General features: G+C 36.5%; 4 protein-coding genes and 2 long non-coding RNA genes across 6 annotated transcripts; 2 read left to right on the top strand and 4 right to left on the bottom strand.

Annotated features, from left to right (window-relative positions):
- The first annotated feature begins 18,794 nt into the window (after positions 1 to 18,794).
- On the top strand, positions 18,795 to 19,385 carry LOC104113938 (agamous-like MADS-box protein AGL80). The gene has a single exon (XM_009624260.4). It carries the CDS (start codon positions 18,795 to 18,797, stop codon positions 19,383 to 19,385), a length of 591 nt encoding a protein of 196 aa, XP_009622555.3.
- Positions 19,386 to 25,513: 6,128 nt separating this feature from the next.
- On the bottom strand, positions 25,514 to 29,385 carry LOC104113940 (uncharacterized). The gene is made up of 2 exons (XR_011415889.1): positions 29,056 to 29,385; positions 25,514 to 26,226 (listed from the first exon to the last, which is right to left on the bottom strand). It is a non-coding gene; the product is annotated as an uncharacterized lncRNA (long non-coding RNA).
- Positions 29,386 to 32,826: 3,441 nt separating this feature from the next.
- Positions 32,827 to 35,127, bottom strand: LOC104113941 (UDP-glycosyltransferase 75C1-like). Its single transcript, XM_009624262.4, has 2 exons — positions 34,038 to 35,127; positions 32,827 to 33,331 (listed from the first exon to the last, which is right to left on the bottom strand). The coding sequence occupies exons 1-2, from the start codon at positions 35,052 to 35,054 to the stop codon at positions 32,984 to 32,986; spliced, it is 1,365 nt and encodes a 454-aa protein (XP_009622557.1). The 5' UTR covers positions 35,055 to 35,127; the 3' UTR covers positions 32,827 to 32,983.
- An 848-nt stretch (positions 35,128 to 35,975) lies between these two features.
- LOC104113942 (protein transport protein SEC23 E-like) lies at positions 35,976 to 43,531 on the bottom strand. Its single transcript, XM_009624263.4, has 12 exons — positions 42,500 to 43,531; positions 42,245 to 42,418; positions 41,581 to 41,742; positions 41,051 to 41,193; positions 39,861 to 39,936; positions 39,531 to 39,703; positions 39,247 to 39,328; positions 38,307 to 38,384; positions 37,742 to 37,903; positions 37,374 to 37,637; positions 37,016 to 37,120; positions 35,976 to 36,623 (listed from the first exon to the last, which is right to left on the bottom strand). Exons 1-12 carry the CDS (start codon positions 43,253 to 43,255, stop codon positions 36,474 to 36,476), a joined length of 2,325 nt encoding a protein of 774 aa, XP_009622558.1. The 5' UTR covers positions 43,256 to 43,531; the 3' UTR covers positions 35,976 to 36,473.
- LOC138910755 (uncharacterized) lies at positions 38,774 to 39,124 on the bottom strand. The gene is made up of 2 exons (XR_011415888.1): positions 39,005 to 39,124; positions 38,774 to 38,950 (listed from the first exon to the last, which is right to left on the bottom strand). It is a non-coding gene; the product is annotated as an uncharacterized lncRNA (long non-coding RNA).
- A 13,928-nt stretch (positions 43,532 to 57,459) lies between the features above and the next one.
- LOC104113943 (probable UDP-N-acetylglucosamine--peptide N-acetylglucosaminyltransferase SEC) lies at positions 57,460 to 68,410 on the top strand. The gene is made up of 28 exons (XM_009624266.4): positions 57,460 to 57,806; positions 60,453 to 60,598; positions 60,703 to 60,801; positions 60,890 to 60,940; positions 61,692 to 61,808; positions 61,907 to 61,963; positions 62,244 to 62,363; positions 62,478 to 62,540; positions 62,631 to 62,709; positions 63,301 to 63,410; positions 63,505 to 63,558; positions 63,646 to 63,713; positions 63,833 to 63,935; positions 64,118 to 64,320; positions 64,424 to 64,520; positions 64,973 to 65,044; positions 65,159 to 65,235; positions 65,313 to 65,429; positions 65,516 to 65,600; positions 65,686 to 65,853; positions 66,350 to 66,460; positions 66,597 to 66,683; positions 66,779 to 66,906; positions 66,986 to 67,068; positions 67,182 to 67,287; positions 67,382 to 67,528; positions 67,925 to 68,045; positions 68,182 to 68,410. Exons 1-28 carry the CDS (start codon positions 57,632 to 57,634, stop codon positions 68,293 to 68,295), a joined length of 2,958 nt encoding a protein of 985 aa, XP_009622561.1. The 5' UTR covers positions 57,460 to 57,631; the 3' UTR covers positions 68,296 to 68,410.
- The last annotated feature ends 3,513 nt before the right edge of the window (positions 68,411 to 71,923 follow it).

Here is a 71,923-nt window from a genome sequence, read left to right as displayed (position 1 = left end):
TCCGGCAAAATATTAAGCAATTCGGGTCCAGGTGTCCGGGCACATGTAGATGGTGTGGGCTATTGCACACGAAAATCAGGGAATTAGGCAAAATTCAAGTTTTATGGCCCTAAAATGCAAAAAAGCGAGGAACGAACATGGCGAGGTGATGACTAATGTTTCTTAGGACATTGTTCATGCGCCAAAAAAAATTATAGGTGATTCAGGTTTTGGTTACCGGTCCCATGCAGATAGTATGGATAGCACACAAAAATCTAAGAATCGGGCAAAATTCTAGTTTTATGGCCCTAAAACAAAAATACAATAAGTAACCGTCATGGCGAGGTGGTGACTAATATTCCTAAGGTCATTTTTAATGGGCCAGTAAAAGTTTAGGCAATTCGGGTCCGGGTGGCCGGACCCATGCAGATGGCGTGGTCTAGCATACGAAAATCTAGGAATAGGTCGGAACTTCAGTTTTATGGCCCTAAAACGCAAACAAATGAGGAAAGGTCATAGCGAGAAAATGACTACTTTCATTAAGTCATTTTTTATGGGCCGGTAAAATTTTAGGTTATTCGAGTCCGGGCGCCAATGCAGATGAAAATCTGGGAATCGGGAAACATTCTAAATTTATGTCCCTAAAATGCCAAAATATAAGGAACGGTCATGGCTAGGAGATGACTAATATTTCTTAGGTTGTATTTGACGGGTCAGCAAAAATTTAGGCGATTCTGATCCGGGCCCATGTAGATGGCATGGGTTATAGCCTACGTAAATTTGGGAATTGGATGGAATTTCAATTTTATAGACCTAAAACGCAAACCAACGAGGTACGGTCATAGAGAGTCGATGACTAATGTTCCTTAGGTCATTTTTTATAGGCCATCAAAATTTTAGGCGATTTGGGTCCGGGCACCGAGCCCATGCAGATAGTGTGGGCTATATATAGCACACGAAATTCTAGGAATCGGGCGGAATCCCAGTTTAATGGCCCTAAAATGCCAAAAATAGAGGAACCTTTATGGCGAGGCGATGACAAATGTTCTTTATGTCGTTATTGATGGGTAGACAAAATTTTAGTCGATTCGGGTCCAGGCGCACGGGTCCGTGCTGATGGCGTGCGCTATAACATACAAACATTTGGGAATCAGGCTGAATTCCAGTTGTATGGATCTAACACGTCAAAACAAGAGGAACGGTGATAGAGAGGCGATGACTAATGTTCCTTATGCAGTTTTGTATGGGCAGGAAAATTTTTAGGCGATTCGGGTTCGGGCGCCTGGGCCAATGCAGATGGCGTGTGTTACAAGCACACGCAAATTTAGGAATCGTGCGTAATTCTAATTTTATGGCCCAAAAAGCTAAAAACGAGGAACAGTCATGGTGAGGCGATGACTAATGTTCCTTACGTTGTTAATGATGGGCCGGCAAAAGTTTAGGCGACTGACTGGGCTATAGCACACAAAAATTTGAGAATTGTGCAGAATTCCAGTTTTATGGCTCTAAAACACCAAAACAACGAGGAACGGTCATGGCGAAGCGATGACTAATGATCCTTAGGTCATTTTTGATGGGCCGACAAAATTTTAGGCAATTCGGGTCCGGCGTCCGGGCTCATGCAAATGGTGTGGGCTAAGCACACGAAAATCTGAGAATCGAGCGAAATTCAAGTTTTATGGCCCTAAGATGCCAAAATATGAGGATGGCTATGGCGAGGCGATGACTAATGTTCCTTAGGTCATTTTTTATGGGCTGGCAAAATTTTAGGCAATTCAGGTCTGGATGCCCGGATCTATGCAGATAGCTTGGGCTATAGCAGACAAAAATTTGGGAATCGTCAAAATTTCAATTTTATTGACATAAAACGCCACAAAATGAAGAACGATCATCACGAGGCAATTTTTAATGTTCCTTAGGTCATTTTTGATGGGCCGACAAACTATTCAGCGATTCGTGTCCGGGCGCACGGGCCAATGCAGATAGTGTGGGCTATACTATACGAAAATCTTAGAATCGGGCGGAATTGCAGTTTTATGGCCATAAAACGCCAAAAAATGAGGAACGATTATGGAAAGGCGATGACTAATGTTTATTAGGTCGTTTTCGATGAGCCAACATAATTTTAGGCGATTTAGGTCGGGCGCCTTGGCCAAGTAGATGGTGCAAGCTATAGCACATGAAACTTTTTGAATAAGGCAGAATTCCTATTTTATAGCCCTATAACACTACAAAAAAAAAAGAACGTTCATGGAGAGGCGATGACTAATGTTCCGTAGATCATTTTCTATTGGCCAGAAAATTTTTAGGCGATATGGGTTCGGGCACCCGAGCCCAAGCAGATTTTGTGGGCTACAGCACACGAAAATCTAGGAATCAGGTTGAATTCCTGTTTTATGGCCCTAAAATGCCAAAAAACGAGGAACGAACATGGAGAGACAATTACTAATGTTCCTTAGGTCATTTTATATGGGCCAGCAAAAATTTTGGCTATTCGAGTCTGGGCGCCCGGGTCTGATGAAGTGGGCTGTAGCACACAAAAATCTAGGAATCGGGCGAAATTCAAGTTTTATGGCCCTAAAATGCCAATAAATGAGGAACGAACATGGCGAGGAGATAATTAATGTTCCTTAGGTCATTATTTATGGGCCGGCAAAATTTTAGGTGATTCAGTGCTCGGGCCCATGCAGATGGCGTGGGCTATAGCACACGAATATCTGAGAATTGGGCAGATTTCCAGTTTTATGGACTTGAGACGCCAAAATATTTGGAACGTTCATGGAGAGACAATGACAAATGTTCCTTAAGTCATTGTTTATGGGCCAGCAAAAATTTAGTCGATTCGGATCTGTGCGCCCGGGCCCATGTAGATGATATGGGCTTATCACACGAAAACTTGGGAATCGGGCGGAATTCTAGTTTTATAGCCCTAAAATGACAATGAAAGAGGAACAGTCATGGCCAAGCGATGACTAATATTCTGTAGGTCATTTTGATGGGCAGGAAAAATTTTAGGCAATTCAGGTACGGTGCCTAGGCCCATACTGATGGCATGAGCTATAACACACGAAAATCTGTAAATCGGATGGAATTCTAGTTTTATGGCCCTAAAATGCCAAAAATGAGGAACAGTCATGGTGAGGTGATGACTAAAGTTTCTTAAGTCGTTTTTGATGGGGCGGCAAAATTTTAGGCGATTCGAGTCCGGGCGCTAGGTCCCATGCAGATGGCGTCGGCTATCACACATGAAAATTTGGGAATCGGACGGAATTATAGTTTTACGGCCCAAAGATGCCAATAAACGAGGAACTGTCATGGTGAGGCGATGACTAATGTTCCTTAGGTCATTTTTTATGGGGAGAAATTTTAGGCGATTCGGATCTGGGTGCCCAGGCCCATGCAGATGGTGTGGACTATAGCACAGAAAAACCTAGGAATCATTTGGAATTTAGTTTTATAGCCCGAAAACGCCAAAAAACAAGGAACGGTCATTATGAAGCGATGACTAATGTTCCTTGGGTCATTCTTGATGGGCCAAATATTAGGCGATTCGGGTCCTGGCGCCCAGGCCCATGCAGATGGAGTGGGAAATAGCACACGAAAATCAAGCATCGGACGAAATTCTAGTTTTATGGCCCTAAAATGCTAAAAATGAGAATTGATCATGTATAAGTGATGACTAATGTTCATTAAGTTATTTTTGATAGGTCGTCAAAATTTGAGGTGATTCGGGTCCATGCGCCTGGGCCCATGTAGGTTGCATGGACAATAGCGCACGAAAATCTGAAAACCAGGGGGAATTTAAGTTTTATGGCCCTAAAACGCCGAAAAATACGAAATGGTCATGGAAAGGCGATGAATAATGTTCCTTAGGTTGTTTTTTATGGACCGAAAAAATTTTAGGCGATTCGGGTCCGAGCGCCCGAGCCCATGCTGATGGCGTCGGTCGGAATTCCAGTTTTATGGCCCTAAATGCCAAAAACGATGAACAGTCATGGCGAGGCGCTGAACAATGTTCCTTAGGTCGATTTTGATGGCCGACAAAATTTTAGGCGATTCGGGTTCTGGCGCCCGGGCCCGTGCTGATGGCATATGAAAATCTCAGAATCTGGCGGAATTCCAGTTTTATGGCCCTAAAACGCAAACCAACTAGGAACAGCCATAGTGAGTTAATGATTAATGTTCCTTAGGTCGTTTTTTATTAGCCAGCAAAATTTTGGGCGATTCTTGATCGGGCGCCTGGGCCCATGCGAATGGCGTGGAATAGCACATGAAAATCTTGGAATCGGGCAGAATTCAAGATATTTGGCCCTAAAATTCCATTAAATGAGGAACGGTCATGGCGAGGCGATTCGGATCCGGGCGCCGAACCCATGCAGATGGCGCGAGCTATAACACACAAAAATCTAAAAATTGAGCGGAATTCTAGATTTATGGCCCTAAAATACCAAAACCTGAGAAACAGCCATTGTGAGGCGATGACTAATGTTCCTTATGTTTTTATTGATTTGCGGGGCGACTCGGGTCCGGGCGCTCGAGCCCGTGCTGATGGCGTGCGCTATAGCACATAAAAATCTGCGAATCAGGCGGAATTCTAATTTTATGGCCCTAAAATGCCAAAAACGAGAAACAGTCATGGTGAGGCGATGACTAATGTTTCTTATGTCGTTTTTTAAGGGCAAGCAAAATTTTAGGCAATTCGCGTACCGGCACCCGGGCCCATGCAGATGGCGTGGGCTGTAGCACACGAAAATCTGACAATAGAGCATAATTACAGTTTTATGGCCCTAAAACGCTATAAACGAGGAACGGTCATGGAGAGGAGATGACTAATGTTCCTTAGGTCATTTTTGATGGGCCGGTAAAATTTAGACGATATGCGTCCGGGCGCCCAAGCCTATGCAGATGGCGTGGACAATAGCAAATAAAAGTTTGGGAATCGGGCGAAATTCCAATTATGTGGCCGTAAAATGCCAAATACGAGGAACGGACATGGAGAGTCAATGACTAATATTCCTTACATCATTTTTATGGGCCGGCAAAATTTTAGGAGATTCGGGCGCTCGGGCTCATGTAGATGGCATGGGCTATAGCACAGGAAAATTTGGGAATCACGCGGAATTCTACTTTATGGTCTAAGACGCCAAAAAACAAGGAACAGTTATGGCAATGTGATGACTAATGTTCCTAAGGTCGCTTTTGAAGGGCCGACAAAGTTTTTGATGATTCGAGTCTAGAGGTCCGGGTCCATGCAGATGGCGTGGGGAATAGCACATAAAAATTTAGGAATGGATAGAATACCAGTTTTATGGACATCAAACGCCATAAAACGAGGAACGGTCATGGCGAGGTGATGAGTAATGCTCCTTAGGTTGTTTTTTATGGGGGCAACTAAATTCTAGGCGATTCAGGGCGTGGCGCCCGGGCTCATGCAGATGGCGTGGGGTATAGCACATGAAAATCTGGAAATCTTGCGGAATTCCAGTTTTATCGCCCTAAGACGCCAAAAAATGAGGAACGGTTATGGAAAGGCAATGACTAATGTTCCTAAGGTCTTTTTGATAGGCCGACAAAATTTTAGGTGATTCGGGTTCGGATGCCCGGGCTCATGCATATGGCGTGGGTTATAGTACATGAAAATTTAGGAATCGACAGAATTCCAGTTTTATGGACATAAAACGCCAAAAAATGAGGAATGGTCATGGAGAGACGATGAGTAATGTTCCTCGGGTCATTTTTGATGGGCTGGCAAAATTTTAGGTGATTCGAGTCTAGGTGCATGGGCCCATGCAGATAGCGTAGACTATAGCGCACGAAAATCTTAGAATCGGGCGAAATCCCAATTTTATGGCTCTAAAATGGCAAAAAATGATGAACGATCATGGAGTTGCGATGACTATTATTCCTAAGGTCGTTTTTATAGGCCAGCAAAATTTTAGGTGATTCGGATCCGGATGCCCAGGCCCATGCAGATGGCGTGGGTTATAGCACACGAAAATTTAGGAACCGCCAGATTTCCAAATTTATGGACATAAAATGCCACAAAATGAGGAACGGCCATGGCGAGGCGATGATTAATATTCCTTAGGTCATTTTTGATGGGCCGATAAAATTTTAGGTGATTTCAGTCCGGTCGCCTAGGCCCATACAGATGGTGTGGGCTATAGCACAAGAAGATCTTGAAATCGGGCAAAATTCCAGTTTATGGCCCTAAAATGCCGAAAAATGAGGAATGGTCATGGCGAGGCGATGATTAATTTTTCTTAGGTCATTTTTGATTGGTCGACTAAATTCTAGGCGATTCGGGTCCGGACGCCCGGGCTCATATAGATGGCGTGGGCTATAGCACACGATAATCTGGGAATCGGGCAGAATTCTAAATTTATTTTCCTAAGACGCCAAAATATGAGGAAGGTTATGGCAAGGCAATGACTAATGTTCCTAAGGTCATTTTTTATGGGCCGGAAAAATTTTAGATTATTCGGGTCCGGATGCCCGGGCCATGCAGATGGCGTAGACTATAACACATGGAAATTTAGGAATCGACAGAATTCCATTTTTATGGACATAAAATGCCAAAAAATGAGGAACGGTCATGGCGAGGCGATAAGTAATGTTCCTTAGGTCATTTTTAATGGTCCAGCAAAATTTTAGGTGATTCGAGCCCGGGCGCACGGGCCCATGCAGATGGCGTGGGTTATAGCACACAAAAATCTTAGAATCGGGAGGAATTCCAGTTTTATGGCCCTAAAATGCTAAAAAATGATTAACGATCATGGAGATGCGATAACTAATGTTCCTTAGGTCATTTTCGATGGGCTGACATAATTTTAGGCAATTAGGGTAGGGCGCCTTAGCCCAAGTAGATGGCATAAGTTATAGCACATGAAAAGTTTTGAATCGGGCGGAATTCCTGTTTTATGGCCCTAAAACGCCAAAAGAAAAAAAGAAGAACGGTCATGGCAAGGCGATGACTAATGTTCCTTAGGTCATTTTTTATCGTCCGTAAAAATTTTAGGCGATACGGGTTCGGACACCCGGGCCCATGCAAATGGTGTGGGCTATAGCACTAAAAATTCGAGAATCGGGCGTAATTCTTGTTTTATGTCCCTAAAACGCCAAATATCGAGGAACGGTTAGGGAAAGGCGATGAATAATAGTCCTTAGGTCATTTTCTATGGGCCGACAAAATATTAGGAAATTTAGTTCCCGGCGCCTGGGCCCATGCAGATAGCGTGGGCTATAGCACACTAAAATATGGAATCGGGCGGAATTCAAGTTTTATGGCCCTAAAATGCCAAAACATGAGGAACGGTCATGGCGAGGTGATGACTAATTTTGCTTAGGTCATTTTTGATGGGTCAGCAAAATTTTAGGCAATCTGGGTCCAGGTGTCGAGGCCTATGTAGCATGGGTTATAGCATATGAAAATATGGGAATCGAGCGAAATTCCAGTTTTATGGCCCTAAAATGCCAAAAAATGACGAACGGTCATGGAGAAGCGATGAATAATATTTCTTAGGTCATTATTTATGGTCCATCAAAATTTTAAGCGATTCGGGCTCGGGCGCCTGGGTCCATATAGATAGCGTGGTCTATAGCACAAAAAAATCTGGGAATCAGGGAGAATCCCAGTTTTCTGACCATAAAATGCCAAAAAATGAGAAACATTCATGGAGAGGCGATGACTAATGTTATTTAGATTGTTTTTGATATTTCGACAAATTTTAGGCGATTCGGGTCCGAGCTCCCAGGCTCATGCAGATGGTGTGGGTTATAGCACACAAAAATCTGAAAATCGGGTGAATTTCCATATTTATGGTCCTTAAATGCTACAAACGAGGAACATTCATTGCAAGGCAATGACTAATATATTTTAGGTCATTTTTTATGGGTCAACAAAAGTTTAGGTAATTCGGGTCCGGGCGCCCCTACCCATGCAGATTGTGTGGGCACATAAAAATTTAGAAATCGTGTGGAATTCTAGTTTTAAGGCCCTATAATACCAAAACACGTGGGAACGTTCATGGCGAGGCGATGACTAATGTTCCAAAAAATATTGTAATTTTATGAGTGAAGAAAAATATTTTTCTGAAAATTTTATAAAAGTTGATTTTTTGAAAAATTCATTTTCAAAAACTTTTCAACAACTTATAAAATTTCATGGACAAACATATTTTTGAGAAAAATATTTGAAACTTTTTATGGACAAACAAGGCATTACTTTTTCCCTTTTTTCTTTGTTCTCTTCGACTTATGGATTGAATGATGTGGGATTTACTTTTCAAAAATGAGCTTTGAGTTTTGAGAGTAAATTCTCATATATGTAGAGTAGGAAAGAATTGGATGATTAACAAGTGTTGGTGAAAATACAATTAATTACAGTTGAAAAAAAGATCATAAAAATAAATAAATATTCTTCAGGCTGAGGCGCGAATATCTCACTTTCTTTAAGGAGATTCAAGCCCATTGTGGTAGCATCTTCACCGGTCTAGCAGTAATACTCTTGACTTGTCCCCTCCAGGATACAATAGTCCGACAACGTCGTATGACTCGAACAAACTCTAGACAAGTTGTTGAGTCCAAAGTTTCACCAAAATGAACACCTTTCTTCAACAAATAATATTCTTTTTTGTAGATAATAAGTTGGAGACTTAGATTTTCTCCTTCTCTTAACTCTCTTTTTTCACTACAACAAATTTACTTTTTTCATGCACACTACAATATTTTCTCATACCAAACACAAGGAAAAAACACCACTATTTACGGGTAGAATTTCTTTCATGAAATAAATAACAAAGTAGTGGCATAATAAAGATAGAAAATGGTTGGTGGTTACAAAATTTCACCTTTAGTGGGTAATTAGTGGTAGATCATGGCATTAGTGGTTTTATGAGTTATACCAAAGATAATGACCACATTCTTGCCAATTTATAAGCACTACCTCACAAGAAATAATGCACTTTAATGTTATAATTTTAATATTAAAATGCACTAACACTAATATTCTCCCACTCATTTTAATATTAAAATAAGATAGTTTACCCGTTAAAGGGAGACTATTATGCATAATGAAGGTGTGCTCTACATTGAACCTCCACTTAGCAAAAATAACAATCTTTACTCCAGAGTCAATAGTGGTCTCAGATTTGAACTATGACTGCTTTAAGAAAATAAAGTATCACTGCTTACACATAATAATCAAGGTATTGACATAAGCTGATAAGTTATGTGCCTTTTTATATTTTGATGATCTAACAAACTTAATGATAAGAACCAGATCGGGAACCTGTTATACATCCTCAAGGTTCCAAAGCACAACAAATCTCAAGTCGGGCACAAGTTCCAACAGCTAGAGTCAAAGAAACGACAGACGAAACAGATGGACATCAATTCCCTTGCTGAATGTACTAGTCAACTCCTCACAACTGTAAAGTCGCTGCAACTGTTCCTCAACACACACACAACATTGCAAATAATGCAGCAGTCACTTTATTGGGAATGCCTTGCATCGGATATTTGCTTGCATCATCCAAGTAACATCACTTGGATATTATTAACATGAAGCAAAAAAAAACATATACTTGCACATCCGAAAAACAGATCAAGTTTCCTCTAGGCTTCAAGAATAAAGAACAACGGAACGAAGGACCAGTTTCCAGCTATGTGTTATCAATATGTCTTTAGTTGTGTTGTACTTGTGTTAGATTGAACTACATGTCATTCCTACTTAGCTTAGCTAGAAGCACTGTGTAGGAAACTATTTGTAAAATCATAAAGCCTGTGTTTGTGTCTTGGCTAGATTTAGTCGAGTTGTGAGTTTTGTAATAGATCTAGAGTTATTACATAGAGAGTTGTAATAGAGTTATTACAAGTGAGTGAGGGATTAAGAGTTTAATTCCTAGGTTACAATAGGTTGTAATCTAAAGTTGCTCGGTTAGTGAAGTTGAAATCTTACGAGTGTAGGTCGTGATTTTTAATCCCGTGAGTTGGGAGTTTTTCATGTAAAATTTTTATGTGTCATTTACTTGTCTCTTATTGTGTGTGTTCTGCGGAAACCGATAGAGAACCAGGTTCTCTATACAATTTGGTGGACCCTAAATTTCCATCATAAGCTTTATTAGGCAGCACATTACGGCCTTGTGTTATCCCTGTTTTCATGAGTATTTTTTAGAATAAGCCCAATTCTCATAGGAAGCGACCTACTTCCACACTCACATAGGTAAAATATGTCAAGAGTGCTCCTGTAACTATAAATCTCACTCATACGAGCTACAAATTTTCATTAAGAGTTAATAAAAACTCAACCTCACAAATAGCTATAGGATAAATGCACTCACAACATAGGGATGGAATAATAATAAATGTAATAGCGCATTTCAAAGCAAGTCATCATATGATTTGTTCTTCCCATTGAACATGGTTATAGGATCTCTAGTCCCCAAGTTGGGTTTCCTCATATATTGACTTATGAGATAATGGTCTTCAATCCTATCCCCTCGATGTGCTCCAGACCCTTTCTCATGTCAAGGCCTTGGTAAATAGATCTGCAAGACTATCACATAATAATATGAATATTACCACTTTTTAAATATCTCACAATATTGTGTTTTCTCCTTATTGGTCTGAATTTGCCGTTGTAAGAACGGTTTTGTGCTCTACCAATAGCATCAGTGTCATCACAATGAATTAAAATAGGAGGAATTGGTTTTTCAAAATAAGAAATTTGAAATAATAAATCGCTCAACCAATTCACTTTCTCACTAACTGAACCTAAAGCAATTAGTTCAGCCTCCACGGTAGAGTTAGCAATTATTATTTATTTTTTTTATTTCCAACAAATAGCACCACCTCCCAAAGTAAAAATATAACTTATAGTAGAACATGAATCACCAGATAAAATATTCCAATCTACATCATAAAAGTTTTCGAGTACAACAGAATGTTTTGTAAACCTGAAACCTGCTAAGTACTATTGCTTATCCAATATCAGGACGAGTATAATCAGTCACATATCTCAAGCTTTCAATTAAGCTAGCATATTCCTTTTGATTTATTACATCATTGTTACTTTGTATAAAAAATAAGTGAACACTTGAATAAAAAGGAGTTACAACATGCTTGCAATCAATAAAATTATATTTTTTCAAAATTTTCTCAATATAATGTGACTCGTCATAGAAAATTTCATCACATGTTCTAGTAATATTTATTCCAAGTATGAAATTTGCCTCACTCATATCTTTCGTGTCAAAATGGCTACTAGGCATGCTTTTAGTTTCTCCAATAACATTCTAGTTAGAGCCAAAAATTAATCGATCATCAATATAGAGGCAAATAATAACATGTGAATTATTCCAAGACTTATGATAGATGCTCTTATCACACTCTTTTGATTTAATAAACCTTCACGCATGCATGATTATTCAAAAATTTTATGCAAGAACTTTTTATTTCTTTTACCCCCACTATCTCTAGAATTATAAAAAAATATTTTTCATGAAAACATATTACACATATTCATGAAAAATATAAGGTAAAAAGTGTATACCTTTCCTCTGCTTGAGTTAAGCAACTAGAAAAATACTTCACTCTTTCACCTCTTAAAAATAGTGAACTTCTGCCTTGATATCAGCTATTTTTCAACTGTATAAAAAAAGAAAATTGGAGGTTTGAGTAGTAGGACACTTACAGCTTGATTGGATGGTTGTTACCTATTATATTGTATCGTATTATTATTTTAAATACAATATTTATTTTGATTGTTACATAAATTTTATTGTATCGTATCTTTAAATCCGTCGTTACGTAACAACAAAAAGTGTCACTTTATGTAACAACGAATTTGGTGTGATGGCGTCGTTACCTTGCTTGTTTCTCTCATTTTGCCTCTCTTTATTATTAAATAATTATATTTTATCATTTACTCTACTTTTTTATATAATAATTCTACTCGTATCCTTTTTTTCTTAGTAATGTTGCAAGTTTATTCTTCATATTTTTTATGTGCGATATCATAAAATGACGGCAAACGATACAATCTATCCAAATATTATATTCATAAAACAATACAATACAATATATTATGAAACGATATGTAACAACCATCCAAACAAATTGTAAGCTAGACGAGAAACATATCCAATAGACCAGTTGTTGCTTCCACGGCTAAGAAGGCTATATTGAAAGATTTAAAAGAGTGATAGAAATGGGATGCATGAGCGTTAGATAATGAAAAGAAGGTAGAATTGTTCAGGACCTGATACTATCCCCTTCAACCTTCTTAACTTAAATATGTTACAAATTGTCCAAAATGAGCATTTCTAATTATAGATTTGATGTATTAAACTACTTTTTGATTTGAGAGCTTACTACTATAATAGAATTGCTACTAAGAAAGAGAGTACAGCTCCAAGCTCTTGGAATAAATACTTAAACTTACTACGTCTCCCGTTTCAAGTTACATGACATGGATGAATAAGAAATTTAAGTAATTAAAAAGATAAGCCGTAAAAAATTATGATGTTAAACATATCATAATATTGTGCGGCTATGAACACATTAAAATATTTATGTGACTATAATCTAGGTTACAATAGGTTGTAATCTAAAGTTGTTCGGTAAGTAAAGTTGAAATCCTATGAGTGTATGTCGTGATTTTTAATCCTGTGAGCTGGGAGTTTTTCACGTAAAATTATGTTGTGTCATTTATTTGTCTCTTATTGTGTGTGTTCTATGGGAACCGATAGAGAACCGGGTTCTCTATACAGTTTGGTGGACCCTAAGTTTCCATCATAAGCTTTATTAGCCAGCACATTACGGCCTTGTATTATCCCTGTTTTCATGAGTATTTTTTAGAATAAGCCCAATTCTCATAGGAAGCGGCCTACTTCCATACTCACATAGGTGAAATATGTCAAGAGTGCTCCTGTAACTCTAACATCTCACTCATACGAGCTATAAATTTTCATTAAGAGTTAATAAAAACTCAACCTCGCAAATCGCTACAGGATAAATCCACTCACACCATAAGAATGGAATAATAATAAATGTAATAGCGCATTTCAAAGCAAGACATCATATGATTTGTTCTTCCCATTGAACATGGTTATAGGATCTCTAGTCTCCAAGTTGGGTTTCCTCATATATGACTTATGTGATTATGGTCTTCAATCCCATCCCCTCGATGTGCTCCAGACCCTTTCTCCTGTCAAGGCTTTGGTTAATAGATCTTCAAGATTATCACATAATAATATGAATATTACCACTTTTCAAATATCTCACAATATTGTGTTTTCTCCTTATTGGTCTGGATTTGCCATTGTAATAACGGTTTTGTGCTCTACCAATAGCATCAGTGTCATCACAATAAATTAAAATAGGAGGAATTGATTTTTCAAAATAAGAAATTTGAAATAATAAATCTCTCAACCAATTCGCTTTCTCACTAGCTGAACCTAAAGCAATTAGTTCAGCCTCCACGGTATAGTTAGCAATTATTATTTACTTTTTTTATTTCCAACAAATAGCACCACCTCCCAAAGTAAAAATATAACTTGTAGTAGAACAGGAATCACCAGATAAAATATTTCAATCTACATCATAAAAGTCTTCGAGTACAACAGAATTTTTTGTAAACCTGAAACCTGCTAAGTACTATTGCTTATCCAATATCAGGACGAGTATAATCAATCACATATCTCAAGCTTTCAAGTAAGCTAGCATATTCCTTTTGATTTATCACATCATTGTTACTTTGTACAGAAAATAAGTGAACACTTGAATAAAAAGGAGTTACAACATGCTTGCAATCAATAAAATTATATTTTTTCAAAATTTTCTCAATATAATGTGACTCGTCATAGAAAATTCCATCACATATTCTAGTAATATTTATTCTAAGAATGAAATTTGCCTCACTCAAATCTTTCGTGTCAAAATGACTACTAGGCATGCTTTTAGTTTCTCCAATAACATTCTAGTTAGCACTAAAAATTAATCGATCATCAATATAGAGGTAAATAATAACATGTGAATTATTCCAAGACTTATGATAGATGCGCTTATCACACTCTTTTGATTTAATCAACTTTCACTCATGCATGAATATTCAAAATTTTCATGCAAGAACTTTTTATTTCTTTTACCCCCACTATCTCTAGAATTATAAAAAAATATTTTTCATGTAAACATATTACATATATTCATGAAAAATATAAGGTAAAAAGTTTATACCTTTCCTCCGCTTGAGTTAAGAAAGTAGAAAAATACTTTACTCTTTCACCTCTTAAAAATAGTGAACTTCTACCTTGATATCAGCTATTTTTCAACTGTATAAAAAAAGAAAATTGGAGGTTTGAGTAATAGGACATTTACAGCTTGTTTGGATGGTTGTTACCTATTATATTGTATCGTATTGTTATTTTAAATACAATATTTATATTGATTGTTACTTAAATTTTATTGTATCGTATTTTTAAATCCGTTGTATGTAACAACAAAAAGTGTCACTTTATGTAACAACGAATTTGGTGTGATGGTGTCGTTACCTTGCTTGTTTCTCTCATTTTGTCCCTCTTTATTATTAAATAATTATATTTTATCATTTACCCTACTTTCTTATATAATAATTCTACTCGTATCCTATTTTTCTTAGTAATGTTGCAAGTTTATTCTTCATATTTTTGATGTGTGACATCATAAAATGACGGCAAACGATACAATCTATCCAAATATTGTATTCATAAAACAATACAATACAATATATTATGAAACGACATGTAACAACCATCCAAACAAGTTGTAAGCTAGACGAGAAATATATCCAAAGACCAGTTGTTGCTTCCACGGCTAAGAAGGCTATATTGAAAGTTTTAAAAGAGTGATAGAAATGGGATGCAGCGTTAGATAATGAAAAGAAGGTAGAATTGTTCGGGACCTGATACTATCCCCTTCAACCTTCTTACCTTAAATATGTTACAAATTGTCCAAAATGAGCATTTCTAATTATAGATTTGATGTATTAAACTACTTTTTGATTTGAGAGCTTACTACTATAATAGAATTGCTACTAAGAAAGAGAGTACAGCTCCAAGCTCTTGGAATAAATACTTAAACTTACTACGTCTCCCGTTTCAAGTTACATGACATGGATGAATAAGAAATTTAAGTAATTAAAAAGATAAGCCGTAAAAAATTATGATGTTAAACATATCATAATATTGTGCGGCTATGAACACATTAAAATATTTGTGTGACTATAATCTAGGTTACAATAGGTTGTAATCTAAAGTTGTTCGGTAAGTAAAGTTGAAATCCTATGAGTGTATGTCGTGATTTTTAATCCTGTGAGCTGGGAGTTTTTCACGTAAAATTATGTTGTGTCATTTACTTGTCTCTTATTGTGTGTGTTCTATGGGAACCGATAGAGAACCGGGTTCTCTATACAGTTTGGTGGACCCTAAGTTTCCATCATAAGCTTTATTAGCCAGCACATTACGGCCTTGTATTATCCCTGTTTTCATGAGTATTTTTTAGAATAAGCCCAATTCTCATAGGAAGCGGCCTACTTCCACACTCACATAGGTGAAATATGTCAAGAGTGCTCCTGTAACTCTAACATCTCACTCATACGAGCTACAAATTTTCATTAAGAGTTAATAAAAACTCAACCTCGCAAATCGCTACAGGATAAATCCACTCACACCATAAGAATGGAATAATAATAAATGTAATAGCGCATTTCAAAGCAAGACATCATATGATTTGTTCTTCCCATTGAACATGGTTATAGGATCTCTAGTCTCCAAGTTGGGTTTCCTCATATATGACTTATGTGATTATGGTCTTCAATCCCATCCCCTCGATGTGCTCCAGACCCTTTCTCCTGTCAAGGCTTTGGTTAATAGATCTTCAAGATTATCACATAATAATATGAATATTACCACTTTTCAAATATCTCACAATATTGTGTTTTCTCCTTATTGGTCTGGATTTGCCATTGTAATAACGGTTTTGTGCTCTACCAATAGCATCAGTGTCATCACAATAAATTAAAATAGGAGGAATTGATTTTTCAAAATAAGAAATTTGAAATAATAAATCTCTCAACCAATTCGCTTTCTCACTAGCTGAACCTAAAGCAATTAGTTCAGCCTCCACGGTATAGTTAGCAATTATTATTTACTTTTTTTATTTCCAACAAATAGCACCACCTCCCAAAGTAAAAATATAACTTGTAGTAGAACAGGAATCACCAGATAAAATATTTCAATCTACATCATAAAAGTCTTCGAGTACAACAGAATTTTTTGTAAACCTGAAACCTGCTAAGTACTATTGCTTATCCAATATCAGGACGAGTATAATCAATCACATATCTCAAGCTTTCAAGTAAGCTAGCATATTCCTTTTGATTTATCACATCATTGTTACTTTGTACAGAAAATAAGTGAACACTTGAATAAAAAGGAGTTACAACATGCTTGCAATCAATAAAATTATATTTTTTCAAAATTTTCTCAATATAATGTGACTCGTCATAGAAAATTCCATCACATATTCTAGTAATATTTATTCCAAGAATGAAATTTGCCTCACTCAAATCTTTCGTGTCAAAATGACTACTAGGCATGCTTTTAGTTTCTCCAATAACATTCTAGTTAGCACTAAAAATTAATCGATCATCAATATAGAGGTAAATAATAACATGTGAATTATTCCAAGACTTATGATAGATGCGCTTATCACACTCTTTTGATTTAATCAACTTTCACTCATGCATGAATATTCAAAATTTTCATGCAAGAACTTTTTATTTCTTTTACCCCCACTATCTCTAGAATTATAAAAAAATATTTTTCATGTAAACATATTACATATATTCATGAAAAATATAAGGTAAAAAGTTTATACCTTTCCTCCGCTTGAGTTAAGAAAGTAGAAAAATACTTTACTCTTTCACCTCTTAAAAATAGTGAACTTCTACCTTGATATCAGCTATTTTTCAACTGTATAAAAAAAGAAAATTGGAGGTTTGAGTAATAGGACATTTACAGCTTGTTTGGATGGTTGTTACCTATTATATTGTATCGTATTGTTATTTTAAATACAATATTTATATTGATTGTTACTTAAATTTTATTGTATCGTATTTTTAAATCCGTTGTATGTAACAACAAAAAGTGTCACTTTATGTAACAACGAATTTGGTGTGATGGTGTCGTTACCTTGCTTGTTTCTCTCATTTTGTCCCTCTTTATTATTAAATAATTATATTTTATCATTTACCCTACTTTCTTATATAATAATTCTACTCGTATCCTATTTTTCTTAGTAATGTTGCAAGTTTATTCTTCATATTTTTGATGTGTGACATCATAAAATGACGGCAAACGATACAATCTATCCAAATATTGTATTCATAAAACAATACAATACAATATATTATGAAACGACATGTAACAACCATCCAAACAAGTTGTAAGCTAGACGAGAAATATATCCAAAGACCAGTTGTTGCTTCCACGGCTAAGAAGGCTATATTGAAAGTTTTAAAAGAGTGATAGAAATGGGATGCAGCGTTAGATAATGAAAAGAAGGTAGAATTGTTCGGGACCTGATACGTAGAATTGTTCGGGACCTGATACTATCCCCTTCAACCTTCTTACCTTAAATATGTTACAAATTATCCAAAATGAGCATTTCTAATTATAGATTTGATGTATTAAACTACTTTTTGATTTGAGAGCTTACTACTATAATAGATTAAAATATTTGTGTGACTATAAAAAGAATTATAAGTAAAATGAGAAGTTTATGGTTAGCTGTTTTAGAATATATATATATATATATATATATATATGAAATGAGGAAGTATTTCGTATCTCTTTTATTTCCACCAAACCACCTAGTCGTATCTCTAGGTGGATTATTATATTATTATCGAAGTGAAGACTAAATATAGGTAGACATACCTGTTGCAAAGTTTTCTCCTTTTTTTATAATAAAAAATATAAAATCCAATATGTCGATTAGGCATATGCATTTAACATTCATTTTAGATCATCTCTAAATTTGACATGGATATTCAGCAAACCTATCGATATCTTTATTCATTCAACATACCTCGTCTTCTTCTTTCTTCGATACGAGATATTCTTGTAAAAATGTATAATTATAAAATAAGAATATTAGATTCTAGGGATCAGCATAATTTGTAAACTTACTACCATTTACAAGGGTTTTTACCCCCAAAAAAATCAACTTTTTTTTCCCAAACTTACATTAATGATAAATAGAATAACTATAGTCTAAAATAATGATTAGTTTTTGATTATAACATATTGAAATAATACCTAGTGTAACTACTTAAAGTCTAATATGGTAATTGTCATAATAACTACATACATCTTAGCCTTGGGGTTACTTCAAATGTCTAAATAAGAAAATCATTAATTAATACATTGATAAAAACATTAAAAGAAGAAGATTTAGTTTCTCTTATTCTCACTTTGTTAGTGAGCCAACTATACTTCAGTCTTAATACTTTCCAAATTATGCAATATGGAATATGGTTTCTGAAAATCTAGTTTAAATCTTGAATTTTCAACCATTTTAAGAAAATACTTAAATATTCTTCCAAATTCGCTATATTATCAAAATCTACTTGAAATCATTTCACTATAAGGTATTAACAAGCCCCATTATAGATCTATATAAATCCCAATGCTTCTCTTCTACCTCTACAATTAAGTATTCATTCATATTTTTGCTCCCAAATATTGTGCTCTTTTGTGTGTGTGTGTGTAGAAAACATGAGTGAGAAGGGGCTTAAGAATACTAAGGTTTGTAGTGAAAGAAAGAGAAAAGCCAAAGAAAAAAGAAAAATTGCTACTTTGTTTAAAATGGCAGACGAGTTGTCCACTCTATGTGAGGCAATAGTTACAATAATTATTTTTAGTCCAGGAGAAACCTTTCCTATTGTTTGGCCAGATGAAAGTGAGGCTATGGTTAGAGTTACTAAGTATTTAGGTCACTCTGAGTATGAAAGATCAAAGAAGTTAGTTTTACATGAAACCTACCTTGAAAAACAAATCAAAAATCTTGAAGAAGAAAATAATAGGAAAATCGCGCGAAAAAGTAAGGAGAAAGAAATGGAAATACTCTTCAATCAACTTTTCGAGGGAAAAATGAATACCAGTGACCTTGATGTTGCACAAACCGAAGGTTTGTTAAAGCTTTCTGCTCGTATAAAGGCTAAACTCGATGAGAGGAAGAAACAACTCAATCAACAAGAGCAGACTTCTGATGTTCAGTGTCCATCTACTTTCTCCAATGCAACAACAGAAGGCCATGACAACGAGGCGGGAAAGAAGAATGATGGACTTTTCAATAACATTGATTGATCTATTGTCATAATATTTCTATTGCTTTATCTTTTATGTTGTTTTCAATATAATCTGTTTGTTTGGGACTAAGACGTAGTTATTATCGTTTGTTGTTTTCTTTGTTTGTTGCACATCGTTTATTAGTTCATGCTATCGTACGCTTTGTTTTAATGGTATGTGGAAGTTATTCTATGTTTGTCGGAAAGATGTGCTAGTACTATTCAATCACATTTTCAATCGTATTTTATTTCTTTTCACATATAAAATTCAGTTTTATTCCGTACAATGAATACTTTATTTCAAGTTTAAATCTAAGAGAATGAAATGTATTGTATAATAGCAACTTGTACTATAGATAGAATACTTCAATTTAGGTGGATGCATATGAGAATTGAGTTGTAAATCATTGGTAGAAAGTATGATTGTTAGAAACCCTTTCCTTCTTCCCCCAATTTCCCTTTTTTTTTCAAAGAAAATGATGTGAATTCATATTCTTGTAAAAATGTATAATTATAAAATAAGAACATTTGATTCTATGGATTTTGCAATAACATCAATTTCAAAGATTCAGGTTTAGAAATGATAACATGACTTGTACACTTGCTACCATTAATGTGCATTCAAGGTTTATTTACCCAAATTCACAATGAAGTGATGGACAATACAAATACAACAACTGTATTGGAAAGTCATAGTAATTATTTTTACTTTAATGGTAACATATTGAAATCATATCCTAATATTGTCCTAGTTTAATTACCTAAAGTCTAGGGCGGTAATGTCATAACCAAATTATTTTAGCCTTGGGCGATTACTTCAAATGTCGAAATAAGAAAGGAATCTTTAAATAGTCGATCGAATTTACTGTTTACTTTTTCAAGTCGATATACATAAATTATATACTGATTATACACGATTATATACATATTATATATGAATTATACATACATTATATGTATGTCTGCACTTTTTAGTGTAAGCAGTTGAGTGAACGGCTATTTAAGTTGTCTTCAATAAGAAATAATTTAATTCATTTATTCAAGAATGTAGATGAAATAGATTTAGTTGTTCATATTCTCACTTTTATAAAATATGAGATAACAGTCGCATACGATCAACTAGTGAGCCAGCTAAACTTCCCTCTTATTACTCCAGAAATGTGGTGTCATAAGTTGATTTTTGGATTTACAAACTCAAAATATGCGTCGTGAAATATGGTTTCTGAAATTCTAGTTGGATTTTTGAATTTCCAATGAACTTGATGTTAGACAAGCTAAAGGTTTGTTAAGGTTATACTACAACAACATACCCGGTAAATTCTCACAAGTGGGGTATGGGGAAGGTAAGATGCACGCAGCATTACCCCTACCCTGGAAGTAGGGATGTCAATGGATATTCGAAAACCGACTAAACCGACCAAATCGTACCGTACCAAATCGATTTTTAGGTTTCTTTTTAAGAAACAATAGGTTTTTATATAAATCTATAACCGCACCGATAATTAGGGTAGGTTTTTTATTTTATAAAAATAAATCGAAAAAATACCGAACCGTACCGAATAAATTTTACATGTGAAAAATATATTGATCTAGTAAGTTTAAAAATAATAATGCATTAAATTTTTCTTTAGGCCTTGGAATTATGCAAACTATTACAAGCCAACAAGTAATTAAACTCAAAATACTAATTCCTAAAACCTATTATGCTACATCTACTTAAACTAAGTTATTTCAAGTATCTTTATTAGCAAGACACAAAGTATTCTAGCGATAATGAGTAGCAAACTACAATGTATTGAATATGTTTCCTTTCATATAATTTAGATTTATCTTTTTGAATATTTAATCTTCTATAGAATTTATTCTTGAGTCTCAGCTTGGTTAATATCTTTTCACTCATGTGATTTATATTTTCTTTGTCTTTGCTTGGTTTCTTTTACGTTGTTGTAGAATAGTTGATAGATCTATACTCTAACCATCTTTCATTTTTTTTAATTCATCACCCTTTAAACAGTAAAAATGTCTAGAGAGTTTTGCTAAATCCTATAAAAGAACGTATGTTATTGCATTCTACTTGTGCTGGTAATTTTACATGATATTTAAAAAAATACCGAAAACTAACCTAACCATACTGATACCGAAGAGAAACCGACATGATTGGGATGGCTTCGAAAAGTCTAATTTTGGTTATACATAATAGAATAACCGAAAAATTTGTATGGTACCAATTATATAAAATAACCGGCCGAACCGAACCATTGACACCCTTACCTGGAAGGGCAGAGAGACTGTTTCCGATAAGACCCTCGGCTAAAGAAAGGACGAAAAGAAGTAATGGCAACAAGTAGTAACAAGAACATGATAAAAGAAAGCCGAAGCAAAGGTAGCAATGAAATGGTAGGTAATAATAGCAATCTAAGAGTATAAAGATATCAAACTAGCACTAATGCTACTGAACAGAGGAAAACAAAGGGAAACGTTCTCTATTAACCTTCTACCCTGACCCTAGACCTCTACACCCTCCTATCAAGGCTCATGTCCTCAGTAAGCTCCAACCGCGTCACGTCCCACCTAATCACCTCTTCCCAAGACTTCTTAGGCATACATCTACCCCTCCTTGCCAAAGCTAACCACAACAACAACAACAAAATCCAATATAATCTCACAAGTTGCTAAACTCAAAATGGCTAAACTTAACGGAAGGAAGATACAACATCAAACTTTTGACCCTCCATCTCCTCCATCTAATTTAAAGTCAACAACTGAGAATATTGAAGATAAAAGTGGCGATTTTCATGTTGGCGCCCCATCAACAAGTTTAATGGAACAGGGGCAGAGCCACAATACAAGTTACGTGTCCGACAGAAACCCAATATCTTTGGCTCAAGGCACTGTATATGTATTAAAAAATTCACTTCATATAAACTTAAAATTCTGGATCCGCCTATAATATGGAAGAATTGATCAAGGACCAAAGGTTTACAAAGACTGTGGCTGCTAATAGAAATTATCTAATTTTGGAAGGTGGAACTTTGAATATATGAGGAGTTGTTCAACACTACCACACCAACAAGGCAATAACAATGCATCAATTCCTAACTAGGTAAGGCTGACAATACTATATCTATTCCATTCGGACCCATTTCATTCCATTGCTTTGTGTTTGTCTTTAACGCATTAGAGGTTATCTAAATCTAGCGGGACATAAAAAAAACAGAACAAGTCTGAGCAAGGGACATTGCAATACAAACAAAACCAAAAGCATGTACGTAGACTCACAAATATAGTCAAGGAGCCTATAAGAGTATGTATCAAAATACATCAACTGTGCGGGATATAACCCAACTATGCATAAAGAATAAGAATAATTTAAAATGCCGCCACACAATCATAAGGGAGGGCTCACAGGTAGAAGCAAATGGAGTGGTGTACAACTTGAAGCATCTAGAGGGACGACTGAATCTGTAGGGCATGGAAATAAATGGAGTAAGAAATTTAATGGGCACCCATGGAGCCGCCTCTAAAAGTTGGTACAAGTGTTTTAATAAGAATCAACATATGCAATAATCATGATGCTTGTATATCTCGTGAAGTTATGGATAACTCGTATACTTAAAATCATAGCTTAGCAAGCTATGCAAGCACCTAACAGTCCATAGCGACTCAAGCTCACACCACAGTCAACAATGGCTCAAAGTTACCTAAAGTTCTAACCAAACTGTGCGAGCATCAGATGGTCCATAACCTGTTTATGATGCTAACGTAATTACATGCAATCATGCATTACGGATGTTGTCTTTTTCGTCTCCTTGAGCCGAGGGTCTATCGGAAACAGCCTCTCTACCCCCTTGGGGTAGGAATAAGGTCTGTGTACACTCTACCCTCCCCATACCCCACTTGTAGGATTTTACTGGGTTGTTGTTGTTGTTGCATATGCATTACGGATGTTGAAAATGCTTAGAGCATTTAGACTAAGCATACGTGCATTATTAATGACTTACATGTCATAGGACTTATATGAAAGTTTATAGCACATTTACTATCTCAAAATACATTTATTGTTTAGTTCCCATGCATATGCTCATCCCCACATAGACTTTCTCGCCCATAATCATCGAAATCATCATTTAAAACACTTACCAAGCGTAGGTCATGCATGTTTCTATGAGAAAAATACATTTGGGGTGTTAGGTCTCCACTTACGTCAAGCCTAGTCTCCTAACCCTAACCCTAAAACTAGGAAGTCATTTATTTACAAGAGATTGAATACATCACCTCCTAATCCTAGGCTAAAGTAGATCACTTATTTACTATAGATCTATGTCTTAACCCTCGCACTAACCTTAGAGAACCGTTTTTGTACTAAAGCTTTGATGCAATATCTCCTAACTCTAACCCTAGAAAATCACTTAACAAACAGGATTAAATAAATCACTAAGATAATTTAGACTAAGCATACTGTAGATGATGACTTAATTATCTTACTAGAACTTAAATGCACTTCCTCTAAATAGTAATCATAACCCTAGAAAGTACTTATCTACGAAGATCTCGAATGCACCGTCTTCAAACCATAATCTTAACATGAATAATCACTTATGTACTAGAGTTCAATGCACAATATCCTGATCCTAATCTTATACCTAGACAATCACTTATACTACTTATCTTCAAGAAGTGAAATATCGTTTTCTAGTAAGTATCGAGATATGTTTATTTTACTGGAGGTGCGCAAGACTAGCAAGGAAAACTAACTTGTAGCCAACAAATCCGATACTCAACAAGTTTTGCATATCAGGGTTCAATATAATGAAGTAAAATGTGCTTTTCTAGAAAGGTGATTTCTTTAGGTATCTATTTACACTATCAGATAATTAATGCTTACACAAATAATAGATCGTTAATGCTTACAAACATCACTATCTACAAGAGCTTGAATGTACCACCTCTTGACCCTAGCCTTAATCCTTGGCAATCACCTATCACTAGTAATTTTCAAGAAGGAAAAATGCTTTTTATAGATGTACAACCTCAAATATTTAATACTTGAACATTGGTTTTCAGGAAAAACAAAAGAAAGAAAAGTACTCAAGATTCTTACTACTGGGGTCTTTGATAATGATTGCTTTCCTTCTTTCTTCTACATCTTTTTCTTTGGATTTAGCAGCAAGAGAATTAAAATACTTCTTGTTTATTTTGTATTAGACTTAAACAGAATGGGATGCATATAAAGAGTCCGTATAGTCGAGCCAACTAATTCGGAATTTAGTCCTTGTTCAACAATTAAATGGCAAGACCCCAGGTCAGTAATGGGGATTCATCAATCTAATTTCACTAATGATCACTTACCTATTACTTTATTGCACAAAAGTTATTAAACTAATTTTGTAACGAAAAAGTCACTCAACTTTGTCTAAGTATCACAAGAGGTAATAAGTTTTTCTTTTGTAACCAAAAAGACACACATTTTTGCCTAAGTATCATAGAAATAATATTATGTCCACTATCACCACATCGTTGTTTCCTCCTAGTGACTTTCTATCATACTTGCGCAAAGTTGAGTGGCCATTTTTGTAGCAAAAAAATAATCTAGTAACTTTGTGTGATACTTGGATAAGGTTGAGTGACTTTTTCATTACAAAAATAGTTTGGTGACTATGATGCAATAAAGAAGAAAGATGAAAGACCATCAATGAGATTATCCCCATTATCATCTATAGCTATGCGAATGGAGGAAGATTCAGCAAAAATAGGTTTAACTATAAATGACCCTCTTCACCATAACGACCTTCCAACAATCCCATGATTGGAATTAGTCATTTTCTATCAAAGTTTTAGAGCACAGCAACTGATTGGTAAAGAACTATGATAGCTATTATCAGTTGATGTGCTATATTTTTTCCTTATCAAAAAACATATAGCAAAGCAACTGATAATAGCGATCATAGTTTTTTACCAATCATGTGAGCATTTATCGACCAAGTATGGAGTTGACACAACTACCACTAACTAGCATTATTTTCTTTTTTTGATGGAGGGAGAAGGAGGCCACCTAACCTATTTATTTGATTAGAAATCTTTGGTTTTAGTTATCCTACAACCGTTGAAAGTATCTTTCCATAAATATCTGATCTCAAAGTATACAAGTTTGTAGTCCAACGGCGAAATTTTTTTTTTTGTGTGTGTACAATATATAGATATATAAGGACACAACATGACAGGGAGCCATATATAAAGCTAGCATGTACATATACCTTCCGGCAGGAATCTTTTCAACACTGATATTTAAATTAATGTCAGTTTTTAACCACCTTAATGCATTTATATTTTGTCTACAAGGAAAGTACCTGATCAGACCATTGATAACCAATTAGAATCCAGACTTCTCGACCCCAGAGGCTTTGGGGTACCCATCATACTCCAGTCTAAAGTTCAGCGTTGCACAAATAGCTCTAAATTTCAATCTCAAAGAGTCAGTAATCTCAGTGGCGGACTCGTTCTCTGGGTCAGAGAAGGGGTACTTACAAAGCAATTCATCCATCTGTTTGATGCCTTTCTGCACTCGGGATGAGAAACAGGTTGGCTCTGCTACGATTGCAGCACTCCAAACATCAATACAACCTCTGTAAAAACCCAATTCTTCACCTACTTCGAACCCAGTTTTGAGCCCCACCTGGTTGCCTTCATCTTTACCAGAGGCTAGGCCATCCGAATAGCCTTGGGAGTAGCCTTCCTTGTAATGAGTGTCCTCTAGATTCAATGACGAGTCAAAAATGTCTTCAACTGAATTAGCGCTTTGAGAACTCATGGATGCTCACCAAGCATGTCAAATGTTGGAATACTTTGTTGGAGAAGAAAACCTGGAACAGTGAGATGCTAGTTGTTAAATACTACTTGACATAAGGTAATGGAATCAAAACTTGGCAAGACTGCCCAAAACCCTTTCCATTATAACAGAATCTGGTAATCCAACATATTTTGGTTCAGCCAAATTTTTCCAGCAAATACTTTTCAAAACGGCGTTACTTTTTAAGCAATAGAAAAAGATAAATAATAAGTGCATAGAGATGCCCAAAGGCTGACTTAGCAAATACCACCAAATCATTACATAATTTAGAATAATATTCACCATAAATCATTATATACATTAAGCTGAAGGTCCATTTTCTTTAAAAGAGGCATTACAAATATGTGAAAAAACGAATTTCCACAGACACCAGAATTAGATTTTGGAGAGGGAGATGCTATATTCTGCTAGCAAAAGGAAGCAGTTGTTCAAATATAGAGGGAGCAGGAAGGGGGACTTCTGCAAACACAATATCAGAAGAAACTTGCAAGACCAGAAGATAATAGAATTTTATTGTCTGGTTGCATATTGGCTATGGTCTAATATTGTGGAACAGGACTGGAATTGAATGAGTAATGCCTGCCAATATTAGAGAAATTATCTCATGAGGAAAGGACGAGTACGTAGAGCATTGGATGCAGGCACTTCAATGGACTACTTAGGAAGAGCCGAAGAGGGAAATCAATGACGTTTTAATTAAGAAATTTTGTGTTCTTTGTAAATTTTTGGAGCACCTCTACACTGTGATAACTATTTCATACAAGACTGGGTGTCTTTTTAGAGGATCATGCTTTTACAAAACTTTTTCTATATTAATGCTTTCATATAATTTTCTTTCATTTTTTATGCATCTCATAGTTTTATCTACAATTGCCACACCATATCCATCAAAGGAAGTGACAAAAAAGAGTACATTACTTCCTTTAATGTAATGAATATCTTCCTTTATAATCCTTTCAGCTGGCTTGATCTGGAGCTTATGTAAGTTGAAATAATAGGTTACTAAGAGTAAATCAATTCCAAGACTCAAGGTTCGGTATCTGTGAATAACATGTCTCCATTGCTCATCTTTTAAGTTGGACGGCCGAATTGTTCTAATGTTTCCTAAAACGTTGATCATTTTCAACTTTTTGCTGTACTTAGCTATACTTTCTCCTGAGTCCTGAGCACCATAAATAATTATTGATTCAGAATACCGATCTGTTGATAAGGGCACAAAACTATGGGACAGGACTAGAATGGAAAGAAAGATGCAAAAAATAAACTCCATCAATTCCAATTTATATGGTATTTCTTTCATTCGGACGTCTCAAAATTTTTGATACCATTGTAATCATAATAATATTCTATACTACTTTCAACTATTAAGAATTAACATTCATTCAATTACTCAAATTTAAACTTCGATGTGATGTTTTGTCTACCAAACTAACTTTTCTACCATCATTTTAATATTTTCTTCCGGCTACTAACATAAATTATAAGTTTATGTCTTAAACTTCATATTGAGTCTGAAACCACTGTAGGGGATGGAGAGAGTAGAAACATCAAAATCCCTAAAACTACTACGGAACTAATGGGAATTAGGAAAAAATAATTGAAAAGAAAGAGCAAAGCAGAGAAGATTTTGAACATTTCTTTCAAATTTCAATATATAGAGAGTTGATTAACCTAGAAACTTACTGAAGTATGTCTAGTTGTGCATCACATGTGCACTGAGTCTATAAAAAGATAATGTTTGTATAGCATTCAAATGTAAAATGCAACTAAAAAATAAAATAAAAAGTGGAGGAAAGACAATGGTGAATTAAAACATTAGAAGAGTTTCATTATTAAAAGCCATCCCTTCGTTGCTTAAAGCAATGAAACCATGCAAAGCAAGGGGTTATTGCTTCATGAGTGAAGGCATGAAGCTTCATAGAAGTGTGTGCTTCAAACAATGATGCACAAAGTGATCTAACGAGAAACAGTCAATTATTTGAATCTCAACATTGAGGAGTTAGATCAATATCACCATTACAGTTTATTCCATACTGAAATTAGTTATTTTAATTGCCATTTGATCATTAGAGTGCTAAATTCATGTATCTTTGGTACTTTTTTAATGTCGTCAATCGTGCGCTTCACTTCTCGCTTTCCGCTTCAACCCCCATTGACCTATTAGTGCAACAAAATTATGTTGAAAAGCATTTAAATTTGAGTCTTAAAATGGCCAAAGCATATTCTAAAAAGGGCAGCACGGTGCACTAAGTTCCCGCTATGCGCGGGTCTGGGGAAGGGCCGGACCACAAGGGTCTATCGTACGTAGCCTTACCCTGCATTTCTGCAAGAGGCTGTTTCCACGGCTCGAATCCGTGACCTCCTGGTCACATGGCAAGAGGCTATTCTAGGTTTGTATAACTCTAGTGTTTCGCATACAGATTTTTCGAAAAGTTAAAACATCACTACAGCAACAACTACCCCTAAATCCTAAACAAGTTAGAGTGAGCCTGCATCGACCCTCCTCCCTTATCTAAGCTTGGCACCAGCAATGTGAGCAAGCTCACACTGGCAAGTTGTTCAATACATCACTCAAAAAAATAAGAAAAAAGAAATAACTCTAGGACATGAACCACAATTGGACAAATAAAACTGAAAAAATGTGTAGAAAGCAAAGCCAGCACTCATTGTTCAATAGTACCAAGAGATTGAAATCAATGCAACAGTAGCAAAAGTTAACCGAAAGAGTGAAGGCGATTGAATTTGGAAAATTGGTAGTACCAAAAATTTATTGAACAATATCGGCACAAAAGTATTAACTTTTGAAAAATCACTGAGGATTTTGAGAGAGAGAGTAAGTTACCAGTCAAATTCGCCGGAGGCCGGGCCGGACGAGAGAAGCTAAGCGTCAGATGTAGGCGAATCCCAAGTGTCCAGGAGTTTTTTTGGCTGAGCCTAATAAATCAAAAGAATGCGATTTACAAAACGCATTGACTAAATGCGGGTTATAAATCGCTTAAAGAATGCGATTTTTAAGGCGTATTGGAACAATGCGATATCTTACTTGCACTCAAGATGCTATTACAAAACGCGATTTATAATGAATGTAAAAGAAATGGAAAACTGAATTTATTCAATTTGTCAATTACAGGATTAGTTTAATGCTAGTTAAGCTTTAAAAGAAGATATTTAATTTCTATTTTATATTATATTTTATTTGTTTCAAATAAACATGATAACTAATGAAAAATATCCCAAAAAATGGGACCACTCTCTCTCCTAATTCATGATATTCTAATTTCTCTAACTATGGATGAGAAAATACTTTTAAAAAGAGATTGAAAATTTTCTTAGGAAAGTCAAATTTTTATAAAGACAAATCCAAAAATATCAATATTTTTAGTTTAATTCAACACCGAAATGAAATTTTCTTTTCAACGATGAAAGTAAAATAGAAGGTAAATATAAACCCATTTGATAGTTTAAGAGTAAACTTGGATCTTTCATTTTACAACGGGGCTCCACGAAGGTAAATGTTAGAAGTTAGAACCAAGCTGAATAATATTGGGGATGGCAAATATTTAACAAAATTAATTGTGTAGGAATTTCATGGGCCAAAAGGTAAATGGAAAGTAAATACAGAGAAGATCGAAGATTTCATAGGTAAATTTAAGCTTTTCCGTTGAATTTTTATGCAACTTTTTGTTTGAATAAGTAATTATTTACCATCCAAATTTCTTTTTCTTTTTTTTTTGGGTGAGGGGTGGGGGGGGGGGGGGCTAATTTGCTGCTTAGTTGCTTAAGGCTTCAGTTGGAATTTATTTATTTTTCTTTGTTCGGGTAGGGTTAAGGTCTGCGTACACATCCCCCTCCCTAAATTGCACTTGTGAGATCTCACTGGATTGTTGTTGTTGTGGTTGTTGTTCGGATTTAGAATTCCATCAAATTAAGATGTTAATTAATTTTTTATCCTTTTTAAGGGCAAGGGCTGGGAGTTGGCAAATTTTTACTTAAAGTGGGACCCAAAATCCACGTGGCAAAGTTTTAAAGGAGTCTCATATAAGTTGTGTCAGTCACATAATAGGTGAGTCTAGTACAAAATAAAATTTCTGGTAAATGCACTGCATGCTTAATAAACTGCAATTAAAAGTAACTTTTAAAAACGTCATTATTTCCTTGTACTTATTTTTTGACATTTTTAATTTGTAATAAAGCTTCATCATTTCCTTATATGGTGACATTAATTCTACAGTAAATCTTATTAATAAGTTTCTAAATTTTTAATTCAATATCTTAGGGTACAATTAATTTATGGTTCTGCGACAGTACCTTTTATTTATCACCATAAAATTATCTTCCTGGTTAAAGAGTTTCAATTAATTGTTAAGAACCACATTATTTTCTTGTATTCATTATTTGATATTTTTAATTGCAAAATATTTCATTACTCCATTTGATTGCAGTGTGTTAAATACAGCTTTGTGAGTTGGTGCCACAGGGGTGGCAAAACTAACCCAAACTCATTTAACCCGTCCAAGTTTTAATGGATTTAAGCTAGGATTTTAAAAATGAGCTGTTTTGGGTTAGCCTAAGTTAACCCATCATGAATCATGATGATGAAATGAACACATGATGATGTCCAACATTGACTCATGGAAATACTCAATCTTAGAGTTTTACCTTAGTCCATGTTCTCAAAAATATTTTCTAATTTTTTCATATTTTGTTGCTTTAAATGTTTGAAAAATATTTTCTTTATGAACTCATTTTTCTCCAATTGCAGGAAAATATTTTCCCTATCAAGAAAAGGAAAAATATTTTCCAAAACTCTTTTTCAACCTTCCACATCTCCGCCAACCCCCACCACCCCACCCCATCCACCACGCACTTCCCCTACCTCCACCCCCCACGCAACCCTTACCCCACCCCATCCGCACTTCACCCCCCACTCTCACCCACCCACCACCCAACCCCACCCCGACCACCCACCATAAATATATAAAAATATTATTTAGAATACTTTCTTTTCATAATTTAGAAAAAATATTTTCTTTCATTTCAACAAAATGAATATTTTATTTTCACGATGTCGAATGATTTATTTAATTAACTGTTGTTGACAATAATCATCAAATATGAAAAAAATCTAAAAATAAAGAAGAAATACATTATCACTACAGAAAAAATAATAAATTAAATTTATATCAATAAAATAAAGGACGGATACTGAGCTATTTTTTTAGATATCGAAATAAAATAAAATAAAGTACTCATTTTATTGAAATGAAAGAAAATACTTTTTCTACTACATGAAAAAAATATTTTTTTTATTGATAAAAGCAAAAAAATCTACAACCGGAAAAGAAAGTACCCATTTTATAAAAAAAAAAATACTTTTATTACATCATGAAAAGAAAGTACTTTATTTGTTGAAACAAAAGAAAATACTTTTTCTACAACATGAAAAGAAAGTACTCATTTTGTGAAAAGGAAAATATTTTTTATACATCATGAAAAGAAAGTACTTATTTATTAAAATGAAAGAAAATACTTTTTCTACATCATAAAAAAAAAATATTCATTTTGTTGAAATGAAAAAAAAATACTCTATCTACAACATTAAAAGAAAATACGTTTTTACAACAGGAAAAGAAAGTATAATTTTGCGGAAAAAAATATTTTTTTCTACATCATGAAAAGAAAATACTCTTTTTGTTGAAACAAAATAAAATACTTTTTCTACAACATAAAAAAAAATACATATTTTGTGAAAAAAGAAAATACTTTTTCTACATCATGAAAAAGAAAAATACTCTATCACCAACATTTAAAAAAGTACTCTAAATAATATTTCTATTTAGGGTGGGTGGAGATTCGGGAAGTAGGGTGAGGGGTTGTGGTGGTGGGACGGGGGTTGGCGTGGGGGGGAAGTTGTAATTTTACTATTTTTTTATTATTCTGATCTTTGTTAGTATTATAAGATGAAGAATTATCAAATACAATTCTAAATCCAAATTGAGGAAAGAAATTATTTTGCATGAGTTGACATAAACACCATTTGAGTTACAACCCATTAGTTTAGCCCTGCTTGACTCAGCCCATCTTAACTCAAGTGAACTTTGGATAGGGTTGACAATAACCCATTTAATGAGTCCGTCCATCTTGACCAAATCAAAACAACTCATTTGCCACCTCTACAATGCCACATTTGATTTCAATAAGTGTAAATGAATTATGAAAGCGGATGTGTTTTAACTTCCATAAATAGAAACTAAAGCTTTTTTTTTCCTTTGGATTGAGATCTCCAATACATAAGAATTGTCAGAGGAGAATTGAACATCATCATCCAAAGCACCAAATTTAGGAGTCATTTTATTTCCTCAATTCAAGATTGAGAAATGCCTCACAATTACGGAAATAAGTTATCACATGATTAATTATCCTGGGATTAGTTATCCCACCCTTCTATAGGGATAGAAAAACATTACAATCCCGGAATTAGTTATATCACAATTTTATCCCAATCAAATATGAGATAAACTCATCTCAAATTTAATCTCGAAATTAATTATCACTTATCCCTCATACCAAACAAGCTAAAAGTTGTGACAGAGTGCTAAGTATTCTCCCATCGTTAGTTAATCAGCTATTTAGAATTCAAACCCTCAATATGAAGTCACTCTTGATGGAGAGCAGATTCACCCCCAAATTTTTCGTTGCAAATCCGGATTAGTCGAGCCTCAAATAAATAATGACACGAAGTTGAAAATCATCAAAGAGAGAAAAATGCCTCAAAAACTATCTAAAAACTTGTTCAAATTATAATGTGAGGAACCTCCTCTCACGGCTTCCATAGCCAAATCTCCATATTTCTTCACATTCCTTCTTATTTCATTCCCTTTCTCTCCATTCCCCATTAAAATTTCCAAACACCTTTTTAACTCTTCTCTTTTGACAATTCCTTCTTCTGCTCTAGCTCTCACACCTGTTCCCCAAACTTCCTCCACCATCTTGATGTTTGTCACTTGGTCAGAGAACTGTGGATACCCAATCAGCGGCACGCCCAATGCTATACTTTCTAGTGTCGAATTCCATCCACAATGACTCACGAAACATCCGATTGACTTATGAAAAAGTATCTGTTGAAAAGATATCATTAATTAAGCTAATAACCAAATACGTTCACCTAACAGTTTAAATTTTTAGATAAGATAATCATATGATTTATCTATTAATCCCTCTATCCCATGTGACACTTTTTGTTTTTCAAGATTCAAACATTTTAATTTTGACTGTGCATTTAGACATAGAATTTTTTAGTTTTTTAAAATAAAATTTACATATTTAAAAATTACGTAAAAAGTAGTATAAGTCACATTAATTAAAATTTTAAAATAATTAAAAGGTATATGAAAAACTATGGTAAAAAATAATTCGTTTGACTCTCGAAAATCAAATATTGTCTCATAAATTAGGACGAAGGGAGTATAATAATAAAGCTACAAATATTTTGTATCACGTTAAAGTAATTAAACTTAATCCATTATAATAGTAAAAGTTGCGAAATACTTTTTTACCCGTTAAAATAATTGAATATACCCACAATAATAGTAAAGTCATTAAACTTTATTCACTATGTAAAATGCAGCTAGATGTCTTAAAAGGTGGTCAATTGACCATTCTTCGTCGAAAAATTACACAGCATATATAGGCAAAATATTATGTTTTAAAGGTGTATAACATATAATGAATACGAGAAATTTTTTCACTTATTTCAAGTTTGAACACACTTATTTCGCCATGCTTTAATGTGACAAAAAATAATTTTATGATAAAATTTAGTACCTCCATTTGTGAACACCAAGGGACAATCATCCCTTTTCCATTCAAGCCATAATTTTCATTCTTGATCTTATCATCTTCATTGCTTGATCTAATTACCCATAAAAATGGCCTTTCACTTTCCAATAAACCCTTCAAAATCTCTTCCTTTTGCTCCTCTTTTAACACAGCTAAACTCCCAAATGATACATAAACAACTGAACCCTCAGCTTTTAAGTCCAACCACTGTGAATAATTTTCAGATTTATCAAACAGTTCGCATCCAAAAGACTTGTCATTAACATCATTTCCATCGCAAAAAGCTGAAGGAATCAAAGGACCAATTGAACATACCCCAATTTTCTCCAAAATCTTCAGTGATTTCTCTTCTAACGCGTCAAACGTGTTGATTAAAACACGAGGATTTGAATCACTTTCGAGAATTTTTATGTGTTCTCTCATTACAGGGATCATAAAAGAAGAAGCCGAATCACTCTGTAACAGGAACGTAGGAATATCATCACGAGAAATTAGTGGCAATTCCGGTAATTTTATTGGAAATGAGGGCTCAATTTCAGTAGTCGAGCTGTAAATCCCGTTATTGGTAGTAAACAAATTGTAATAAATGGCAAACGCAGTAGCACATTGAATGGCCAGAAATGCAGATTGCGCGTGACATTCACGCGCCACTTCGGCAACCCAAGTGAAGAGAATTGTGTACACTAAGCAAGTAACTGGATAGCCGTCGTCGGTAAATTTGTGAAGAAGGTTTTTGAGGTTTTCCGATCCCACGCGCTTGAAATCGTTTAAATAGTCACCGAAGTACATTTCTTTGGGCCTGCCGTCGTCGTGGCCGTCAGAGATGGAGGCGTAGAATAGTCCGTCGATGGACGGTAGGTTGTTCATTTTGCGGAAGCCGTGGACGGATGTGACGAAGGTGCAACGTGCACCGGCGCGTGCGAGTATTTTGGCGAGCTGGAGAGTGGGATTTATGTGACCTTGTGCTGGTAAAGAGATGATAAGGAAATGGTGTTTCTTCATTGTTTTGACCAATGTTTTGAGAAAACAATCACGGCACTATAGATTTTTTATGGAAGATGACTTTTAAAATATCTTATTATACAATCTATCTTATTATACAGTATGAATATATTCGTTGCATACTTAATATTCTCCCTGGTCCAGTGATTTTTTAGCCCGTTTAACATTAATTAGTAATGAAACTATCTATTCACATAAACACTTCTAACACATACTCCAACACTATTTACTCCAAGGATAATGTAGGAAAAAAATAATTAATTCATTCTTGAAATCTGAAAAAATCACTTATTTTGGACCACAAAAAAAAGACAAAAAAATTACTTATTGTGAACCGGAGGAGGTATCGTTTCGTAGTAATGCACCAACTATATAAAAAATAAAATTATATTATTACCAAAAAAATAAAATATCGGATAAAATTATTATTATATAAAAAGGCAAGACGAAAAATTAAATAAGATTATTTAATAATAGAAAATGATAAGATGATAGAAAAAAATAAAATAATGAGTTTTTGGACCCAAATATAGAAAGTATCAGCTAAACTCAATTGTAAGTCAAAATTAACCACTTAACTCGCCCATTTACTGATTCAGCTCGACGTGTGGGTAAAATACAAAATTGGCTGGTTGGCCAAAACTAATGACATCCGCCAATCAAAATTTACTGATTCAACTCAACCTACCCATTTAACACCCCTTAAAATTGTGGGTAAAGTACAAAATCATTTAAACATTATCACATGCCCGATGCTTAGAAAAATATCATCACACGAAAGATTGTCAAATCTCTCCATTAGAAAAAAGACTAATTGAAAGGTATATATTGAACCCAAATTTGATTATAAAATCAGTCAAATAGAGTGAGCGCATTGGCCAGCTCTGATACTTGAGTAACATGAAATAAAGGAAGCAAATGTCCATGTATGTATACCCGATACCTTAAAATATAAATTAAGCCCAAAATAAGCAATGTCTTCAAAGACTTCCTGACCTACAAGCCTTGATCCAATCAACTACAACTACGAATCAATACAAAAGCAGACACAAACTATTTGCCTCGTAATGACTAGCAAAAAAAGAAGTTCCCGACATAAATTATCTTCTAACTCAACAGCCTGAGGGAGCACACATGACATTCCACTTAAAACATAACCCCCTTCTCATATAATTAAAGACAACAAAAAAGTCGCATTACCCTTTATTTTTAAAGGAAGCAAAAGTACCCCCCTATACCTGAAAGAATGTCATATGTAGTCCTAGTTTCCAAATAATATCTTGGTCTGACCTCTCATCTTATGGATGATGAAAAGAAAATCATGAACTTTCGACGAGAAGCTGGCAGGGTAGATGAGGCGAACTCAATAAGATCTTCACATAATCGGAACAAGCATTAACAGCCATCTTTCTTCTCTTATCAAGAAGATTGCACTGCCAGCCGCTGAAGATGCTCAAAGAACACTTGAAGACTCACATCGTCTGTAAAGATCACGTCTGATCCAGCTGCCATATCATTTGCATTATTGTACGTAGCAGATGGATTCAATTTTGCCAAAAGGAATCTTGCCTGTCCAGCATGAGTGAAAAGATGTCACATTTACATTCCAATTAAAACAAAATGAGCCAGTAACCACAAGAAGACAAATGTAAATTTTCAGCTTTTTAGGTACAGCCTCCTGTCCGATTCTTTCTCAGGAAATGGTACCTCATACCAGAAGAATATAGAGTAAGAATCACTTCAAAAGATTGTTTAAAAATAGGGATTCCAAAGAGCAAACAAGACTATGCAGAAAAAACCTCATATTCATGCTACTTCATCACTTGGTGATATGATGGAAGTTACTGGTCCTTGCATTTCCTAATTAGGAACTTAAAGTAGATCCTACTCCTTAACAGGCAAGTGGGCATTTATACATCGCACAAGGCAGCAAAAATTAAATTGAAAAATGCATTCATTACCTGGGAGCCATGTTGATCACACACCACCAGTCTTGGAACAGGAAACCTCTCACGGATGATTGCTTGGGCCTCATCATGTGGAACTTGCAACAGCTGTGCAAATGCCTGAAAAGAGGAGAAAGGGGGAAAGAATACATATCTTTGTTTCACAAACACATTATGAAACTGCATCATGCTAGTTTAGCACAAATTATGCATGCTTGAGGAATGAAGAAGAGATGTCCTAGTTTTCCTCATTTAACGTGAGAAGGCTAAAGCACAGGATCTCATCATGAAGCACCGGCAGATTGAAGTTGAAGCTACCACAAATAAGACAAAAAAAATAATAACACTGGATGACAGAAAACGTGAGGCCTACCTGGTGCTCAGGCTGGTTTTGGTATCCCATGTTTCTCCATTGAGCTATTGTCATTCCATGGAAAATAACTACACTAAAATAAGCATCCAACAAGAGAATGCGATCAGCTGCAATGGATGCCACATCCAGCAAGGCTGGGGCAGGCAGTGAATTGAATTGAAATGCCGTTAGTGTTGGCTGAATCATGACAGCAGCATTGCTTATGCCCTCTCGGTTGAGCAACATGCGGAAATATGCTGTCTCATCTGGACTATTATTGAACACCTGTGCCACTCATACATTAGTAAGAATTAAGAACTTGTACATCCATGATATCAATTTGTTAAGTTAGTGACAGAGAAAAGAAAGAACATCCAGAGGTATATTACTTGTAAGAACTGGGATCGCCGTAAATGAAACATGAATTGAGGGAACAATGAAAAAGAAGGATTCAAAGTGAAAGAGGTGGGGTCATCCTTCCGATAGTCACCAAACTTGGCGCAGAGACGAATGAGATTCCGATCTAGCCACCTTGTGGCATCAAAATCTTCCTGAAATCAGTTAGCCAAATTTATCAATAAAACAGAAAGGAGAAGAGGGATATTATGAAGTTCAGGTATGCTATGGTAAACAGATGCTTCAATGCCTGCAATGGAGGAAAACTGAATCCAGTATGTTCAGTGCAGAGAAACTTTAGAACCCGTATATTGGCAAATCCTAAAGAATTTGCATACTTCACCACAATTCATGTTTTTAAGGATAAATTCTTCACTACTTCAAGCATACTCAACTAACCTTGTTGCTTTGCCATTTACCAAAGAATAGCAAGACTACCATAAGGAATTGAGAAGGCCAACAAATAAAATAATGAAACCAAGTAGGCATTCACATATATGCTGTTACTCTATTACTGTAAAACTATGTGCAGAACAAATGATAGTCTAGAGAAGATACCTCCATCTCCATTTTGTAAGAAGCTAATCTAGCCATTACAACCGCAGCAGCCTCTTGATCAAATCCTTGCACCAATTCCTGAGAAAATAGATTTATTGCAGTGTCAAGATTAACAAACACTCGTATGGTCCCCTCAAAATCCAAACAAAAAATTCCTCAACTTGAAGCAAGAGCAAAACCCAAAAGGGAAATTCTCCTTATCGAGATACCCTTTGCAGGAAGCCCTTCTCAGAGGACTTTGAGAGGAATACAGAGAATCTATCAAAATAACAATTTCCAGTTATATCTGCATGGAAATATTGACAAGAGTGGGTTGCTCTAGTAGGGAGCACCCTCCACTTCCAACTAAGAGGTTGTGAGTTCGAGTCACCCCACTAGTGGGATTATACTGGGTGGTTGTTGTATCTACATGAAAATATTATTAAACTATAGACAAGCTCATCCTCAATAGTTGTTGGAAAAAAGAGTTCGATGGAGAAAATATTTTATTGGACTTACAACTGAATTTGAAATTGTTGGGTGATCGACTCATCAAAGTTATAGAAATGCCAATCATTTAGGATGTCTTAAATAGAAAATTAACTCGCATGAAATAGAATGAATAATGTGGTCCTGTTTCACATGTTTATAATACATTATATTCCCTTTTCAATCTCTAACTCTTTAATTTTTCTTTCCTTTTTCCTTGTTTGTGGGGCCAGGGGAATTGAGGGTAATCAGTCTCTTTTTCTCTCCTAAATGCAATCTCAAGTAAACAAAAAGAGCTGCCTCACAAAGCACTACTCACAAGTAACATTACTCTCTATTCTTGGGCACAAGTAACATTACTCTCTATTCTTGGGGAAAAATATATTGGGGTTTGGAGCGATACAGAAGAGAACCGTAATGGAAGTTATTGTCTAAAAAATGATATTTCTAGCTCAAACTTTCAGTCGCACACCTCAGTGCTAACAGCAGCATCAACCCATCTTCTAGTAATGGTCGTGACGCGTAATTTTGTTTGACCATCATGGCTCTGATAACTGCATTTACATCAAAACCAACAATAGTTACATGGTAACTCTTCTGCCCTACTATATAGACTTGTTCAAGAGGAGAAACAGTGTATATAAAGTACACATCTCCTATCCATCAAATAATAACAAAATCTCAGCAATAATAATTTCTTTTTATACTAAATGATAAGAAAGAAATAGAGGCGAATGTTCCTTGTGATCCAAGTACCTCGTGAGAAACTGTATGTACAATTGTGGATTTTGATTGCCTGAAGGGTCTGATTTCTCACTAGATGAAACATCAAAGAAAACAGTCAAGCAAGTGTTTTTGTCGAGACCGCACAGCTTCCAAGCAGTAGTATTCCCCTCACCAATAACCGTGCTGGAAACAGCAGGTCCTTTCTGCATAGCACCAAATTATCAATATCAACTGTCAAAACTGTAACTGGAAAAGTTAACTTTTTTTTTGCAGGAGAACAAGCTTTCAGAATACATCTTAACTGTGTAACATTAGGTAATAACTCACTACTGATAATATGCAAAAGTTTATTGAACTAACCTTTTCTAAAGATGTGCATGGTCCAATTATCCCCTGAATTTTAATATCCTTAGAGCAGTTGATCTCTAATGTACCACTGAAACAATTTAATGCATCATATTCAGTGACAAAATCATTGAATTAAAATATAAAATGAATCTATCACAGTAGAGAGAGAGTCCTACACAATATTTATGCTGCTCAAAAGTACAAATAATATGAATTAAAATACATTCTTCTGTAAGAGTACAATTCATGGGAATCACTTGCATAATGAAAGTTCCCCAACTTACCAAGGTATATCTCCTTTTTGTGTTGGGGATGAATGTGGGGAGAAAAGAGCGCTCCAGGGTTTAGTATTTTATCATAGTGGAGAATGCAATAAGAGAAAGGAAGCCAACTATAAATAGAACACACCAGAAGACATGCACCAAAACTTCCTCTCTAAGGTATAACCACTCTTTCAAGTCCCTTAAGGTTTTATCTTTTAAATAACCGTAACTTACGCGTACTTCGACTAATTCCATAGTCGAGGGGGTACTTGCTATCTCCTACTAGCACAAGTACCAGAGTTACCTGTCCACCAAGGATCGAATAGATTAGAAGAATCGCCTAGCATTTTACCTCCCCTGGAATTTAACATGAGACCTCATGGTTCTCAATCCACTTTATTGATCACTTGGCCACATCCTTGGGTACATCAAGTTCCTTAAGACCCAACTAAATCAATTAACTATAGTGTGAGGATTTCAACTGGTTATTTTCAAGTTGATCGCCGAATTTACTTGGAACAACATATTTACAGGTAAGAAAGTTGGACATATAGCTTCAAGTTGACAATTAAGTAACTCCTCGTCAGTTACTATCAATTTCTTCATTGAATTCATTTGCTATGCACTGCATCTATCACAAGGCAAGGCAGATTCTTTTTTATTCACATATGCTGAGTACTTTAACCCATGCTCTTCCTTTATCTATGTAAACACCCCCCCCCCCCACCCGCTGGTGTACAGCTTGGACCCAAAAAACAACCTTCAAATAAATATATCTTATATTATAGATAATTTCAGCTTTAGGGCCTCTAGAAGTATGATAGTCCCGTCCATAATGTTGGAAATCTTTCCACGGTCAAAACAGCCTTATTGAAAACATAGCAAAAATAGCGTCCTTTGCAAATGAGACAAAATAGAATAACATCTCAGGAAGCTCACTTGAAGGACAGCCCAAGAGACTGTTCACCATCTTCGAAGATGTGCTTGAATGAATCTTTGAAGACAGAATGGCCAAAACTTTCAGCTAGAACAACTAGTCCTCCAGTTTTTTCAATAGCTACTTTCATCTCAGCAACTCCAACCTGAAACACAAAATTGTTATTGCAAAACTAAACATGACATCATCTACTGCCAATTCACGAGCAGCATTAATCAGTCTCAGTTAACCTCTCAAGTTACGTGCATAACACACCAATAAGGACACAAAATAAATATACACATGATACAACTTAATACGCTCAGCGCCCAATATGTTGCACCACGTATATGATGCTCAAATGTTGGAATATTTGTTCAATCAGTTAATAAAAAAATACACATGTAGTAGCTTTTAAGAACCCAGCATAACTGTAAATGAATGTCAGGATCAAATGCATGATTAGTAACTAGAGAAATGCCAGCACCTTCACTTATAAGATTCTATGACACATAACACGTGTCACCATGACAAAGCTAACACAGAGACAAACCTGATCAAGTGCTGAAGCAAACACATCCAAGACGTGACCTTGATTAACAAGCTGCTTTGCAAGTTCCTCATAGAAATTGACTGCCTTTTTGAAAAAGGGTGCTGCATCCTTGTGCAGATCCTTATGAGAACGAACTGGTTCTGAAAGATCTTTTGACACAATCTGCAAAAACGAGGAGATAAGTCAAAGAATAGGAAAAGGCATTGAAATTCATCAGTAATAAGGATTCAATTTAGCCAGGTGACAAATGGCAATAGAGACAAAAAAAATTGTTTTTTCTCCATTAAGGATCGAATTAAGTGCCATTCTCGTAAAGATGCAGGTCTCTAATCGGACTCAAATAAATTTCAAGATTATGACTTTTAGCCTAAAAAATTAGGCAAAAGACAGGGTGACTGCATCTTTTCATGAGCCTTAGAAGAACACTTAAGTGGCAGTCAGTCAGGACACTTGTTTTGGTTCTAACTGTCTCCATACACCAGCAATCGCTTGAGGCTGGTTTTCATTTATAAAATTACCTTACTTTTTGATAAGGTTAAAATTATCTTACTTATCAAAAAGAACAAAGATAACCTTTTTCTTCTTTGGGTTGGGGAGAGGGTAATGCGGGAGTCTGGTGATATGACAAGCACAAAACAGAGTGAAAACAGATTCAAAGGCTCACCGCTCCAGGTCCCTCTGTGCATGGTCCGCCCACTAAGGCCACGATCCGAGCACCAGCACCAGCCAAACAAGCTCCAAGCAATCCAGCAGCTACACTCAAAGCCACACCAGTGCAGCGTAACGCTCTATTTCCCTGTGGGACTGGCCATTGATCCGTGCTCAATTCATCTAACAACTACAAAATAACAATGCGCCAAAACAAGTCAATACACATCAAATAAAGAGACAAATAAATAATTGCCAAGTTGAAACGGACAGAATTCAAGGTATATTCACACTCCGAGGCAGGCAATAAGAATCTGGTAACACCAATACTGGGAGCCCCAATTGGGCCAGGACCGGCCCGTCTTCCACCAACACTACTTCCAAGGCCCAATTGATCCAAAACATGATCTTTAGACAACTCTTTCGATCCCCGAAAAACATAAACCTTCGACATATCCGAAAACCCTAGCTCATGCACCTGGACCTGCGTACCATACGATATAAACCCCACCATAGCATTATCCGGTAACATCCCGATCGCCCGTTTCAATGCCGATTTCGCAAATTCCAATTCCTCCTCAAGCATACACGTGTCCAAAACGAACAAATAAATTGGCGAAATCGAAAAATCTACCGGGTTAGGGTTTTGAGTCGGGTTCGGGCCCGGGTTAGGGAGAGTGTATTGAATTGTGGTGAATTGAGGATAAAGTTCAGCAGGAACATTAGTTTCATTAATTCCCGAATAGTGATGAGGAAAATGGTTACGTTGAAAGCAAAACGGACAGATCCAAATTAGGGCTTGAAAATCAACACGAGCAAAGGGATTGAGAACTGAAGAACAAGTTTTGCATTTAAGCGGCGGGTAAGAGAGCGTGGGGAGATCGGTATGAGGACGGATCAAGTGGATCGAGGTAGCGATTGGGATCACGCACTTGCTTGATTCAACTTTTGTTCGTGGCCATGCGTTCCATGTCATTCGAACTCCGTCGATCCCTTCTGCATCTGGTTGTGCCATCTCTGTCGCCATTGATGAGATTCAAAAGACCTTCCCTTTACGATTTGAAATTGGTGTGTTTGTGTGTGAATTGGGAACAAAATACAAAGAGAAACTCTCTGTGTGTGTGAATTGGCGCGACCCCAAAGGGAGGAAGGGGGGAGAGAGAAGGGGTAGAGGGGTCACACCGAGAAAAGGAGGAGGAAATTCAGTCAAACACTGAACGATGTGAAGAAGGGAGAGATTTAGCTATGGAATAAAGCAAGTCCGGGTGGGTTGTGGTTACACAGGGACTTTGGTTCTGGTAATCTGAATGAATTTGGGAAATTTTTTATTCAATGAGAGAGAAAATTTGTAAAATAATCCTTATGTTTGGAATAGTTTTAAAATAATACAAAGGGTCGTTTCGTAGGCGGGACAAGGTAGAATAAGATGCACGATTAAATTTATATATTATTTGATTGACGGTATAAATTATTATTCGATATAAATTTAATCTCAAATTTAATCATGTATATCTCATCATATCCCATTAAATTTGGGATTATTCATCCTGCCTCCAAGTAAAATAAAATAGTCTCTGTACCAAACGACCCCTAAATATACTTCTAAGCAATGTTTTTTAAAAGAATCAACACTGATCTCCCTCAAATATTTAATGAATTTTAGTTGTTAGATTTAATACTATAAAAAAAATTAGGCCAAATACATACACATCCCCTTAAATTTGACACCAAATTTCACTTAAACACTTTAAACTAAGGCTTGTTCCTATTGAATATCTAAACTTTCTACAAAATGTTCCTATTAAACACATTTTGCTAATATGTAATAGTACGTATTTTTCACATCTTACAGGTGCGTGAAAAGTTTATCTTGCATATTGTTCACCGAAAAATGCATACTTTTTGGCCGGAAAGTAATCTACAATAATTACCTTTTCTCTAAACAATTTTCAAACTATTTTCTTCTTCTATGGCCATCTCCACCACTTACTTTCCTTTTTTTATATCTTGTCAGCCACCATAATTACCGACTCATCTTGCTCCTTTAAATTCGACCACTGTCACCATCATCATCACCTCTTTCTCCTTCAAATCCAACCACCAACATCACCACTATCTCCTCCCCGATCTTTTTCATTTCCGCAGTCGGCCACCATATCCACCACTATCTTTTTCTTCTTCGAATTCGGCGTTGCTACCACATCATCATCACCACCACCACCACTTCCTTCAAGTCCGATCACTACCACCACTGCCTTCTTCTTTATCAAATCTGACCATTATCACTGCAATTTTCATCCTTTTATCAGATTCGGGCGCCCACCACGACAATCGCATTTTAATATAGGTAAATTTAATTTTTTTTTGAAGAAGAATCGAAGTAAATAAAAGGCTAACAGACAAGTTAATGATCGCCTACTATGAGATGTCATTCATAAGACTTGAATACAAAAAAACTTTCATTAAGATTTGTATTGTAGCTAAAGTTGGTTGATAGCAGATTCTGTCGGTGACGGCGACGGTATTCCCTGCCATAAACTCTATTTTTCTCTTTCTTTTTGGGGTCAGATTATTTTTAATATTGCCTATTTTATTTTTACTGACATGTAATTTTTTTATTGGTTTGGTCTTCCATTTTAAAAGAGAGTGAGATTCACGTATTAATGTTGGTTTGGAATTATCAACTTTGTGTTTAATAGGTATATTTTATATGGAGTTCAAGTGGTCAATAGGAACATGCATTGGTTGAGGTGTCTAAGTGGAATTTGGTGTAAGTTTAAGGGGCTGTCTATGTGATGATAGGCTATAATTACGTATTTTAGTCGCTTAATACACTCTAATTTACTGCACTTTAATTGAGTTTGAGCTTTAATCGCTAGTGTTTTGCACTAATTGTGTGTTTTATGCCTTGTAGGAGTGATTTCGAGCTATGTAGATGTTATGGAATAAATTTAAGTGATTTGGAGCTTTGAAGTCTGAGTAAAAGCTCAAGATATTAAGCCAGGATCGTGTTCGGGGATCAACAAGTGATAGTTAAGAACGAACGAAGAATCGAGTAGGCATATTGCGCACTGTCTAGTAAACTGTACATAACTTTTCACTCAGAACTCCATTTGAGCTCCGCAATATATGGTTGGCAATATAATTCGAAGGGCTACAACTTTCATGTTTTACGTTTTTCCATATTCCAAAAAGAACAGGGTACACAGTACACGACAAGTGCTCGACCGCGCACTGGCCGCAGATGTGAGGCAAAAACTGGCCAAAATCCGCGGCCAAATCCGCGGTTGAATCCGCGGCCGCGGACGTCCTGACCTGGAAAAGTGTCCTTTTTCGCGTAGGAGATGGTATAATTGTTTGGGCCCGACCCTACTTGTATATATACATGAAAAAATAGTATTTTGAGTACTTTTGACATATTTTTGACACAATTTAGACCTAAGGAGGCTAAGGAGACTTGGGATTCGATCTAAGAAGGCAAGAACACACTAAGAGCAAGGCGGAGAATTCTTTTACAAGTTTCTCACTTCCTTATTCCTATTTCTATTATTGGTTATGAATTTTAGTATTGTAGTTATGCATACTATTATGAATAGCTAATTTGTTATCTAGGGTTTTGATGGAACCTCTTGGAGGATGAATTCTTGTTATGTTTTAGTATAATTTAACCTTTGAATTTGTCTATTTATTCAACTGCATGCTTATTTAAGTTGATTGAATGGCCATCGATTGACTGTGCCTATTTATTATGTGTTGCTTGAGAAAAGATACATATTTAGGTAGTTGCCGAACAACATAACTCTTAACGTATGTGAGAAATCAATACAGTGGGTTTAAAGGTAGGTTTAGAAATAACAAATCTTTGACGTGGTCATAGTGAGCGGTTGGATGAAGCCAACTAGCGTAATTGGATCTTTGGGTGACTTGGGAGGAACATATGCATACTACCTGTTTGTTGATTTGCCTTAATGAGTGTTGAATATAAATTGTGACCAATTGTGTGAGTGAAATCTGAGTAACCGCCATTGGGTCACATATTCTGCTCTCCACTGATTGTAGTATTTATTATGTAGGTAACATGCAACCTTCAAGGAAGAGACGCGTTACCGGGGTCTCATCAAGTGGTCATGGAGGCTCATCTCGGGGACGGGCACCGACCAATGCAGCTCAGTTTGATCGTACCAGGTTTGTCTCCAGAGCTGCTCAAGACCGTTTCAGTTTGAAGGCCACTAAAAAACGTGTACCGGAAAGGGGTATTGACAGGGCGTACCTCCAGGATGAGTGCTATAATATGTATCGGGAGTTGATCAGGCACAGATTTGATAGCTTTTTCTAATAACCGGAGGAGGGTAACTTGATGCTTGTCCGGGAGTTCTATGCCAACTGCCCCCGAACCTGAGGATAGAATATGCATTGTGCGACACACGAGGGTGGATGCCTCGATAGAAGCCATCAGGAGAGTATATCGATTGCCAGAATTTAATAGGGAGGAGAATTTCTATGATACTTACAGGAGAGAACCCATCACATGGAACATGTTTTTCAGAACTATCTGTGCACCTGACAAAGAGGTAGTGTGGTTTGTGCCGGGATTGAAGTTACACTCTGCCTCACTCACTTTTGAAGGAAAGTGCTGGTTGTACATCATCAACAGTCGCTTGATGCCGTCCCACAACACCACGGACGTAAATGGTCCGAGAGCTGCCTTGATCTGGTGCTTCGTGAATGGCCACGACTTTGATGTGGCCAGGGTTATTCAGTCTGAGATGTTTGTCTGTTCAACACAGAAGAGGTATGTGTTCTTTTTCCCCTCTCTGATCACTAGATTGTGTCGGGCAGCAAGGGTGCCTGAGAACCCAAATGCGGATGGCATGGTAAAGAAAGAAGCAAAGTTTTGGGCAGACAAAGTGACCATCGGAAAAGACCCGGTGGCACCAGGGGTAACTCATTGTGACGATTCTAATGAGTCAGAAGAGGGCGATGAAGGGCATGAGGAGGTTGAACCTGCCTCACCCCCACAGGAACAAGCTGCAGTGATTGAAGGATCATCCCAGGTCAGACGGAGTACACGGATGACAGCCTTAGAACAAACACATGGCAGGACTGCGCACTTCCGTCATGGAGTTGGGGGCTAGAGTTGATACTTTGGCCACCCAAAATGCGAAGTCAGAAAAGAAAATCATGGGTTGGCTGTGTGCGCTGGGGAGAACGTGTCATCTCGACCCTGGCACTGTCTCCGATCAAGACTGATCCACCAGGGAAGTTCCTTTACCTCACATTACTTTACTTTCTATGACAAGGGGACATGCCATTTTTTTAAGTATGGGGTGGGGGATACTTTGTTGTATGTTGTATGTAGATAGTTTCGTAGTTTATTTGTATAAATCAATTTTGACTTGGCCCGACGATGGATATCATTTGACGAGTTTCTTGAGGGACTAAATTCGGGGGAAAAAAACCAAAAAATGATTTTCTTTTGTAGTAGTGTATCAATTCCCCATTGGTTTTTCTTTAAATCACGGTTCTTTTCCAAGGTTTTTGTTTGAATCGGGTGTAGTTAGCTTTTTATTTTTAGTTAGAAACTTATGGGCTATGGGCAAAATTAGAATAGGATCCATTAATTTCGTCATGCCTTTAATATAGCGGTTACTTTAGTGTTACACCAGGGTGAAAAATATGCGACAAGTGCGCAGCCGCGCACTGGCCGCGGATGTGAGGCAGAAACTGGCCAAAATCAGCGGCCAAATCCGTGGTTGAATCCGTGGCCGCAGACGTCCTGACCTGGAAAAGTGTCCGTTTTCGCGTAGGAGAGGCTATAATTGTTTGGGCCCGATCCTACTTGGTATATATACATGGAAAACTGTATTTTGAGTACTTTTGACATATTTTTGACACAATTTAGACCTAAGGAGGCTAAGGAGACTCGGGATTCGACCTAAGGAGGCAAGAACACACTAGGAGCAAGGCGGAGAATTCTTCTACAAGTTTCTCACTTCCTTCTTCCTATTTTTATTATTGGTTATGAATTTTAGTATTGTAGTTATGCATACTATTATGAATAGCTAATTTGTTATCTAGGGTTTTGATGGAACCTCTTGGAGGATGAATTCTTGTTATGTTTTAATATAATTTAACCTTTGAATTTGTCTATTTGTCTAACTACGTGCTTATTTCAGTTGATTGAATGGCTACCGATTAACTGTGCCTATTTATTATGCGTTGCTTGAGAAAAGATACATATTTAAGTGGTTGCTGAACAACATAACTCTTAACGTATGTGAGAAATCAATACAACGAGTTTAAAGGTAGGTTTAGAAAATAACAAAGTTTTGACGTGGTCATAGTGAGCGGTTCCATGAAGCCAACTAGCGTAGTTCGAGAGAATATGTCTAGTAAATTATTGTAGTTGCTCGAGAGATAATTACGGCTCCTAAAGTGCTCACGATCAGTAGAGAATACATCGGCGAAATTGTTGGGAACATAGCTGGAACGATTTTGACAATTAGGGAAATCATAACTCTAGACCTCCTTAATTTAGTCTCCAACCCTTTGTCTCGTTGGTTGATAATTTTACTGCTTTCTAGTATTTGCTAGTTAATTCATTAGAAATATAAATCTAAATCTTTATAATTTAGAAAATTGTTCAAACTTGTCTTCTTAGTGATATTAAAAAGTTATAGCTAAGCCTTAGTTCTCTGTGGGATTTAACTCCGGACTTTTAGATCAGATTATATTTGCAGTGACCGCTTATCCTTTTTAGGACTAGAGTTGGGCGTGATCAAATTTTGGCGCCGTTGCCGGGCAACTAACGGTGTAGTTGTAGGTGTACATATCTCTAGGTTGCATGTTTGAACTTTTATTTTTGTTTTCTTGTATTTGATTATCTTATTTTTTTAATTTTTTGTTTTTGACTTGAGAGACATGGAATCTTGGAATTATGAGAGTTTTGATGTTGGTAATTCTACTTTTGATCTTCCTTATGCATATTGTAGAGGAAACCACCCATTGCAAAATTATCAAAATATTTTCGAGAGTGAGTTATGTGCACCAACTCAATCTTATGTGTGGAATGTGTGTGATATGTGTGGTGGTCAAGATGGTCACTTTCATGGTTGTGCTTATACTTCTTATCTTCCTCCAAACCCTTACTATGATGGTTCTTCTTTTTCTTGTGAAGTTAATAGGAAAAAAGAACCCAGAGATGATGACCTGAAAGAGATCAAGGATATGCTAAAGTGCCTTGTGGAGCAAAATAATGAGAAACAACTTCACATAAAAAGGCAAGATGATGTTATTCGCAACCTGGAGGCACAAGTGCGTCAATTAGTTGAAGCATTTAATGCTCAACCAGCTGATATTGTGGATAGTAGCCAAAAAGAGCTTGTATTAGATGCAAAATTTGAGGTGCTAAGGGAGGAGGCTAGAGTAGAACATCAACAATCAATTGAACTAGATTTTGAAGATGTCGATATTGTAAAAGAGATACTAGAGTCAACCAAGGACGCTGAGGATATAAATTTAGTTAACTCTAGTGTAATTGGTGTTGAGGATGTCGAAAATCTTGAAGTTCATGCATTTGAGCGCGTTGGACCTCATTTCAAACACTTCTCTACATTATGTTCAGACAGTGAAATGGGAATGGATCTTTAAGAGCATAAAAAGCAGTACAGGAAAGAGGTAGATGAGCCTTATATTTTGAAATTTTCAAGGCCGTCTAGGCAAGGTGACACTCCTCGGAGGAGAGCCAAAAAGTGGACGAGAATTCATTTAATTTTTGGCTCGCAACAATTTGTATCGCCCTAAGAGCATGATCATAGAGCAGAATCAAAACTTGGGGGCCAATTCATAAGTTGAAGGTGGAGACAAAAGTAGTTCACATCGTGTCGCGATGTTAAATCAAGTGCTTGTTGGGAGGCAACCCAGCTTTAATGCTTTCTTTTATTTTTTGTTTTTTAAATTATACTATGTTTATAGTGTCGATTTTTTATTTTTTAGGAGTATGGAAAGCAAAGCCATTAGAAGGATGCAACAGCAAACCAGATGGTTGGAACTAAGTGTGAGGTACCCGCACGAAGGACCAGATCTGGGAGAAGTCTGAGTACCTCAGGAGCTGCTAGTGCTTCGGCCTTTGGCCGACCAATGAGTTTCTTTTACCCTCTTGTATTTATGTGTGTGCATTGGGGAGAATGCAAAATTTTAAGTGTAAGGTGAGGAGATTGTTTGAGTGACTTTCTATATTATTTTAGTCGTGTTAGTTTAATTGGATAATACTTTTTATTTTTTAAATAGAAAATATTGGACTTTTTCCGACGATGGATCTATTAGACAATTTTCTTGAGGGATTTAAGTCGAAAGAAAAAAGACAAAAAGATTTTCTTTTGTTAGGTAGTGTAGCAATTACCCCTTGGTTTTTTTTTGTGTCGCGGTTCTTTTCCAAGGGTTTTGTTTGAAGCGGGTGTAGCTAGTTTTATTTTTTTAGGAATAGGAGCGATTGTGTTGTGTTTTGAATTGAAGAAATATCTCTTGCCTTTGTTATGCATTGAGAATAGTGAGTACTTTGGTTGTGACGCTTAGGCTCAGTTCTTGAATCTTGTATAAGTACCTTCAATTATATGAATTTAAATTTGCTTAACTGCTTTGACTAGAGTGTCTTGATGAATCCAATCTTGAGTGAATTATGTGCCATGTGTGTGTGAGGTTTGGGTGTTATTCTGTGCATTACATTTGATGCCTAGAACTTGCCCCGTGTATTTGCAAAGCGAAATAGTAGTTTTGTTCAATCTTGGAAGTGATATATGTGTTTCTTTGTTGAGCCATATATATATTTTACCCGCCTAATTGTTATGTATCGTAGTTAACCCATTTGAGCTTGCAATCCTGTTTCTTTGGCAACCCCATTACAAGCCTTACCCCATTTGTTTGAATTAACCATCTATTTGAACCTTCGAACCTCTCATGAGCACTTGAATTATTATGAACTGTGTAAAAGTTAAAGTGTGGGGTGGGTGGTTTGGCTTTTGAGTGGAAATAATGAAATAAGGAGAAAGGTGCATTGTTTTGAAAAAGTAAGAGCCACTTGAATTGAAAAAGAAAGAAAAGGAAAAAAGAAATAGTTGTATTGCTGTGAAAAAAATATATTCCTTGATAAGTGGTGACTCTTGATGTAATTGTGCTTAAAGAAGTATTGGGTAATATACATTGATGTGAAGGTGGAGTTTGGTTTGACATAAGTATGGAGTTTGAATGTTAAAGTATATGTATTAAAGTGCTTAGGGAGGTGTAGTCACTCTTATATCTAAATGTATCATACTCGTCCCGCAACTTACATTACAACCAAATAAAGTCCTACTTGATCCTAGACTGAATGAGCTCGATTAGAAGAGTAGTACACTACGGGTAAGCCTATGGTGCATCTTTTGTGGCATATGAATGTTATTTCCGAGAGTGAGTGAATTTCCGAACATTAAGAACAATGCACAATTTTAAGTGTGGGTGAGGAGATTGTTTGGATGACTTTCTATGCTATTTTAGTCGTGTTAGTTTAATTGGATAATACTTTTTATTTTTTAAATAGAAAATATTGGACTTTTCCCGACGATGGATCTATTAGACAATTTTCTTGAGGGATTTAAGTCGAAAGAAAAAAGACAAAAAGATTTTCTTTTGTTAGGTAGTGTAGCAATTACCCCTTGATTTTTCTTTGTGTCGCGGTTCTTTTTCAAGGGTTTTGTTTGAACCGGGTGTAGCTAGTTTTATTTTTTTTAGGAATAGGAGCTATTGTGTTGTGTTTTGAATTGAAGCAATATCTCTTGCCTTTGTTATGCCTTGAGAATAGTGAGTACTTTGGTTGTGACGCTTAGGCTCAGTTCTTGACTCTTGTATAAGTACCTTAAATTGTATGAATTTAAATTTGCTTAACTGCTTTGACTAGAGTGTCTTGATGAATCCAATCCTGAGTGAATTATGTGCCATGTGTGTGTGAGGTTTAGGTGTTATTCTGTGCATTACATTTGATGCCTAGAACTTGCCCCGTGTATTTGCAAAGCGAAATAGTAGTTTTGTTCAGTCTTGGAAGTAATATAGGCGTTTCTTTGTTGAGCTATATATATATTTTACCCGCCTAATTGTTATGTATCGTAGTTAACCCATTTGAGCTTGCAATCCTGTTTATTTGGCAACCACATTACAAGCCTTACCCATTTATTTGAATTAACCATCTATTTGAACTTTCTAACCTCTCATGAGTACTTGAATTATTGTGAACTGTGTAAAAGTTAAAGTGTGGGGTGGGTGGTTTGGCTTTTGAGTAGAAATAATGAAACAAGAAGAAAGGTGCATTGTTTTGAAAAAGTAAGAGCCACTTGAATTGAAAAATAAAGAAAAGGAAAAGAAATAGTTGTATTGCTGTGAAAAAAAAAATTCCTTGATAAGTGGTGACTCTTGATGTAATTGTGCTTAAAGAAGTATTGGGTAATATACATTGATGTGAAGGTGGAGTTTGGTTTGACATAAGTATGGGGTTTGAATGTTAAAGTATATGTATTAAAGTGCTTAGGGAGGTGTAGTCACTCTTATATCTAAATGTATCCTACCCGTCCCGCAACCTACATTACAACCAAATAAAGTCCTACTTGATCCTAGACTGAATAAGCTCGATTAGTAGACTAGTACACTACGGGCAAGCCTATGGTGCATCTTTTGTGGCATATGAATGTTATTTTCGAGAGTGAGTGAATTCTTTCTATCTTGAGTTCCTAAGTGTTCTTAAATTTTATTGAGTGGAACTACTCTCTTTTGTTGTGTGAGGGCACTTGATTCATGAAGGAAAGGTAATGTCAGTGACCTTTATGTTAGAGTAAGTGAGTGAGTTGTGAATAATGTGTGGTACTTGTAAGTCAAATCTTGAGGTGAAGATGTTACGCTTTTGTGCTTTGTCTATTTTAAGTATTCTTGGTGTGATTAGTTAGGAGAATTATTTAAAAAGGCCGTGTCTATATAAAATGTAGTTTGATTTCTCGAGAACGAGCAATGGTTTAAGTGTGAGGTGTAGATGATAGGATATAATTACGTATTTTAATCGCTTATTACACTCCAATTTACTGCACTTTAATTGAGTTTGAGCTTTAATCGCTAGTGTTTTGCACTAATTATGTGTTTTATGCCTTGTAGGAGTGATTCCGAGCTATGTAGATGTTATGAAATGAATTCAAGTAATTTTGAGCTTTGAAGTCTGAGTAAAAGCCCAAGGAATTAAGCTGGGATCGTGTTCGGGGATCAACAAGTGATAGTTAAGAACGAACGAAGAATCGAGTAGGCATATTGCGCACTGTCTAGTAAAATGTGCATAACTTTTCACTAAGAACTCCATTTCAGCTCTGCAATATATGGTTGGCAATATAATTCGAAGGGCTACAACTTTCATGTTTTACGTATTTTCAAATTCCAAATAGAACAGGGTACACAGTATGCAAAAAGTGCTCAGCCGCGCACTGGCCGCAGATGTGAGGCAGAAACTGGCCAAAATCCGCGGCCAAATCCGCGGTTGAATCCGCGGCCGCGGACGTCCTGACCTGGAAAAGTGTCCTTTTTCGCGTAGGAGATGGTATAATTGTTTGGGCCCGACCCTACTTGGTATATATACATGGAAAAATGGTATTTTGAGTACTTTTGACATATTCTTGACACAATTTAGACCTAAAGAGGCTAAGGAGACTGGGGATTCGACCTAAGGAGGCAAGAACACACTAGGAGCAAGGCGGAGAATTCTTTTACAAGTTTCTCACCTCCTTCTTCCTATTTCTATTATTGGTTATGAATTTTAGTATTGTAGTTATGCATACTATTATGAATAGCTAATTTGTTATCTAGGGTTTTGATGGAACCTCTTGGAGGATGAATTCTTGTTATGTTTTAGTATAATTTAACCTTTGAATTTGTCTATTTGTTCAACTACGTGCTTATTTCAGTTGATTGAATGGCCATCGATTGACTGTGCCTATTTATTATGTGTTGCTTGAGAAAAGATACATATTTAAGTGGTTGCTGAACAACATAACTCTTAACGTATGTGAGAAATCAATACAACGAGTTTAAAGGTAGGTTTAGAAATAACAAAGTTTTGACGTGGTCATAGTGAGCGGTTCGATGAAGCCAACTAGCGTAGTTCGAGAGAATATGTCTAGTAATTTATTGTAGTTGCTCGAGAGAGAATTACGGCACCTAAAGTGCTCACGATCAGTAGAGTACATCGGCGAAATTGTTGGGAGCTTAGGTGGAAGGATTCCGATAATTAGGGAAATTATAACTCTAGACCTCTTTAATTTATTCTCCAACCCTTTGTCTCGTTAGTTGATAATTTTACTGTTTTCTAGTATTTGCTAGTTAATTCGTTAGAAATATAAATCTCAATCTTTATAATTTAGAAAATTATTCAAACTTTTCTTCTTAGTGAAATTAAAAAGCTATAGCTAAGCCTTAGTTCTCTGTGGGATTCGACTCCGAACTTTTAGACCAGATTATATTTGCAGCGACCACTTATCCTTTTTAGGACTAGAGTTGGGCGTGATCAAATTTTGGTACCGTTGCCGGGGAACCCATTATTTTCTTACTTTGGTTGTTGTAATTGATTTTGAATGACTTTGACCGATTTACTAGTGTGCAGGGCAAATATTATGTGCATCGGAAGGATTCAGGGGTCGAATTTAACCCGAGAATAGGTAAAAATGCGGCAAAGACAAAAATTGGCTGGGAACTGAGATCCGCGACCGCGAATTGGACCGCGGATATGGCCGCGGATTTTGTCATGTGTTCTGTCCCCCGTCCGCGGCCGCGGATTGGGGCGCAGATATTTTGTCCCCCTCTGCCTAGAATTCGCGATCGCGAATTGGACCGCGGATATGGGGCGTGTCCAGTTAAGTTTTTTTAATTTTTTTGTCAATTTTTTTTATGTTCCCTAATTTAATCACCCATCACCCCCACTCCCCCCCACTTCTCTTCTTTCCTTTCTAACTTCAAGTCCCCAAACCCTTCTCCTTCCCCCCCACAATCCCTTCCCCCATATTTTCCTTTAAACACAATACTCCTCTCCTTCCTTCTCTTCTCCACTCAACCAATCTCCAACATACGTTCTTCTCAAGATCTCTGAGTAAGTACATGATTTTATTCCTCTTTCTTAGTTTTTTTCTTTTTTTCTTTTCAGTGATTTTTTTTTTCTTTCAATCTTTTCCCTTGCTATTGTTTGTATAGGGTAGTAAAATCATAGGTGCTTTTGTCTGAAATTTGGATTGTGGTTTATATGTGGTATATGAAGGCTCTTTGAATTGGTTGATTTGGGAGAAGCCATTATTGGGTTTGTGATGAATGGTAGTCTAATTGGGTCTTTGGGTGACTTGGGGGGAACATATGCACACTACCTGTTTGTTGATTTGCCTTAATGAGTGTTGAATATTAATTGTGACCAATTATGTAAGTGAAGTCTGAGTAACCGCCATTGTGTCACATATTCCGCTCTCCAGTGATAGTAGTATTTATTGGTGTAGGTAACATGCAACCTTCAAGGAAGAGACGCGCTACCAGGGCCTCATCAAGTGGTCATGGAGGCTCATCTCGAGGACGGGCACCGACCAATGCAGCTCAGTTTGATCATACCAGGTTTGTCTCCAGAGCTGCCCAAGACCGTTTCAGCTTGAAGGCCACTAAAAAACTTGTACCGGAAAGGGGTATTGACAGGGCGTCCCTCCAGGATGAGTGCCCTAATATGTATCGGGAGTTGATCAGGCGCAGATTGGAAAGCTTTTTCTAAGAGCCGGAGGGGGGTAACTTGATGCTTGTCCGGGAGTTCTATGCCAATTGCCCCGAACATGAGGATAGAATATGCATTATGCGACACACGAGGGTGGATGCCTCGATAGAAGCCATCATGAGAGTGTATCGATTGCCTGAATTCAATGAGGATGAGGATTTCTATAATACTTACAGGAGAGAACCCATCACATGAAACATGTTTTTCAGAACTATATGTGCACCGGACAAAGAGGTAGTGTTGGTTGTGCCGGGATCGAAGCTACACTCTGCCTCACTCACTTTTGAAGGAAAGTGCTGGTTGTACATCATCAACAGTCGCTTGCTGCCGTCCCACAACACCACAGAGGTAAATGGTCCGAGAGCTGCCTTGATCTGGTGCTTCGTGAATGGCCACGACTTTGATGTGGCCAAGGTTATTCAGTCTGAGATATTCGCCCGTTCAACACAGAAGAGGTATGGGTTCTTTTTCCCCTCTCTGATCACTAGATTGTGCCGGGAAGCAAGGGTGCCTGAGAACCCAAATGCGGATGGCATGGTAAAGAAAGAAGCAAAGTTCCGGGCAGACAAAGTGACCATCGGGAAAGACCCGGTGGCACCAGGGACAACTCATAGTGACGATTCTAATGAGTCGGAAGAGGGCGATGAAGGGCAGGAGGAGGTTGAAATTTCATTTATAGATCCACACAACTACAAAGAGATAATTATGAGAGACATCTATGCAAAAACTTAATATTTTTGCTACAGGGTCCTTGGCATTATTAAAGTAGATCCCAATACCTATTTGAATAGGAGGAGACAACTGAATATAACCTATATAGTACATTAGTGAGTATATCGGGCACCATGAGAACCTTGTGATTTGACATAAATTATGGCATACATCTCTAAAGAGAGTGACGAGGCCAAACATCATCCCAGAAGCGAATCAGCTTACCATTGCCCATAACTTTGCCCGAATGCAAAAAAGAGCAGGTGACAATTAGTTTAAGAAGTTTGTTGAAAAAAAACTTTGAAGTAATAAGCAATTTTGTCCAACTATGTTTGACTTACTATTTGTGTCTACATAGTACAATACACCTTTTAATTATAAATTATACGTAATGCTAATTCAAATAAGTGAATTAGTATCTCTTTTTCTTTTGAAAATATTAATTTATTTTTAAAATAAAATAAATAGTTGATGGCATACAATAGACAATATGTAATTGAATAAATACCCGTACATGGATTTAGGTAAGCATAATCAGCGACAGAATCACGCAATATTTAGGCAAAATAATAAATGGTCAACTCAAACCGACCAAAACCAAAGACAAAATAATGTTCCGCCCCAAGTGTCAGTCAATTATACGAGGCTAATAAAGTCTTTTCACCCACTACGCAATGGGAGCAGAGCTCGTAACATTAATAAAGCAGAAGAGTCGCTGTTTGTAGTAACCAGAGCAAATTCAGACGAAGAAAAAGGAAATTCTCCTTATTTTTTTCACATATATTTTCCGCTGCCAATTCCTGCTACGAAATCTTCCTGTTTTTTACATTTTTTTTTTGTTTTTTTTTTTTGTGTGAAATTGGTAGAAAGTGTGTGTGTATGTGTTAAACTATGATGTTGTCGCTGCAAAGCGATCCTCGGCAGCAGTATCAGCAGCAGTTGCTGATCTCTAGGGTTTCACACGATGGAGTCACCGTCGGCGATCCGAGGACAGATTCGTCTTTTCCGTTTTACACTGAATCGGCTTTGTCCTCCGTCAATATCAAGTCCGAGTTGTCTCGAGAAGGTAAAAGAATTATTCAAGTTTTTTACTTTTATTTATTTTTTGGTTGATATGTTTAGTTCAGAAAATTGAGATGTTCTGTGGTTAATGATTATGTCTTTAAGTTGAATTTGAAGCTTTTTACTTTTAATTTTTATTTGGTTGATATGTTAAGTTTCAAATTGAGATGTTTTGTGGTTAAAGATTATGTCTTTAAGTTGAATTTGATGTTTTGAGGATTTGAATTACGAATTTGTTAGTGTGGGAGATGAATAAGAAGATGATTTTGAGTATAGACTAGAGAATTTTTGAAGTGCAGAAATTGAGTGGCAGGGATTTTGTCTCGAAATAATAATGTTGTGTAGAAATTTATTTAGTTTTTGTATCATTCTATTGTTGCCTTTGGGTTTTGGTCCTTGCTATATAGAACTTCTAGTACTTTTTATTTTATGTTTACATAATATTGGGATGAATAAAGTGGCCCGTGAGATTCATATAGCTGACTCCAACTTGTTTGAGACTAGTTGTTGTCTTTGAGTTTTGGTGGTCATCACTATAACTGTTAAGTGAGTATCAGAAGATTAACGTGAACCACCACTAGTAACTATAATTTATAGTAGCAACTTCCGGGAGATGTATAAGCATGCATAACTTTTAACCAATGAAATAAGGTAGTACAAATAACTCTAGTTACTGATGGGGTAATATTATAAACATGAGGAGGTTATTTTTTTTTTGAAAAGGTAACATATTTGTATATTCATGTAAAGACTTCACTAAAATTGTGAAGTCACCCATAATTACAATGTAAGTGCCCATACAAAACTACACAAAAAGGGCTCTTTTCTGCCTTGTTCTCTTACAACGAGTCTAAGGCATCTAAAATGGATACACTATCCTCCAAAAGTTTTCCTTTACACCAAAAATAAAAAAGAGCTAAACATTTCATCTTTATCTTTTGAATGTTGTTGGATTTCTCTTCAAAGCATCTTTGGTTTCTCTCTTCCCAGACTGTCCAACATGAGGAGGTTATTGTTCATCATACAATTTGTGTTTGAACGTTGTTTCTTCATTCAAATCAAATGGACATAGCAGCAAAATCTATTGTTTTTGTTGTGCACATAGACTTCTTCAGTTCTGCATTCAAGTGAATGGTCACAACAAAGGCTAAAAAAAATAGGAAGCAAGCTGATTTGTGCAGTTCAATGGATGCAAAAGCATCCAAAGAACTGGGTAGAAGCTTAAAGAAAATTCATGACTTTTACATATCGAAACCTATTTTACAAGGACTCCAACTTCGTCCTCAAAATTGTGTCAACTTGAAACTAACATTTGGTGTAAGGCCTGTGTCGAATTTCTCCAACAAATTATGGTTACTTGGTTAGCAGTAAGTTGAAGAGCATAAGGGAAAAAAATGAAGAAGACTAGTTTGTCGTCTTACTTCTCGAGAAATAACAGCATCATGTTAGACAGAGAGTAAGAGAATGAGGTGGAGGAGGCTAAGGGTGAGTACGGATTCAGCTGTTGGAGGACTTGGTGGTATTACGGGAATTAGCATAACTAGGTTTGCTTTTAATTCCAATTTATCATGCGGATAGGTAATGGCCATGGGCTTGGGTTGACTGATGTCATTATTATTGATACTTGTGTCCAACAATGATAGATGCCTTAGTTAAATTAACCACTGATAGGATAAAATTGAGATCTTTGGACATCCAAACAGTTCTGTGTAAATTTGGCATAGATTCTTCAAGTCTTTTGAAATAAAATTCACATATTTATAAACTATGTGAAACGTACCATAAGTCAGCATACTTAATAATTCAAAATACTTAAAAAGAGGTTGAGAAAATTGTAGTCAAAGAAGAAACTATTTGACTTCCCAAATATTGACTTTTTTCACATAAGATGTGACAAAGAGTGTATAAAGAAGTTTGGGGATTTTTTTGCCTGGTATGTCATTGAAGAAAGGTTGAGAAAGTGGTCAAAAGGCTGCAAGAAGGATCCCGAAAAGAGGCGCTGTGTTGCTACAATGCTCCCTGGGAATAGGACTGCCACTAAATGTTGAGTGAAAAGATACAATAATAGAAAAATTATAAAAGGGAGAAGATTTTTAGCCGAGAAGGCAGCATTATTCTCTGGTGGCAGAAGCTAGTTAAGTTAATACCAACATTTCAGAGGCTCTGGTACTACTATGCTGACAAGAAAGATAAGAAAATTAGCTTTGTTTAAATTTGTTGGATTGACAATGTACAAGAGGTTTCGTACGATAGTAGTTTTGAGTTACATGATATAATAAAAGTTTCTTAATTCTTGAGAGTTTTAATTGCGAGTAACATGTTAATTAAAAATATCATATTCAATATTTTTAATGATTTTCCACTTTTAAAGAATTGAAACCTTATGTCCTTATCAAGGACAAAAAAAGGAGAAAAGAAAAATTGGAGTCATTGATTCATTGAATCATGACTTGAGGGCTTTTAATTGTCATCAACTTTAGGTTTTCAGATAGCTACAAGGTTGATATATATAATTACAATATTCACTTTTAGGTCGTGGAGTCTGCTGTCAGCTGAATATTTTGTTATGCACGCATTGCTGGTACATGCACACTCTTTCTCTCTCTCTCTCTCTATATTTCTTTTGACATCTGTATTTCTTGTGCCACAGTTGACGAGGACACACTTTTAACTCTTGCTCATCAGAACTACAAAGCTGGAAACTATAAACAGGCTCTAGAGCATAGCAAGGCAGTGTATGAGAGAAATCCCCAGCGCACTGATAATCTTCTTCTTTTGGGGGCCATATATTATCAGGTATGTTTTCTTGGACAGTGCTTTATATTCATGGTGCCTCCTTTATCTTGCGTGTATTTATGCCCATAGATTTAAGTAAAGCATTTGAATTTTCTTTGTTTTAGTTGCATGATTTTGATACGTGCATTGCAAAAAATGAAGAAGCCCTCCGCGTTAACCCACACTTTGCTGAGTGCTATGGAAATATGGCAAATGCTTGGAAGGTATGGTTGTATTAGTGCTCCTAGTTGCTAACTTTTTGTTTTTGTGATTGAACATTGATATGATTTATTTGGCTTCTATTGTATGCAGGAAAAAGACAATATCGATGTTGCAATACGCTATTATTTGATTGCAATAGAGGTTTGTATGCATCTTCATTTGCTTTATCAGAATGTAATGATTTTCATTTATCCTGCTTATAACGATGGTTAATAGCATGACTTAAGTCTGTGGTGCTTACAGACTTTAGGGTTTGAGGCAACTGTTTTTAGATTGTCGAGGTCTTGTTGGCTGCGGCCATGGGTCCTTTTCCATTCTTTGTCTCCAACCATTTAATCGCCACTATGGAAAACAACTAATAAGTCCTGTATCTAATGCAAAGCTGCTACAAGTTACTTGTTCTTTTATGTTATACATTCTAGGGTTTTGGCTTTTAACACCTAAAGTGACCTTTCTTTTTGGATATGCTTAACAATTTTGTTCAAAGAGGAATTTCCTGTCTGATAACTGGCTAATTCCCAATGATTAAAAAAATTCTACCTTTTAAAATAGAGCTCACTCGAATATATTAGTGTCTATCTGGTTATAAAAAAATATATATATGGGCAATTTGGATAGAAAAGAATTTATACAGGTCAATTTGGGTCCTGGAAAATTTCCATTGTCCTTTTCTTTTTTACGGAACCCGAAACAAGACCTTTCATTTTCCATCGCGACAGGAATCTCTCTTTCCCAAGAATTAAGGGGACATGTTTCCCAACTATAAATTTGCAAGTTTGGCTTTTGGTACATTAAAACCTTGATATAGTAATACAGTAAAGGTATTTTCTATGAAATACTTATGGTTCATTATTGTTGGATGACATAATCTAAGTCAAAATTTGTGTTGCAGCTGCGTCCCAATTTTGCTGACGCTTGGTCAAATCTAGCTGGTGCATATATGAGGAAAGGAAGGCTGAGTGAGGCAGCCCAATGTTGCCGTCAGGCGCTAGCTTTAAATCCTCGTCTGGTATTCGAGATTACCTATTTTTTTTGGCTTCTTTTTAACAGTTCAGATGATTTGCGTCCTTATATGTTTGTTTCTTAACTCACTTGTGTTCTTTCTAGGTTGATGCACATAGCAATCTTGGGAATCTGATGAAAGCACAAGGGTTAGTGCAAGAGGTAAAATACTGAGACTTTCTTACCTTTTATATATATATATATACATACATACATACATACATACATTTTACGTGTGGTTTTGGGATGGTTGTGTACGTTAACTTTGTACATTGTCTACACATATGTCTGAGTTAGGTATACTCATGCATTATCGAATTTTATTATTCTTTAACAGATCTTTCAGTCTTGAGGTGCATCTCATGTGCGTTTCTGTTTACTACGCTTTGCTGGCTGTTATGCTGATTGATTTCTGTGGTCTTGATTATTGGTTTTGTTTTAGGCATACAATTGTTATGTGGAGGCACTACGTATACAACCTACATTTTCCGTTGCATGGTCCAATCTTGCTAGCCTCTTCATGGATGCAGGTGATCTTAACAGGGCATTACAGTACTACAAGGTATGGAATACCTTAAATCATTTCGCATATTACGTTATTAAATCCAGAGTTTTGGATTTGTTTTGGCTATTAAGTTTACTCACTATTTTTGTGATTCAACCTTTTCATATCCAGGAAGCCGTGAAGCTAAAACCAAATTTCTCAGATGCATATTTGAACATGGGAAACGTGTATAAGGTAAGACCTTCTGCTTTGTGCTAATATGGTCTGTGGTGCAAGTGCCGGGGTAAGAATTTGGGACATGTGTTTCTTCCTTGCATTTTCCAGGCTCTGGGAATGCTGCAGGAGGCCATTATGTGTTACCAGCGTGCTCTCCTTGTGCGACCAGACTATGCAATGGCTTTTGGTAAGTGCTCCTTTCTCGGTCTTAGCTTCATATCAATTGCTATGAAGTTGCTTAGGGTGAAGTTCATTTGTACAATACTCATCTGTATGTATAGATGTCTTTTCTTTTAGTAAATGTATTTGTCGACGTCTTTGCACGGAATGATCACATCATACTGCTTGCCTCTTTTTTCTTGGGGATAAATCATATTGCTTTCATCTTGAGCATTGCAGTCATTTTGTCAATATGCTAAAACCTCGAGTTTCCATTTTTCCCATGTAGTTGATGCTCTGTTGTAATTGAGGTGAAGGATAAAGTAGCATGAAAATCATATAAGCTTGAAGCTACCTAACAATTAGCTCCCCCCCCCCCCCCCCCCCCCCCCCCCCCAAAAAAAAAAAAAAAAGGAGGGAGGGATCTTGGTGATAACTGTCAACAGCTCTCAAAAGGACAAAAATTGAGATGTTATTGCATTGGTGGTGCTTCTCATTTTTTCTAAAACAAGTCATATAAGCCTACAACTGAATTCTTCTTTATCTTTGGGGCAAACAATCCATAGGTTACTAGTGCTCCGTGATGGGATTGATCATTAGCTATGTAAAAAATGTGCAGGCAACTTAGCTACTGTGTACTATGAACAAGGTAACCTGGAAATGGCCATGCTTAATTATAGGAGAGCTATTACCTGTGATGCTGGATTCTTGGAGGCATATAACAATCTGGTGGGCCTTTATTTCATCTTCTGCATAGTTTTGCAGTAAAAAATTAATTTCTTTGGGTATTAATTATCCATTCTTCCCACTCTGTTGCTTTTAGGGTAATGCTTTGAAAGATGCTGGTAGGGTTGAGGAAGCAATTCATTGCTATCGTGTAAGTTATATTCACTTTTGGATGGATGTTTGCTTTCATTTTTCTCTATTTTGCTATTTTAGTAATCTTTCCGGTTGGTGCATGCAGCAATGCCTCTCACTTCAACCTAACCATCCTCAAGCACTGACTAATCTTGGAAACATTTATATGGAGTGGTAGGGTGTGCTTAATTGCATAATTATTTTCTTTTGTTTTTACTCCCTTTTTGGGGATATGGAAGTGAGGAAGCACTCAAATCAAGTGATTTTCAGAGTTGTCATTCCTAATTCTGCAGGAACATGTCAAGTGCCGCTGCACAGTGTTACAAGGCAACTTTAGCTGTGACAACTGGGCTTTCAGCTCCTTTTAACAATTTAGCCATAATATACAAGCAGCAGGTACATGTTTTTATGTGATTCTTGAAGAATGATTAATTTTCATGCCTGTGAAAGAAAAGCTGTTTGAAGGGTTGTATGCGGTTGGAAAGATAGCTAGAGGGGATTATTCTCTTGGCAAATTAGGGAGTTCTCCTGTCAGGATTTTGACCAGACAAATGATAATTTCTTTTGGTAAATTATAGGGTAACTATGCAGAGGCCATATCTTGCTACAATGAGGTACTCAGGATTGATCCCATATCAGCTGATGGACTAGTCAATAGAGGTAACACATACAAGGAGATTGGTAGAGTTAATGAAGCTATTCAGGACTATATGCGAGCCATTACTATTAGACCAAATATGGCGGAGGCTCATGCAAATTTGGCCTCATCTTACAAGGACAGGTTCATTGTAGTTCACAAGCTGCAAACAGTTGATAGTCCTTTCTCACACATTTGTATATGTCCATTTTGCTTGGTTGTAATGCTTTTGTTAAATCTTCTGTAGTGGAAATGTGGAAGCAGCTATAAAAAGCTATAGACAAGCTCTGATGCTACGTCCTGACTTCCCAGAAGCAACTTGTAATCTTCTTCACACGTTACAGGTATCTTCACCCATTAGTTACCAATGTTTTCGTAGGCCAGGTTTATCAAAGAGCATGTATATTTCTTACCTTGTGTCAGCTTGATAAACTTTACCTGCAAATGTTAAGCTCATAAGATAATATATCTGTTAATGGACTGTGCTTGAAGATAGTTGTCAAACACTGAACTACTTTGTTTATATAGATGACAGTTTCATGCCGTGCTCTTTTTTCCTCAGTTCTTATGAAGCTTTATGTTGAGCCTGTTTGATCTGTCTTGTGCTCATTCTACCTCTGATGCCAATTTACTAGTTTCGGAGGAAATGCTTAAGATAAGTCTAGTACCTAGTGTTGTAGTTAACTTAAGGTAATTTCCATGCGCATCTCGTGCATGAGGAACACTAGTTAGCTTCATAAGACATTGGTATTCTTTTTTCTAGCATACTCATTATGTTTGACTTCATACTTCCTAGTGTGTCTGTGATTGGGATGATCGAGAGAAGATGTTTATTGAAGTTGAGGGGATCCTGAGAAAACAGATTAAGGTATTTCAGCCTCTCATTCAGTCATAGATGTTGGTGTTGTAAGCCATATGTTGATCCCTGTGGTACTGATTCCTGTTTTCCTTGATTATTTGCTCCATTGCAACGTTATCTTAGATGTCAGTTATCCCAAGTGTGCAGCCTTTCCATGCAATTGCTTACCCTCTCGATCCACTGCTAGCTCTAGAGATCAGGTGAGCAATTTTCTTTTGGATCCTATGCAAAAGAATGATATAGATTTTGTAACTAACCCTCTCCTTTGATTATACAGTTGCAAGTATGCCCAGCACTGCTCTGTAATTGCAGCTCGCTTCTCACTTCCTCCTTTCAGTCATCCTCCTCCATTGCCAATAAAGGGTGGTGGCAGGAGTGGTCGGCTTAGGGTTGGGTAAGTCTCTGACCAGCTCTCTACTTGCTTCCATCTTCCTCGAACACTACTGTTACTGTATAATGAGATTTTTTAAATGCGTCTAGATACGTGAGTAGTGATTTTGGCAACCACCCATTATCACATCTGATGGGTTCAGTGTTCGGCATGCACGATAGAGAAAATGTTGAGGTTTGGACAATTTATCATTCATTGGTGCTATTACGGATCCACCCTTCCTGTTTCCTGCTAATTCTACAAAGACTCTTATTTCCAGGTGTTCTGCTATGCTTTGAGTCCAAATGATGGCACTGAGTGGAGACTCCGCATCCAGTCAGAAGCAGAGCATTTTATTGATGTATCGTCCTTGACATCCGATGTGATAGCTAGGATGATTAATGAGGATCAAATACAGATCTTAATCAATCTCAACGGTTATACAAAGGTAAGATATCGGTTCCTAACCTTGTTAATCTTAATGGGATCATTTTCTTATTCTGTAGCTGATATTCATTTATTTGTGAATGCAACTTGGTAAAGAAGAAAAGGAATAAAAGTGGAACGATATTTGTTGGGAATATTCTTCTGAAATGTGAAGATCAGGATCAAACTTGGATAAGCATGACCTCGGGCTATGAGTATTTGGAAAATGTTATCTCACATTTTGTCATTGCCTAACTACAGAAATTCTGGACAGTCTCATGTGCTTTACTTTTGTTGCCATAAGACCTTGTATTTATTGTTTTGAGCATCACTGAAGTATTACTTCTTTCACCTTTTCCGTTGCTAAAATTATCTGCTGGTGCATTGCTTTGCATTCTAGGCTGATAAGTTTTGGTAATTATCTGACATTGCTCATCTCTTTTGTTTTTGTTTTGTTTTTAGAGAAAGGTAACAATTCTGGCATTGCTCATCTTTAATCTTCTATTTATGTTTTGTAGGGAGCCCGAAATGAGATCTTTGCAATGCAGCCTGCTCCCATCCAGGTTTCATATATGGGGTTCCCTGGAACTACTGGAGCTAACTACATACATTATTTGGTTTCTGATGAGGTATATTATGTTCTTGACATGCTTTTGTTGTACACATGCCAGTTTATTTCAACTACACAGTACTCACACATTTAGACTTCACTTTGTTTTCCCTTCTTTCTTGTCTTTGACATTGCTTCTCCTTTATACTTGGTAGTTTGTATCACCTACGCGGTACTCACATATTTACTCAGAGAAGCTTGTCCATCTCCCCCATTGTTATTTTGTCAATGATTATAAGCAAGTAAGTTCTTGAGCTCAAACTTCTGAGATTCCTATCTTGAATTATTTGTAATATCTCTCTTTTGAAATGTTGATGGGTTTCTTGCCACTGTCTAGAGAAACCTTGACGTGTTAGATCCAAGCTGCCAACCCAGACGCTCGGATTATGGGCTGCCAGAGGACAAGTTCATTTTTGCTTGTTTTAATCAGCTCTACAAGATGGATCCTGAGATTTTTAAGACATGGTAGTATTCAGATGCCTTTGTTGTTGGTATACTGTTCTCTATGTCCAGTTGTGCTATAGTCTCGAGTTCGATGTTGCAGGTGCAATATTCTTAAGCGTGTACCAAACAGTGCTCTTTGGCTTCTCAGATTTCCAGCTGCAGGAGAGATGAGGGTTCGTGCACGTATGTATCCCTTTCACATAACTTCTATTACTATAAGCTTTGTCTGATGAGGCTTTTAAAACATTATTCTATGTATGGGGAATATCCTTAATAGTGTTTTATTTTTTTTCCAGATGCTGCTGCACAAGGTGTGCAGCCAGATCAAATTATTTTTACAGATGTTGCAATGAAACAAGAGCACATCAGACGCAGCTCCTTGGCAGATCTTTGCCTCGACACGTTAGAACACTACAAACTTTGTTGCATCTTTCCTTTTCAGTATTCTGTGTCCGTTCAACTCATACTGATGAATTTTGTTTCTTTTTTCTCATAGGCCACTCTGTAATGCACATACCACTGGAACAGATGTACTCTGGGCTGGTCTACCGATGATCACCCTTCCCCTTGAGAAAATGGCAACTAGAGTTGCTGGTTCGTTGTGTTTGGCCACAGGGGTCGGTGAGGAGATGGTTGTTAGCAGGTACCTGTTTTGGACTTGCCTGCTTCTATGATGTTTTGGACCCTTGCAATTTGCAAACATGTTTCTTTCTTAAGTTGACATTTCCACTGAATTGTATTTTAGCTCTTATTCTTGATACATGTGAACTCTGATCTTGTATGGCCGGCAGTTTACTTTTAATATTTTTTTCTTCAAAATAAAAAACCATACTTACAGTAAGACTGAACAATTTAGAATAATTTTATTCTGCTTGCAAAAATTGCATTGTGGAAAGGGCATCTACCTAGTTTAAATCATATAAAGCTAGTCTCAGATGGGGACGACTCGTGTTGAAACAAAGAGAAGGATGGCTTATTTTCTTATCTGTGTGTCTACCTTTTTGGGCTTGATCAATTTTACTTGCTTTACATTTTACAGTATGAAGGAGTATGAAGAGAAGGCAGTGTCACTGGCACTGAATCGTCCCAAGCTCCAAGATCTCACCAATAGACTCAAGGCTGTTCGTCTGAGTTGCCCTCTGTTTGACACAGGACGCTGGGTGAGTGATCCAACACCATGATACACGACGGTTATATTTCAATGCTTATTGACGTCAAGTACCTTAAGATTTGCTGAACCGCGTTATGATTGTGCTATGCTTTACTTAAACACTGGTTCTTTCTATGCATCATTAGGTACGGAATCTGGAGAGATCTTATTTTAAGATGTGGAATCTCTATTGCTCTGGCCAACATCCTCAACCATTCAAAGTAACAGAGAACGACATGGAATTTCCTTATGACCGCTAGATGTAAAAACAGTAGTCTAAACGGGATTGTAGATAAATCAAAGAGCATGTGAAGAGCTATTTATTCTAAATCGGTGTCTCGCTATTATGGTATTCAATGGTGAGTTTCAATCTTATCTTCTGATGTTGAATTTGAAACTCTCGTGAAGTGTATTAGTTGTAATTAGAATACCCATTCTAGCTGTCCAAAAACTTGAGTTTGCCCTTAGTCCAAGGTAAAAACGCAGTTACATGACCGCACTACCTTTACCTAAAAAGACCCAATGGTGAAGCATTTACGCTACGGTTCGAAAGGAAGGATCAGTATTCCCACTTTGGGTAGTTAGTACGCAATGGTTCGAAAGGAATGGATTATAATTCCCTCTTTGGGTAGTTAGTTTGCGTTTTTACGGAGGTGAATGATTCGTCTTGATTGTATTTGTTTATCTATAAGCATTTGTTGATGTTTATAACTTGACTTTATGCAGGCCTTAGCTGATGGATGATCCTGGTAAAATCATTGAACAGTGGTTAATTTCTTAATTGAAAGATGCTACTGAGGTTTACGGATATATGAACAATTACAGAGGTACTCTTAGAACACGTTTCCTCGAGAATATGAAGAAAGAAGTGAGTTTGAAGCTTATTAATTGAAAAAGTTAAGGACATAGGTATAGTAATCTGACTAAAATAAACAGAAATGATGGTTTAACCGTTCTGAAGAGGAGGTTTAACCATTTGTTATCAGCCACCTACCGACCCTGACTAATGCCAAGTTGCGTCGCCTAGTGGAGAGGCTCCTTATCATGAGTTTCTTATCCGAGACCTTAGGTTAAGAATGGAGGAATTTTGGTCGTGAACTTGTCCAACATTGCTATGAAACAAACACGAGAAGCTTTGCGAAAGGTAAGTCTCCTGCCGTTTCAATGGAGATGTCCAAAGATGAACTTGTACAAAAAAGTAGGTTACAACCTTTGCAAAGGGCGATTGCAACGTGAATAACCAAGGTCTCGGCAGCGCATTCTGCTGCTTTATTTAAAAAAGATCATATTACTGGAATTGTGCTTAAATGCTAACACACCACTAGTTACGTGAATCAAGACCCCTAAATGATTTCACGTGAGCGACCAGATTAGATGAAATTCCTATGGAACTTTGGAAGAGCATGGATAGGGCAGGCTTGAAATGACTCGCTGGGTTATTTAACGTTATTTTTAGGATGAAGATGATGCCTGAAGAATGGAGGTGTAGTACGATGATTCCGTTGTACAAGAACAAGGGTGATATCTAAAATTGCAACAACTATAGGAGTATTAAACTGCTAAGCCACACTATGAAAGTTTGGGAGAGGGTAGCGAAAGCGAGGGCAAGGGCAAGGGCAAGGAAAAGTGTATCTATTTTCGAAAATCAATTCATATTTATGCCGGGATGTTTGGCTACGTAAGCCATTCACCTTGTAAGGAGGTTGGTGGAGCTGTGTATAGGAAAAGGAAGAGGGACTTGCATATGGTGTTCATTGATTTAGAGAAGGCTTACGTCAAAGTCCTAAAGGAGGTTCTATGAAGATGTTTGGAAGCTAAAGGTGAACTTCATGTTGTTTACACTAGGATGATTAAGGACATGTATGATATAGCTAAGATCCGGGTGAGCACGGTGGTGGTGGTTGGGGGAGGGGGGGAGGGGGGGGGGGTTAGGACCACTTTTCAATTGTGATTGGGTTGCACCAGGAGTCAACTCTCGGCCCGTTTTTATTTGCCTTGGCGATAGACACACTGTCGCGCCAGATTCAAAAGGAGGTGCCATGGTGTATGTTATTTGTAGATGATATTGTACTGATTGACGAGACGCGAGGTAGTGTTTAACGCGCGATTAGAGGTTTGGAGAAAGACCCTGGAGTCTAAAGGGTTTCAAGTTGAGTAAGACCAAGACAAAATACTTGGAGTGGAAGTTTAGTTACGAGACCAGTGAAGCGGGCGTAGATGTGGGGCTTGATACACAAGTTATCCCTAAGAGAGATAGTTTCAAGAACTTTGCATCTATTATCCAAGGGGACATAAATATTGATGAGATGTTACACATCGTATTGAAGCGAAGTGAGTGAAGTGTAGGATCGCATCCGGTGTTTTATATGATAAGAATGTGCCATCTAAACTGCAAGTTCTACAGAGTGGTGGTTAGATCGACTATGTTGTATGATGCTGAATGTTGGCCAGTCAAGAACTCACATGTCAAGAAGATGAAAGTGACAGAAATGAGGGGTAGGCCAAAGAAATATTGGGGAGGGGTGATTAGGCAAGATATTACGTTGCTTCAGCTTATCGAGGGCATGACCCTTGATAGGAAGGTGTGAGAGGTCGAAAATCAAGGTAGTAGGCTAATAGGTAGTCAAGAGTAGTAGTGTTAGTCTTGTATTCTATTATTATTAGATTTCTATTACTACTCGTTGTTCTTTTTGCTTTGTTTTCTTGCATTTTCGTTGTTGTTACTGCTTCGTGCTACTGCTTTTCTTTTCGTCTCTCGTTATCCGAGGATCTATCGTAAACAACCTCTCTATATTTAAAGTAGGGATAAGATTTGCGTACGCGCTATTCTTTCTAGACTCAACTTGTTGGGATTATACTGGAATTTTTTGTTGTTGTTATTGCAGCAACTTAAAAGGATAGGCGCCAAACTTGGAAGTTAGTTGGGGAAGAGATCCGTTGTTGATAAAAAAATGCATGACTTAATTGTTGGTGTTGATTCACTGTAAATCTGTTGATAATAAATACCTGAGGATAATTCTGTTACTTGGAGTAGATGTATTGATTAGTTCAATATTGACATCTATTAATTGCCTAGTCCAATATTGCTCACTTATTTTGACAAACAAATACAACGTTTAGAACTATGGTCGTATACTTGCATATTCAACACAACACCAAAGAAAAATCAAAATGGATATTCAACTACAAGTTACTTCTTTATCATTGGAGATTCACAGACATAATTTGTGTGTAAATATCTCAAATTTTGGTTCTATTGTTTTGTATTTTGATAAAGTTCACAAAAATGCTTTGATATAATCTGAGAGATAATTGTCCAGTTACAAGAAGCTTCGACACATCAGTGGAGCTCAAGCACATGTGAGGCCTAAAGCTAAAGTTTAATATGAGGCCTAAATTGTAAAAAAATAATATATATTATATATTTTTATTTGAGGTCTATTCTTCTAACTTTCTGAAATGTAAAGTTGTTAATAATTTTTTATAATCTATTTTTTTCAACTTTTTAATTGATACTATAGCCAACCCATTTAATATTTCTTGAGGCATTGTTGATCTTAGCAAATTTTTTATCAATTTAATTTTAAAAATTTCTTTCCGTTGAAGCAATTATTATAGGAAACGTTACCACTATTCAATAAGCAATATAAGCATTTGGAAAAGAATCGAGACTTTTTATTTGATTGAGTATATAGTATTTTCTACTTGTACTATTTTCCTTATCAAATCAATTCTAATTCAGACCTTAAAAGAATTATTCATACTACCCATTTTTGAGTAAGTCAAACGCTTGTTTTATTTACATATATATAAAAAATTCTTTCCTTTTATATGAAAAAGTATACTTTTGTACTAAAAGTCCTAAATTTTATTTTATTTAAATACCTA

Source organism: Nicotiana tomentosiformis, chromosome 5 (assembly GCF_000390325.3).
Source record: "Nicotiana tomentosiformis chromosome 5, ASM39032v3, whole genome shotgun sequence".
Lineage (NCBI taxonomy): Eukaryota > Viridiplantae > Streptophyta > Magnoliopsida > Solanales > Solanaceae > Nicotiana > Nicotiana tomentosiformis.
This window is presented reverse-complemented; position numbering and strand designations above follow the sequence as displayed.

What these genes read in the sequence shown, in the direction of transcription:
- LOC104113938 (XM_009624260.4), top strand. Translation starts at nt 18,795, where the DNA reads ATGAGTGAGAAGGGGCTTAAGAATACTAAGGTTTGTAGTGAAAGAAAG.
- LOC104113941 (XM_009624262.4), bottom strand. Translation starts at nt 35,054, where the DNA reads ATGAAGAAACACCATTTCCTTATCATCTCTTTACCAGCACAAGGTCAC. An exon ending in CTTGGTGTTCACAAATGGAG is followed by an intron (nt 33,332 to 34,037) that starts GTACTAAATTTT and finishes TCTTTTCAACAG; the next exon opens with ATACTTTTTCATAAGTCAAT.
- LOC104113942 (XM_009624263.4), bottom strand. Translation starts at nt 43,255, where the DNA reads ATGGCGACAGAGATGGCACAACCAGATGCAGAAGGGATCGACGGAGTT. An exon ending in TACATACAGTTTCTCACGAG is followed by an intron (nt 39,329 to 39,530) that starts GTACTTGGATCA and finishes ATGTAAATGCAG; the next exon opens with TTATCAGAGCCATGATGGTC. An exon ending in ATGCTGCTGTTAGCACTGAG is followed by an intron (nt 38,385 to 39,246) that starts GTGTGCGACTGA and finishes CTATTTTCTCAG; the next exon opens with GAATTGGTGCAAGGATTTGA.
- LOC104113943 (XM_009624266.4), top strand. Translation starts at nt 57,632, where the DNA reads ATGATGTTGTCGCTGCAAAGCGATCCTCGGCAGCAGTATCAGCAGCAG. An exon ending in GTCCGAGTTGTCTCGAGAAG is followed by an intron (nt 57,807 to 60,452) that starts GTAAAAGAATTA and finishes CTTGTGCCACAG; the next exon opens with TTGACGAGGACACACTTTTA. An exon ending in ACGATAGAGAAAATGTTGAG is followed by an intron (nt 65,601 to 65,685) that starts GTTTGGACAATT and finishes TCTTATTTCCAG; the next exon opens with GTGTTCTGCTATGCTTTGAG.